Source organism: Alnus glutinosa, chromosome 2 (genome assembly GCF_958979055.1).
Source record: "Alnus glutinosa chromosome 2, dhAlnGlut1.1, whole genome shotgun sequence".
Taxonomy (NCBI): Eukaryota; Viridiplantae; Streptophyta; class Magnoliopsida; order Fagales; family Betulaceae; genus Alnus; species Alnus glutinosa.
In genome coordinates, this window is record NC_084887.1 from 37,420,530 (window position 1) to 37,492,618 (window position 72,089).

Below are 72,089 nucleotides of genomic sequence, written 5' to 3' on the forward strand. Positions count from 1 at the left end.
TATTGGGCGAGGAGAAGAGCCTCCTGCCTTCTTCCATATGGAGAAGCAGAGGTTTTGCATCTTACAATGTGCAGATGATGATTATCTTCGGTATGTTGTAGACTTGTAGTTGATGTTTCTCATATGCTCCAAGAGAAGACTTTAGATATATCGGTTGTGTGGACCAGAATTATGCGTTGGAACCAAAAATATGCCGTGGATTACCCACTGTGTTAGCATATTGTGATATACTGCTTAAGAAGATATGGGCTTGGAGAATGAATCAAGCAAGAAGGAAGTGTGTGAAGCCAAAGAGTGTTCTTTAATGAGTGCAAAGAGAGCTATGACAGAGGTTCACTTTATTGAGAGAAGATCGCTACAATGTCCAGTGCTGCCATCTTTTCTTCTTTTCTTGGGAAAGTGTTTTGAACTTGTGACTATTTTGGAGATCTATTACAAAAGTATATATTTTTTTTTCCCTGTTTCAAGATCAAATTGTAAAAAGGTTTAAGGTTTAAAAATTATGCATGCTTATGCTGAAATAAAATTGCTTATATGTTTGAACTCAATTTATGGATGAGGCGAAATATTTTGATGAATTGCCCAAGCAGGATATGCATGTCCAGTGAAAATGGTGCTGTGCCGGGGAATGTAACATCCAATGGCATATTGTTGAAGAGAAATTCTAAATACTTGATTTTATTTTATTTTTTTCATTTTTTAATAAATGTTAATGTAAGGGGTCACGTCAACCCAGTAACACGAGAGACGGATAGGAGATGAATATGTCATTCTCTTTCATTCTATATATGTTAATTAAGGGTATTACCTCTTGATAACCAAAGGACAAAGTCATGAAGTTTACTCTATCACATGATGCACTTCTATATCACAACGTGATACTTCTATGCAGTTCTGTTCGAGTTTATGAAGCAACCTAAGACCCCTGTCCACATTCCACAAGATTTGTCTTGTTAGTTAGTCATGGTAATGTTGCAACTACTGGTTGTTCAACATGTTACATCTCTACCCTCTGCAATCTTAAGTTCTTAACTGCCACCCACCCACCCTCTCTCTCTCTCTCTCTCTCTAAGATTGGCCATGCCTCCATTTGCTTCAACTATCAACAAATTACTGAAAAAAAAAAAAATCAACAAATTGGGTATTACTTTACATTAAAAAAGAGTCGTACAAACGGACTGACGTAATAATTCATGTAATACTTATCACGTAAGTCACTAAATCATTAAATTTAATTATTGAATTTTGTTGCTTAAGTTTTTTAGTATTAAAATTAGAGGTGAAAAGAGTTTGGATCGTATCGATACATGAGTATAAGACTATATAAGCCAAATCTAATATAACTCATTTAATTAAACGAGTCATACCTTTAAACCCTAACTGCTACTTTTGTGTTGAATTCGTATCGGGTTCGTTGTTCGTGTCAAAACTTACCGGCTCTTATGTCGCGTGTCGGGTTTGGGTCATGTTAAGACTTATTATATAGGTCAACACTAATTTGACCCATTTAATTAAACGGGTCAAACTTATCAATCTTAACCTGCTAATTTCGTATTAGATTCATAAAAAGTTTATTTGTCGTGTTAAAAATTATTAGCTCTAATTAAAATAGTGTCATTTAAGTTTATAAAAAAGTAAAGGCCGAAGGACCCAAAGATTATGGGCTTGTTTGCAGGGACGGAGCCAGAAATTCTTATAGGCAGGGGCCAATGGCCGAAATTTTTTTTTGGGTAGGGGCCAAGTAAGCTAAATTTTCTTTTTTACCTTAAATTTTTTAATTTTTTAGATTATTTTTTTTTTCTCACCTTTAAATTTTTTTTTTTTAGGAAATTTGGGGGGGGGGGCCATGGCCCCTGCCAGCCCCCCCTCCCTCCGTCCCTGCTTGTTTGGCAAAGACATGTACAGAACAGAACAGAATAGTGGGTTGTTAATTTTAAAATTAGTAAAAAGTGATGATGTGATATAAAAAAGTGAAAAAGTTTTGTATTGTAGTGAATTTTTTTATTTGAATGATAATAAAAAATTATTGATGTGATATAAAAAATGAAAAAAGTGAGAATGTATTGAAGTTTATTAGTATTGAGAAATATAAAAAAGTTAAAAAATAAAAAATAAAATACATAAACAGTACACGCATTACTGTGTACTATTATGTAACTTAACAAACGAGGCCTATGGATTATGGAGCATACCAAATCAGCTCCAAAATGTACTTTTTACAATAGAGATAGAGGGGCTGTTCAAATTTGAACTAACCAACAATTGAACGTTGCAGAGATTTCAACATGTGGGGGCCATTTCAAGCTGAAAAAGATGGAAGCTCCTCCAAACATGGTTGAGAGACCCCACTTTCCGAAATAAAAGATTGCACTACACTTCTGTTTCTCTTCTGCATGTGGCCTACTTTTCCACAACATGGACTCACAGCTTTCCGTTTGAATTTCAAATTTTTTGAACGGTATACAAGTGAGAAAGTCCACATAGAATAATATAGGATTTGAAGTTTGGATTTTTTTTTTTTTTTTTTGAGGTTTCAGCAGCTGAAGAAACATGGGAGACTCAGCTTGTCTCATGCAGCCATTTTCTTACACTTCTGGGATTTCCAATGAAGCAAATGAGGTCAGTTCATGAAACTATTGAATCAATTTGAGTTCTTGTTTTCGTTTTTCTTAGTTGTGGATATGGGGTGCTAAAGGTTTTTGCTTTGCTTTTCTTTGTTGTTTCTCTTACATAATCTATGGTTGCTGAGGAACGAAGAGAAGGAAAGAAAATAGAACTAGAAGTAGTTTGCTATGCACTATTTCACCAGAAAATTAGTTGTAATTTTATGGGGCTCAATTGGGTAGTAGTACTTTTAGCTTTCTGACCAAATGAAAGCAGAGAAAAGTACCTAAATTTATATTATTTTCTGCATTTTCTTCACCAATTAAACACATTCCTTAAACTTTCCATCCAAATGGTTTCCCAACCGGCATTCAGTTTCTTGTGAAAGATTTCAGCACTATTTTCAGGTTTTCATCTTTTAATGGGCTGAAATTACTAGAATTTCAATTTCTAGATGGCTTTAAGAAACATTTTCTGCTTCAGGGAAACCCCATTCATGCTCTGGGGCAGTCAATCTCATTTGGGAGGTTCATGTCAGAGTCCTTAGCTTGGGAGAAATGGTCATCCTTCTCTCACAACCGCTATGTTGAAGAGGCCGAGAGGTACGCCCGGCCTGGCTCAGTAGCTCAGAAGAAAGCTTTCTTTGAAGCTCACTACAAGAAAATTGCAGCTCAAAAGGCGGCAGCCTTGCTTGAACAAGAAAATGCTGCAGCAAACAGTGCCCCAAAACCAGCTGAAGAAGAAGATCTAGGTCACAATACCCATGAGGTTGTTGACCAGCAACCTGAGGTCAAGGCATATTCCACTGTCAATGACAATGGCTATAGTTCAAATGCTGGGGTGGATAAATTGGAAAGTGGTACTGTGGATGAAGCTGATCTGGTACCTGAAAATCAAGTTCTTGTGGAGAATTCTTTGGAAGTTGAACAACTGAGCCACCTTAGGGATGTTGATAATCACAAGGTAAATGAAATGGAGCTTGGTGGAACACCCCAAATGAAGAAACCTCTATTGAAGGTAAGGCCGGCAAATCGTGTTTCCGTGTCGGGTTTGTGTCAGGTCAACTCACGGGTTAACCCGAATCCAACCCATCTAAAGTGCGATTTCATAAGTAAAAAGTGTGATTTAAAACCAAAACGCAAAAAGTGTATCATTTGGAACTGCATTTTTAAAAAATATACAGTTTGAAAATATAGAAAAGATTGTGTTTTCAAATCGCAGGTAATGGAGTGCATATTTGAAAACTAATTATTTTAGAAGTTATACTTCAATTTTAAAGATGAAAACGCAATTTTACCGAATGCTTAACTGTGTTTTAAAAAATTATGTTTTCAAATTGCACATTTTAAAATCTTTATTTTTTAATCGCATTTTTTGAAACCTCAAAACCATACAGACTCTTATTTAAACGGGGTAAACCTCTGACCCTATATGACCCATTTAAATTAGCGGGTTAATGTTTTTAACCCATTTAACAGTATTGATTTTTGTCCATTGACTTTTGGTTTTGATTTTGAGGTCACGGTGCTTACATGATTGTCATTGCAACAGGGTTGCAGCTCTAATCAAGATTATTTGGCGTCAATGAGCAAGAAGAAACTACCACTTTCTTCCTCAAAGTCATGGATTCATAAAAGAGCATCTAAGCTCCCATCTTCACCTGCCAAGCACACAGCTCCTATTTGTCCCAAGAAGGAAAATAATGCTACTCCAATGAGTATGAAGCCAGCAACAGACTCTGTGGATAAGAAGAGATCCCCTAAATCACATCATAAGTCAGTCAATTTCACTCCTATTAGAGAACTTAATAGATTCACTTCAAAAGTAATCCGGAAGATTGAAAGTTCAAGAGTTGGTGGTAGTTCTTATAAGGCATCAAAAGATTGCTCAACTCCTTTGAGGACCCCAACTACGGTGCTTTCTTGTTTCCCTACACTTGGTCTCGAGCAATGTTATTTAGTAAATTGTTTTATAATTGTTAAACATTGGGATGACGTAGTAATGAAAATCAACCATTTTTTTATTTTTTTATTTATTTTTAACAATGGCTGTGTTTAGGTGTACAGCAGTCTACTAATATAGTATTACTCCTTGGCCTCTCAATTATATAGACCATTTTCTTTTTCTGAATGAACTGTCAACTTTGCAGTTTTCGTCATGCATGCTAAGATGAGTTCATCTTGGAAATGCAGGTATCTAAAAATGAGGAACAAATGCATCCTTCGGCTACCCCTTGGTCAGAGAAGAGAAGGTACCTGACTTCAAAGCATTCTCAATGTAATTCAGAAAAAAGAAATAGATTTAATATATTATTGTGACATCTATAAATCACAGGGCCAGAACACCACTTGATCCCTCCGCCTCTGGAAGTAAAACAGTTGGCCAAAAATGGCGCTTGCTCCCAACTGAGTAAGCATATTTCACTTGGATTGTAACAAATAGTTCACATTTGTTAATACACACAGATTTCATGATGCTAGGGATACATAGAACATTTGTGACACTAGGAATACAATGAAAAGGAAGAAATTACTTGCATCAGCGTATCAAATTCCCAGTCTACTGCTAATGGAACTCATCGAAATGAGTGAGAACCCATCTTAAGACTTATCAGAGGAAAACCAAATAAAGAAACTATCTTTAGTTTTTTGTCTAGAGGATGAAATCCGTGAGACCAAACATTTAATTTAGCAATATTTGATGCAGGCCTTTTGAGATTTTTTATTTTTTTTTAATAAGTAAAGGCCCTTTGAGTTCTTCTGATAATAACTGTTTATTTTAATGACAGTTGTTCAAAATATTTGAGTGCATGCAGAAACAAAATCCAGTCCCCAATTTTATCCACCCCTTTCTTCTTCAGGACAGAGGAAAGAGCTGCAAGGAGAAAGCAGGTATGGGTTGGTCTGGTTGTTTTTTTTCATATTTGTATATAATGAACTTTGTTTTGTGGACTATAAATATGTAGCTAATGGATTTGTATGCCTTTGCCCGTTTCTCCCTTGTCACTTTCAGAAGCTAGAAGACAAATTCAATGCTAATGTGGCACAAAAAGTACAGCTACAAACAAAACTCAAGGTTAGAACTTTGTGCAGCTTCATGGATATGATTGGAAAACTCTAAAAATCCAAAATTTGTCCGCATAACTTGTTTTTATCAATGGCATTGATTCTATGACCATTTGTGCAGGAGAAAGCAGAAACAGAAATTAGAAAACTGCGCCAAACCCTTTGCTTCAAAGCCAAGCCACTGCCTAATTTTTATAAGGAAAGAAAAGAGCAACAGAGTGAGATAAAGAAGGTATCTTTCCTATTTATGTTATCTGACTAGGCTGTCTGGTATCGTTAGATCAAACTGCTGTAACAATTATAGTGGCTCAATCACTTTCGGAGACTAGAAAAGTACCTGGAATAAGGTCTCACAACAGATCACAAACCAACTACAAAAACATCAACTTAAAAGCCTATTGAATATAGGAGCTGTGCTGTAGTTTAGAAGGCCTAATCCCTGACCATACGTGCTAGTGATCTCTGGCTTCATTCACTTGGTCATGACTCATGATAGGTGAGATGTGTGAGAGAGGTTCTCCAAGAATAGATCCTGCACAGAAACAGCACCTCATTTCCATCAATAGCTACTAATTTCATTTTTTTTGTCTTTCAATTTCTTCATATCTACCTAAATGGCCATCTTGGGTGGTGTCATTTTAATCTGCAAAAGTTTTGACTATTGTAACATATTTTCCATTCCTTTTGATTTACAGGTTCCATTGACACATCTGCAGTCACCAAAACTAGGAAGAAAGCCCACTCGCGTCACGGTAGAGACCGCATCCCCTCTTCCTCCTCAGAAGCCTTCAATCAAAAGAAGTGGCTCCAAGCATGTCCATGAAAAGGATAGTCGAACTCCAACTCATTCTCTCAATCCACAATCTATAGTGGATACTCCTGAGAATAAATCTCCAAATATTCAGATGGACAGCCAGAACCAAAGATATTACAATTAGATATGCACAGCAGAATATCATCAAACAATGTGCAATATATTGTTCAATAATGCCACTGATGCTTAAAGTTTAGCCAGACTTTCGGATTTGCGTGATGATTCTCAGCACGCCAGAAAGAAGCTGCCAGGAATATGGGACCATTCGTTCAGAGCAAATTCATACATTTATGCAGAGTCTCTTCCTGTATATTGTAACATGTTTCCCTTCATCTGTACCAAATACTATAATTGAATGCATCGCCTAACTTATGAATTTAGAAAAAGGTTTCATTTGATGAATATCTAGACTTGTAAAATAGAGAAATTCAAATCTACTAGGTTTTTGAGGGAAGCAGCACAGGATTTTTTTTCATGCAGCAGCCAGCAGTCATAACCCCTCGGATCTTGTAGAGAGCAAATATTTCATTTCCACATATATTCCTCCGAAAAGTTTGCGATAGAAGCTTTAATTTTTTTTTTATACTCAATTAAAGAAAATGCCAGAGAGAAACAAAATAATAGAAATAGTTAACGGAATTCCTATTTTCTAAAATTTCATTCCAAGACATTGAAAACAAAACAAGTATGAATCAAATTTTTCAGTCATATTCATTGAAAATTCATTGCAATGGCATATAGCAGGGATTTTTATTTTTGTATTATTGTATACTATATAAGAAGATAGTTACATTTAAAAATTTGACCTACTCTAAATGAATGTGATTTTGATACTATTTGCATCAGAAAGTACCCAACTTCCACAGATGCATCGAAGAATCAAGCAAGTAACACACAATAAGCACCAAAAACCTAAAACCCAACAATCAAAATTCAAAAATTCCCAGAAAAAGAAACAAAATTAACCCATTATGATACATATACATTTCAAACTACGAGGAATGCTATAAGTAGATTTTGATCCCTTCAAAAGTAACATAATTTTTAAAATCATCATTGAATTTGAAATAACCACTACTAAATTTTGACAGAATTACAAGTTAAAAAACTAAACGTCATTATTTTAAAGAAAAAAAGGACATTTTTTTGGAATATTGGCCATCATCTTCTTCTAAGACTAAACCCACTGTATCCCACAAAAACTGGGATTCTCTTTAAGAAAGCAATCATAAGTCTCTTTAAGATCGCAGTCCCTGGTCTTTGTAAAAATGATGTAGTTATTTTTGCATTCCTAAAATATAATTTTTCCAATTGACATATTTATCAACCGTTTTTTTTAACGTAAAATGTTTTTCGTCATAAAATATTTTCAACGAAATTGTTTTTCCTTGAAAACATTTTCCGACATTTGGCTCGTACAAAAAAATCACTAACAGCTAAAAATCACCGGTGATGAGATTTTGTCACTGACCGACATGATTCTGACCACTTTCACCGAATTCTGGCTACTGTTACCTGATTCCGGCGATGAAGGCCGGAATCCGACTGCAATAGCCAAATTCCGGCTAGTTTTGACGAAATCTGGGTTAGTCGGATTTCAGCGAAGGTGCTTGAAAGGCCATTGTGCTAGATCCTAGTCAAATTGGTCGGAATATGGCATAATACAATCATAATCTGGCTATACTGACCAGATTTCGACCAAATTTAGGCAGAATCTAATAGCCAAAATCCGGTGATGATGGCTAGATGTCGCCAAATTCTGGTGGAACAATGCCAGATTCTGGCACTGACCAAATTCTGGCAATCGGTGGATTCCTACAAATATGCCTGCAAGAATGAAGGGTTTAAATTCAGAAAACAATTTATGATTTTTAAAACTGTAAATTATTTTTCAAAAATTAAAGAAGCTTTTACGATCAAACTGAAAATGATTTCCGTTAACCATTTTCGGTTGCATCAAATACCGAGAAAAAAAAATACATCCAAATAAATGGAGCATTACAATGGGGTATACTTATTGGAAAATGATATTTGCATACACCCATCAAATAGATCTCACACTCATTGTGAGTGTGTGTACAATGCATATATAATGTGTATAACTAACGCAACTCATACTTATTTATCAAAATTAATATAGAAATTAAGTTCTCCAAATTACGAATTGGACTCTCAATTGTAGGAGATTTTCATCCAAAATTAATTATTAAAATAAAATCATAAATGCTTCGTAACCTATGATGGGTCCTATATAAAATAGGATCCTGTTCCTGTAAACTCTACTTGAAATAGTCGTGGTTAGATAGTTTCAGAAATTTATAATAAACGGAGCCCCGAAATTATAATTCAAAAAATTCAAAAAAGGGTCATATATATTCGTTCTTTTTTGAAGCCCTAAAATCCCTCAAGTCCCTAACTCTGTCCCTGCCGCCACCACCCACTCTGATCTGCTTTCTCTCTCTCTGTAACAAGCTTCTCTTGAATCTCTCAGGGTTAGTGTTCCGGAGGCATTCTCTCTCACCGAAACACCGCCGGTCTGCCGTTCTCTTCAGGTTTAGTGTGCTGCTGCGATTTTCTGTTTGTCTATGGTTGTCATTGTTGAAGTTTCTTCGCATAGTGGGTCAGTTAAAGTAGATTTTCACTTTGTTTAATCTGTGATAAATCATCCTTACATTTTCTTAGAAGAATTCTAAAGGAAAAATATTGCAGTCTTATTCACCCCAAAAAAAAAATATTGCAGTCTTACATTTCTACATTAGTGTTTTCTTGTTTGTTATGGAAAAATATTGTAGTGTAGTGTTAGAAATTTTTGACAGTTCGTATATGGACAATTTTCGTTATGTTGTTCCTAGATCAGAGTGAAAGTGGGTTGATTAGGAATTTTTTTTTTTTTTTTTTACGAATCTTGTTTGTGTTATCAAAGTGTGTTACATTACTTGAATCAGAGTAAACATATTGCCTTTTCCTAAGTCCTAACTACACGCACAAGTAGCTTTCTCTGTGTCTTTATTTTGTGTTAATGTGTTATCACTGTGTATTTGAAGTAGTTTTATTACAACGTGTTGTCAATTTGCTGATAATTCTGTTGTTTTATTTTTAAATCAATGTGAACAAGGTTTGTTGATTTATTCATCCAAAAAAAAAAAAAGGTTTGTTGATTTTTTTTTCGCTAATTGTTGATTGTAGATGGATAGTAATACTAGTGGTGCTAGGGCTGGACTTTCTTGTACTTCTGCTTCATCTAGTCCTAGTCTTTTAATTAGCACTTTGCCTCGCATTTATAAGGATCTTGAATGTGTTAGTAGTGGACCTACATCTACTGCTGGTATATGTGCTGAATTTGTTTTATGGATAAGTTTTGTATATGCACTTTTTTGAATTTGATTGCTTATATCAAGTTGAGCTGTAATATTGATATGGGTATCTTGTGGGGTTTTGGTGATAAGCTTCCTTTTGTATCCCTTATGTTGATCTTTATATATTCATTTCTGGATTAGGGATCATGTACTCTTGGATTTGGCGGTTAAGATGGATCATTAGATCCCTTGATACATTCAAAAGTGCATTGTCAATTTCATATAATTTCTGTTCAAGAGAGATGCATAAAGTTGTATCTCAAAACCAAGGTCTTTGGTTTTTTGAAAATGACTGGTTTACACAATAGTGTATTAATAAAAAAAAAAACCAATCCAGCCCATACATTGAACACTGGCCCAATCAGTGTATTAAAAAAAAATCCCAAATCTGTCCCAATTTGTAAAAACCATCGTAAACGCTCAGGCCTTATCCAATCCGCGAACAAAATTTCCAACCCATTACCCAACCACAAGCCTACCCAAAAATTCTGACACCGCCTGATAATGCGGGAATTTGACTTGGGGTTGGTAACAGAATTTCCGTTTCCAACCCCCTCGGGTCGGATTCAGAATCGGGTGGTTTCTACTCCGAAGGGGTTTGTAACCACCTCTAATTCCACTTCCTATTCTCTGAGCAAAGAGACACTAGCAGCCGTCACTGCCTGAGCTTCATGCCTCCCTTTCAGCCACACAGTCTCTCTCTCTCTCTCTCTCTCTCTCTCTCTCTCTCTCCCCATTATACCATGCAGAAGCTTAGATCTTTCAGCTTTTTGTGCAATAAAAAGGATTTGAACTAGTAGTCTTTTGTTTAGTTATTGAGAAAAAAGTGCCGGACTGAGGCTCATTTGTTATTTGTTTGTGGTGATGGAATTTTTGGCAGGAAAAGGAAGCAAGAAAAGATGGCGTACGCAATGAAGCCACCGAAGCAGCACGGTGTGGAGGAACCCCAGGAGCAGATTCACAAGATCAGAATCACTCTCTCCTCCAAGAATGTCAAGAACCTTGAGAAAGGTACACCCACTTAGTTTTTTTGCTTTCATTTTTCTTTTAGTTCTGGTCCATATGGTGATGATGATGAAATACTAATAAATTTGGTTCTGAGAATGGTTTGATATTAGAGATGGGACACTCTTTGATTATTATCTTAGGATTGATATGGGTTTAGTTGTTTTGAGATGAATTTTGGTTTATCTTCTATATTAGATATGGCCCATTTGGGTTTTTATCATTGATTGTCGTGTTTAGGTTTTTGTATTATTGTTGAGTTTTGCATGGTTGTTTCAATCTTATATGTTATTGGAATACTTTGCAAGTTTGCATCTATTGGACTGAGGTTTTTTTTTTTCTTTTGTGATTGATAGTTTGTGCTGATTTGGTTCGTGGTGCCAAGGACAAGCGGTTGAGGGTTAAGGGACCAGTTAGAATGCCCACCAAGGTTCTGCTTATCACCACCAGGAAGTCCCCTTGTGGTGAAGGTATATTTTGATATCTTACTTGGATTCATATACTTGGCTTCCAAAAAATATCTGCGGCATTGTCCTCATTTTTTTTTCAATATTCATTGGATACTCCTATCTTATCCAATTTAAAGCACTTTAGTGGTTGATTATTTAGCTTGCTGTTACTTGTGTATCCACTTTCTTCTTCCCTCTTTCTTTTTCTTTCGCTATCTTATCTAGTGCCTTTGTAAGAACTTGTATTGCAGTGTTCTTTCAAGTATGCTTCCATCATTATGACAGGCATGGTACTTTGGCCTGTTTGTTCATTATACATTAGTTTCTTTTCTTTATTATCGTCACTTCCTTCAATGGTGGAATGGTGCTTGGTGCCCTAATTGATGAAGGAAGGCAGGTATTGGAAGAAATATGAAAGTAAGAGGTGAAATTGTCTCTTTGGGGTGTTTCTATAACAACTATAAGGCAATAAGGAGAGATCCAAAAAATTGAGCTGTCTATTGTTTGGGATTGAGGTTAATTTGTCTCGTGATGTATGCATATAAGGTGACACTGTTTTGTTTTTAATTTTGGCACTCAGAATATTGACTGGCAACAAACCTTGAATCTAAGGGCTCCATGCTCACCATGCCTGGAAACTGAAGGCTGGATTAGCATTACTTCATTTTAAACCTAACCAAAGGCTGACCTGTAAAAGTAGGCTCTTATTCAACATTTATGTAATTTTAGCTATTTTCTTGTTCTATGTTATCTCTAATGAATAAATTATCAAATAAAGTTATTTCTAATGAATACATTATTATGGCTCCTAGTTCTTTCTTTCTTTCTTTGTTTTTTTTGAAAAAAAAAAAATTGAAAGAACATAAAAATTAAGAGTGGTTGTTTCTGAAAAATCTAGTTTATTTATAGCTATTCTTCTTCGTAAGGGAATAGGTATTCCAATCGAAATAATTATTCCAAGGAATAGACCATTACCAAACATAGAAATGATTAGGAATAGTCATTCCATTCCGAAGGTCTATTCTGCGAACCAAACAAGGCCTAATAGTAGCTTTCTTAAACTAGAAGGAAAGACCTAGGAGGCTCAAATATACCTTGTTGCACAGTGACCTGGAAAAGTAAACCATGTTTATGGTCTTATGTCAACTAAGTTTCGGTCTTTCATAAGTTTATGAAAAGCAAAAGGATTCCTGGTTTATGAAAACTAATTTGCAAGTCATGTTTTCTGGCTTGCAGGTACCAACACTTGGGATAGATTTGAGCTTCGTGTCCACAAGAGAGTTATTGACCTCTTCAGCTCCCCGGATGTTGTTAAGCAGATTACCTCTATTACTATTGAACCTGGTGTGGAGGTTGAAGTTACCATTGCAGATTCTTGAACGTGGCCTACTTCTGCAATTTCCCTCTTCTAATCTTTTTACTTTATGTTTCCCTGTTGTCTGGGAACATACATATCAAGCCTCAGAACTTGATTGGTGCGCTGTAGTGTTAATGCAGTATGTGTGTTTTTCTAGTGAAAGACTTCTGTGAGGAGGGATTTTGATCTTTTACAGTTTTCTATAGTTGAGATTTTTGAATGATTATTCATTGTCATATTTGATATTGAATACCTGAGAAATGTTTTCATTTTCTAGTGTTTCCAGTGGAATTCATTGTTACATTATGGAATTCATCTGATTCTATGATCGGAGAATTCATTTTGAAAATGTTTTCATTTTCAAATTAGATAAATAGTCATGTAAAATGAAAAATGATTGTTACTTTTGTCGAACTTTCTCTACATGATAGTTTATTTTTTATTTTTTTCTATGAGGATGAAACCACTGGGAGTAAAATGAACGAAAGTTGTATCTATAGTTTTTACGACAATCACTTTCTAAGTAAAATATCTTCAAAATCTCCTCACATTCCCATTATGCAGAAATTCAAGCAGACACCCAGTAAACCCCTTTTACCCATAAGCACCATCTATGTACTTGATATGGTGAAATTAAAAACCAATGCGATTAATTAACAACCAGTCAACTGTAGTCATGAACAATTGCTATTCTCAAAGCTATGAGCTACACAATAGAAATTCCAAAAAGATTAACATACAGTAAAAGTGCGGTCTATTACAATAATCACATCAACTTCAAGGATTTCCATGGAGAAATGAGCTAAACTTTAGAATAATTGTACATATTCTATAAATACATATTCTACCTGTACCACGTATTTTCAATGTACGTAAGATACGAGTACCACTGAAAGAAGCATCGATTAAAAAGTAGAAATATGGAACCTATATCAAGAAAATCGGGAGTACTGATATCAAAATGGAGAGGTTTGCTTAGAAGAAGAAAAAAAATGGACACTCTTCTCAACGAAATGTCATACAGAATTTACGCATTTGAATTTACTTTAACACGCCATGATCATTTGGAAATCGGGTGCAAAGTGAGGATTCAATAACATTTGACATAGATATTTCTAGTGGTGGTTGTTATAACTCTTCAAACCAACAATGATACGGTTTTTAAGTTTCATACAACGGGACATTCGAGGCATATCCGTTAGATATTCTGACATCTTTGATCACTTTAAAAAAAAAAATTAATTTATTCACATTAAACATCATATGGCATGTCGCGGGCAAATATGTTTTGCCACTCTCGTTAGTGAATGGATAAAGTTCTGGTCTCAAACCATTTTACACAGGTCCTCACGTGCTGCGTGGTTGTCTTTTGTTTTTTCTTTCATATCCACTAGCGTTCCAAGGATATTATTCGTCACATTTTTCTCTATGTACATCGCATCAAGGTTGTATCGCAACAAATTATATTTCCAATAAGGCAATGTGAATAAAATATTTTCTTCTTCCATACTATTTCCTCATTTGCTCTGTGATCTTGTTGCACAGTTTTTTTTTTTTGGCCCCTTCCAGCGTCTTTGTGAACACAAACAAGTCCCTGTATTTGTCTTAGGATTCCATCACTATATATTTGACACAACAAGCACATCACCCAGCTCTTGTTTATTGTCAAAAGATCTTGCGTTTAGTCGCGACTTATAATCCGAAGGCAACCATCGCTTATACCCCATATAACAAAATTTATGTCTGTATATTAACTATGTAGACCCCGTTGAATGCATACAACAATAACATGCCAGTATGCCCCTAGTACTCCATTCAGACAAATCTGTGTACGCTGGGAAATTAATTATTGTCCACATCAATATTGTCCGCATAACAAACAAATTTTTCATGGAAATATCAAATGTATGTACTCCTAAATTCCACAATTCTTGTAACTCTGATATTAGATGTTATAAGTAGATATCTATATTCATTCCATGTGAAGTTGGGCTTGGAATAATCACGAAAAAAAAAAATGAAATCTGGTTGTTTCGTGCACATCCCATGATGCAAGTTGTACGGAACTAGCATGACATGCCAAGTACTATGGCTTGTGCTCGTGTTCCCAAAATAATTAAAATCATGTGACGCTAACTCAAGCCTAATATTGCATGGGTCTAATGCAAAGTCTAGGTGTAGTGTATTGAATGCCCTCCGCGTTTCACCATCCGCCGGATGCCTAAGCATATCGTCTTTTGTGCGCCCATGAGCGTGCCACCTCATGTGGGAAGCTGTATGTTGTGACATGTACAACCTTTGTAATCTTGATGCCAATAAAAACCACCACAACACCTTCATGGACTGTCTCTTCGATGTTCAGAATGATTCATCTTCTTTTGTAATTTCGTCATTCCACTTTGATTTTCTACACACACACACATATAACTTTTTATTTTCCTTCCATAATAGCATACAATTATTTCGACAAGTACGTTGGAATCTTTTTATATCCAAGCTCCAAGTCTCTCAAATACTTTTTGGCCTCATACGTATTTTTAGGCAAAGTTGGCTCATCTATTGGTACTAATTGATTGATGAACTCAAACAAATATGTGGAAATTGTATTACTCAGTCTACCCACACATTTCATGTTGTATAGATGTACAATAGCTGATAGTTTGTTATATTTTGTTTTATCATGAAGTGGTTTGTCTGCATCCTTAAGCAAGTTGAGGAATTTTCTGACACTCTCATTGATCTCTTCCTCAACTGCTTTAGGTACATCTTCGACTTGCACTACCACTTGACACTCACTCTCGTTTGCTCGAATATCATGCATGCCAAAAACATCTTACAACATGGCATGTATCGTTCTTGACTCGTCGAGTATTTGTACATTATTTGTAGCTGGAGCCGGATTTGAAGATTCAACTATAGGTACTATATTAGGTACACGAACCCTAATCTTCTCTCCATGTCAAACCCAGACAGTATAACCACTCAAAATTCCACTTCCACTAAAGTAGTCATATGCTTCTTTTGGTACTAGGCTCCTATTCAAGCCACACTTCTTGTATGGGCACACAATTAAATATTTAATTATAAAGTTCGTAACTAGAAACCTCACAAACGCCTCAGCCCCGTCCATATACTCCATCAAGCCTCTCTACTTTGTTATCCAACTCTTGTTCATAGCGTGACTATATTATAATACACAAAATGGGAGGCCAATTATATGGCTATAGCAGTACTAAACCAAAATACGTGTCATTATATATATATATATATATATATATATATATATATATATATATATATATATATATATATATATGTATAAATCCTAACACACTATATACTATATGTAGCACTAAACCATATTACATAAGTTATATTTAGTGTGTGTATATATATACACAACTCTAAGGCCTCGTTTAATTTGCCGAATGAATATTCTATTGGAAAATGAAATAATTATTATTAGGAATAAAATATAGTGGAATTGAATGATTATTCATACTCTTTAGTTTGGTAACAACTCATATACTTTAATTGGAATCCAATCAAAATTACTACAAAAACCCTACATTGTTTATTTATTTATTTTTTAAAAAAACTCAAATTGAAAACTAGTGGGTGGCCGACTACTCATTGGGATGGTCAGCCATCTACCAAAAAAGCTGGGGGTGGCTGCAACACCCCCGGAGTGGTCTCCAGGGGTGGTGCCATCAGCCCAAAGCCCACTGGACAGGCCACCCTCAAATGATCCAGGCGAACACCCCCGGCTCATAGTGGCTAGCCGACCACCCCAATGGGTGGTTGACCAGCCATTGTAAAGGGATTTTTTTTTTTTTTTGATTTTTAAAAAATTAGAGAAAATATAAAATAATGAGTTTTTTTTTTTTTTTTTTTTTTTCTAGAAAATTTAGTATATTCCTAAATGAATAGTTATTCCTCTCATTTTTTTTTTTTAGAGGAATACATATTCTTTTGCATAAGGGAATAAACTATTCCAAATAATAGACCTCTACCAAACATAAAAATGGTTATTTTATAGGAAGGATCAGGCTTACATGCTGTTAAAAATTACAGCATGTATGCTGTTGTGGTATAGGCAAAAATGCCCCCAGCACAACTCAGCCCACCTCTGGCTTTCTCCAGCCAAAACCGTCGGATCTTGGATCCCGGCTAACCCAGATCGACCGAATCTTGGCCGATTGGCTGGGATCCAGCAGTTCTCGACCAGATCAGCTGGATCCCACCCAATCGGCCGAGATCCGGCATTTCCAAGTCCAAAACGGTCGGATCTCACCCAACCAGCCGGGATTCGGCCATTCCCCCGCCAGAACGGTCGGATCCTGGCCAATTGACCGAGATCTGGCCGTTCCTGGCCAGATCGGCCGGATCTGGCTAAGATCTGGCTGTTCCGGCCAGTTATGCTAGATCCCGGCTGGTTGGCAGGGATCCGGTCGTCCTCTGGCCAGAACGGCTGGATTCTGGCCTGTTTGTCGGGGAATGGGATTGCCGAGGAAGGGTATTATTGAAAGGGCACCATGTGGGAGGAAAAACATTAAATGTCTTTGAATGCTTTCTACTTACCCCACTTTTTGATGGTCCACTCCCTATATGACATGTCATAACAGTATACATGCTGTTATTTTTTATAACAGTATGTAAGCCAGATCCCTATAGGAATACTCATTCAATTATGGGGGTCTATTCCGTGAATCAAACGATGCCTAAGTGTATGTTAGGGTTATACATATATAGTATACTAATTAAATATAACTTATATAAAATATATAGCTCTAAATCAAAATATAGGGTATATAGTAGTATGTACGTATACTACACCCTAAACACTAAACTTTAAAACCATAAATCCAAACACTATACCCTTAACCTTAAAACACTAGACAAAAACCTCAAACACCAAACATGCACCAAACACCAAATACGCATTACCCAATCCCAAAACTCTTAAACCCTAAAACCCATAGCTAATCCACAAAAAGCCTAAACCCAATAACATAAACCTGTCAAAACCAAAACCATAAACACAAACACCATACACCAAGGCCGGCTCAATATATTTGGGAACCTTAGGCAAGAAGTTTAAGTGAGGCATTTTCTTTAAAATTAAACATAAATTAAATATTATTTAATTTAAAATCACATTTTTATTCAAAATTCATTCTTTTCACTTTTTGGTATGCAAAATTACTTATTAAATTTTTATATTCAAGAATTGTTGTATTACATAATTGAATGTCAATATCATTATTTTCAATGTCATATTTTTGTTGTATTATTTCATTATCTTCTAATTATTTTACATGAATTTCTTGTTCATTTATGTGTTTTTCAACTAAATTATCATTTATATTTTGTTTAGTGCTAATAACAAATTTATTTAAACATCATTTTTGAGATTCAATTAATTTTTCTACTTTTTTAATTTTTCATATCCACAAGCATATTTTCTAGTAGACATTTATAACTTAAATTATTTACAAATTAAATAAACACGGTTTATAACAATTTTTTTTTTTATATATTATGACTATAATAAAAATAAATTAAAAAAATAGAACGATAAAACCTGATTTGTCAAGGCTCGAATTCTCTTTCTTTAATCTTTATGATAAAATTATCTAACACTTTTAACCTGCACTAAAAAAGGCATATTAGTGTAAAATTATTTCTTAAAATTAAATAAAAAAGCTAATGCAATTGATTGCATACCAAACAATAAAAGAGAACACAAAACACAACCATATAAACTATATCATACACAATCCGCTGTGTTTGTGTGTGATTCCACTGCATTTTTTAGTTGCCATGGATTTTCACGTCTAAGGCGCCTCAAAGGTCGTGTCCATTTCTTTCATTTTCCTCTGTGTGAGAATATGCCTTGCATTGTTGGAGTATTCCAACCCCATGTCGTCCTCTGGGTTGAACTTGGGCCGCATAAACTCTAGCTTCGTCTTAGTGGCTCTGCTCAAGTACTCTTCTTATATGGAACTGGCTTCTTTGCTTGGTTGGTGGGTGGGCGTTTGGGTTGGTGGTATGGCAGGACTGCTCTGGCTTCATGGCTCAAGGTGTGCACTGGGGGCGAGGTCGGTGTGCTTCACCCCAGACACCCAAAAATTTGGAAAACGTTTTCGGAAAATATTAGCATCAAAACAAGTGGATCTAAGTTTGACTATAAAATCATGCATTGTATTAATTGGAGCCATAGGACTTTTTTTTTTTGATCATGGGTTTTCGGGAATTGTTTCCCTTGGCAATGTATGAGGCCACCATGACTTTGACTCTATTTTTATGACTTGTGAAATCTTTGAGCAGGTGAAAGTCCCGGTCATACTGGTAGGTTGTAAGCTGGATTTGAGAGATGAGAACCAGAAGGTGAGCCTGGAGCAGGTGATGTCACCAATAGTGAAACAATTTCCTGAGATTGGATGCATTGAATGTTCAGCACTTGAACAAATTAAGGTATTGTTTATTGGTGCTATTTTCTGTCTGTCTTCCTTTTCTCTTTTAATAATTTTTTTTACCTGTGTTGTTGAGTTCCTTTGTGGTTCATACTTGTCAAATCTTTTAGTATATCCTAGGTAGCACTATACATGTGTTTTTATCGTTATAGACACAGTAGCAGAGCCTCATTATGTTTGAATTCCAACACTTATCACCATATTCATGTTCGGTATTAAGAGAAGGTAAAACGTTTGGGATCTTTAGGCAACTAAAATTTGTTGTGTGAAACAAAAATGCTTGTGGAAACATCAGTTTTCTACTGAGCAACTGATCATATGTCAGTTGTTCATCGATATAACTGTGGGACCCAAGCTTTCATATCTTGAAGGGGTTTGCATAGTCATTATGAGCATCAATCAGCCTTCTCTTACAGCTGATTGGCACATTGACTCCATAATCAAAGACAGTCACCTGTTACTTGCCACTTTCCCTAGCTGGAAAGCTACCAAAGTTCCAAGACGACCGGCATGCTCATGTAGCCTCAAAATGGGCCGCTTGCCATAACTCTTAGGGAAGCATTCCCTGCAATTCCCCCTTGTTTTCTTCTTTTTGTCTTTCTTGTAATTCTATCTCCCCCCTCCCTTGGCGTCTGTATTGCTCAGGGAAAGAAAACTTAATTTGTGCATCAGGGACTCAGTTGTGGCTACGAGGATCTAATTTTGGTTTAATTAATCCCACATTTAGTTGGATGACTCTGATTATCTGAAGCGATGTTTGATTCTTTCATTCTCCTTTTTTTTCTTTTTTTTTTTTAGTTTACTGCTGAAATGTTTTTATCTGTAGATCCCTGAAGTTTTCTACTATGCACAAAATCCTGTGCTTAATCCAATAGGTCCACTAGTGGATCAGAACACACAGGTTTTCAGGCCCAGATTTGTTGGAGCCTTGAAGCGGATATTTGCTCTTTGTGACCAGGATAGGGATGGTGCCCTCAGTGACGCAGAGTTGAATGATTTGCAGGTTTCTTTTGCTTCCATGTTTGCAACTTCTGTCTTGAATTGAGCTTTATTTCCAAGTATGCTGTTCCTGAAAATTCAGGAATGATGTTGTAATACTTGCTAACAAGTTTCTCATCTATCAAATCATGGTATTTTCGGCTGTTGATAAATGAGGGATCTAATAATACTTGTATACAGGTCAAATGTTTGCATAAACCAATACAACCTTCTGATATAGTAGATATTAAGAGCCTTGTGGCAGAACGATCGCCTGAAGGAGTCAATGATCGTGGACTTACTTTGACGGGCTTCCTCTTTCTTCATGCAATATTCATAAAAACAGGGCATCCTGAGACGAGTTGGACCATGCTAAGAAAATTTGGATACAATACTTATCAAAAAAAAAAGAAAATTTGGATACAACGATAATGTAAAACTTGCGGAGGATCTCATCCCAACTGCTTTCAAACGAGCTCCTGATCAGGTAATATATCATCGGGGCAAATTACGATTATTATAATAGCAATGGCTTTGCTCGAAACAATAAGTGATTTATTATGTGCTGAAATAATCTATTTATTTTAGGGAAGGTAGTTAAGTTCTTAATTATCTACTGCAAAGATTGTCGTTGCTCTGCACTTTCAATTTTGATGATAATCCTTGCTCAACTCAACTAAGACTTAATCCCAACTATAATTTGTTGGAACACAAAGAATTTCTGAGAAGTGGTAGAACCCTGTCAAACATGTATTCTGGCAGTTGGTGCTAATGTGAACCTTTATATACATCTTGATTGTTAAGTATTTGTGGACCTTTATGTTAACTTAATAATTGCAGCATTGTTGTTTAATTTCTAGGGATGGATTGTAGCTGTCACTATACTAGTTCTGTTCATTAACTGCTTTTATGCACTAGACCCTTTTTTAGGAATATGGTCTGTCTGTCTTTTTTCATAGCTGTAGATGGGCAGAACTTGGTGTTACCTCTATTTCTGGTGATGGAAAACGGTTGGCCTGGCTTCAGCTGGGGATGGGCTTCAAATCATAGCATGATGCATGCTATTATTTGACCTTGAGTTCTCTACATTTTAATTGTATACTAGTATCCTACTTGGAAAAGCTTTAGGCCTATTTTAGATTGCTTCTAATTAGTTTCTCACAATGATCCCCTCATGTGCATGGAGTTTGGAGTTCTATTAAATACAACTCATTTTGGATTTGATATACAACATAATCTCTCTCTCTCTCACACACACACACACACACGCGCACACAAATGTATTATGTAATAATAATATACAAATATTATATTTCCCCAACCCATTCAAAACCCTGCAAATGAAACCGTTGCATTTTTCTGAGTCTTACAATGGTTGTTTAAAATGCTTACTGTTGGTTCTCATTTGTGTAGAGTGTGGAGCTGACAAATGAAGCCAAAGCGTACCTGAGGGGAATTATTGAACGGCGTAATAGCCATAGTCGGTGTGCTACTTTTGTATGTGTTTTTCTTTGCTCTATGACTACTTGGTTTCCATTTTCGTTGTTAGTAAGCTTGTAATGTAATTTCTATAATCAGTATTACATAGACTACAGTTCAAATAGCTAAATAGTTATTTTCCAACTTCATGCCTCTTAAAATCATGCTCAATATTGGTTTTGCCTCGTAGAAATTGGAGCTGAGACCTCAAGAAATATTTGATGTATTTTCTACTGCAGCAGGAAGGTATTTTTGTTTTCATTAATATCTTTTAATATTATCTGGCTTCTTTTACTTTGTCCCAGCTTGTATGTTTCTTTACTGTGAGAAATCCTGTTCACCTTCATGTTCACTTGATCAATCTGCATGACTTTCCATCCTTTGGTTTATGTTTATCAAGTAGTTCAGCATGATGATTCAATTTTGCTACAAATGTATCTTATGGCAATTTTAAGTCATTATTGGTCATAGTAGGTTCACGATGTCTAAAGATGGGTAAGGTAGTTAACTTATTATTTATTATTTTTAATGGCTTGGTTCCTTGTTGAAGTGATGCTATATGGCTAGCAGTACTTATAGGTACCTTGCATATATGCAAGATGCATTATTTATTAATATTTGCACAGGCAGACAATCTGCCCGTTGAAAATGTATTTTAGTGTCTTTTGTTTAATTTTTTAGGGGTAATTACCTTTTCCCCCATGAACTACCAAAAAATGCGCGATGCCCCCATGAACTACCAACTCGACCAAAATAGAGCATTCAACTACCAAAGATAACCATTTCCCCCCCTTCCGTCAGTCACACGCCGTTTTACCCTCATTTTTTCCCTCTTTTCCCCCTATGAACTACCACCATCTTCCTCTTTTCCCCCCATGAACTACCATCATCTTCCAACATGCCCCCATATAAACGGCACATGACCCGTTGACCGTTTGTTTTAACCCCTTTGACTGACGGAAGGGGGGAAAATAGTTGTCTTTGGTAGTTGAATGCTCTATTTTGGTCGAGTTGGTAGTTCATAGGGGCATTGCGCATTTTTTGGTAGTTCATGGGGGAAAAATCAAGCCATTTTTGGGTGCAGTAGATAATTCATTTGTTTATTATCAAGGATATATGAAAAGGGTACCAATATGGTTTCATGGCTATAGGTCTCGCCCCATCAGAGCTAGAGCCCAATTCACTCTAAGAATGACCCGCTTCGATGGCAGTTAGCAAGGCCAGAAATGCCTCTTTGAATCCCTCACATGAAACCCTCACACAATGCCTGATTTCCTTCACTTTTTGTAAAACCCAAGTTGAAGATTTAGTCCCTGTAGCAACGGAGGCGCGTGAGGTGTGTAGGGTGGTAGATTTTCAGGCCTAGGCAGGTGTCTGCAGTGTGTGTTCGTGGTCGTAGGAGGTTGAGAATGGGATTCTCGAGCAGCTGGTCGGTGGAAGCTAAAGACTTTGAAGTGGTGGTAGTAGGAGGAGAATCAGGGGTTCGAATTAGGGAGAGTTGTAAGGGCAGACAAAGGTCGATATTGTTGGATAGAACGGAGTTAGCCTGGCTGCTTAAAATCCTCGAGTCCCTGGTGTGCGTGACAGACTCTCGGGTGTTTTGGGATCAGTCTCGGCATGGATTTCCGCGGATCATTGCGCAACGGCAATTCAACAGACATGGAGGATTCATGGTTATAGAAGAATTTAATGGGAATCGGAGGAAGGACTCGATCTTCATCCCGGAGGGAAGGGCCGGGAAAGGCTGGATAAGCTTTCGAGAGGAATTACGCCTGGTTTCTGAGTATCTAAGAGCCGGTGCCAGAGCCAGGAAGGATGATTTGGAGGTCCGCGCGTTACATAGAGGGAGGAGGAGTTATGCTGAGGTTTTGGCCTTGAATGCATCCTCGCTGGAAGCACCTTTTGGAGAGATTAACGGCCCTGTAGCTAGAGTGCCGAGATGGGTAAGCGAAAGCTCTGTGGGGATGAAGGGTGGTCATTACCCGGCGAAGAGTGATGCTTTTTGTCTGGCGAAAGAGCATCACACTCTGGAGTCTATTCCGGCGAAGCGGATATGTACTGAGGAAAAGATCTCCCATGCATGGGCTCCTGTGAATCGGCAACGTGTGCCCATGCAGACAATTCCGAAGGACATGGCGAGGAAAGGAGCAGCGGCGGGTGAGACAGCGCCGGTTCCGGTTACGGCTCCGTTTGCGACACCGGCTCAAGCTGGACCCTCTGTGGCGTTGGGAAGGTCGTCTGACATTAGGCATGGTGCAGCTGAAGCTACGGTTCTCCCTGCAGCACGCTATAGCCATTCTGGTGTAAGTCTCGATGTGGGTGCCCTCAGAGAGTCGTTAGAAAGGATGCAAAAGGAGATTGACTTTTGTTTGAAGGGTTTGGCCTTGGTTGATGGAGATGGTCTGGGTCGTGCAGCTTCTTCTAGGGCCCGAGTGGTGGGTTTCAGAGTGGCTCGGCCCAAATCCAAACCAAAGCCCAAAGCGAATACCAGTGCAGTATCCAAATCAGCCAGGGCCTCCAAAGGAAAAGGAATCTTGGAATGTCCAGACCAGGCTATGGAGTGGAGGGCTAAGGTGGTTCCAGGCTCCCGCCCCCCTTGGGCCCATGCGAGTTCGGTGCTTCTTCATGGGGCTGCTTCGACTCAGGGCTTGGAAGCCGGGACCTTCACGCCAGGGGCTTCGTCCTCTACGTGGGCTCCGGCTTTGGAACATGTCGCCGCCAATTCCTCTCTCGACGGCCAACAGCGTTCGCCGGTGAGGGAGTCTTCTGCGCTGGTGTCGGTAGTCACAGAGCCAGACGCACGGGGGATCTTCAAGGACAGTCCAGGCTCTTGGATAGTTGCTTCTCGCCCCTCTGTAGCTCTGAGGTGCAGGAGGAGGCAGAGGCGGTGCAGATGGAGGGGCCGGGTCAGCGGAGGGAGGGGGAGATGACAGTTGGGTCCGGTGCAGCAGGGGAGAAGTCTTTTCCGGAGCAGGAGCAGGTGAAAGGCAGTGATGTCCCTGTCTTGTGTCTAGAGGGTGGTCTGGTGAGGGTGAAGGACTCGACATCTTCGCAGCTGAGGAGTGTGAATTTGCTGAGCGTGTCTCGGGAGTTGACAGGGGATGTGTTTGGGCATGAAACGGTGGATATGGAGATTGTTCCATGCCCTGGCAGTGCTGGAGGGGAAGGTTGTGAGTGGATGGGGGGGCCAGTGGTGGACTCAGTGTCCCCTGGTCTGCAGGTTGGAGTGGTGGGTGAGGACTCTAGCAGCTTTACTCCAGGGGGTGCTGGTTGGGTGGAGTTCAAGGAGGGGGGAGGGGCTGGTGATGTGGTTTCTCCTCTCAATGCCTACTCTCTAGACTTGGGTGGCTTGGGGTACTCGGACTGGGTGATGCAGAGTGCTAACGAAATTTACCCCATTGTTGGGATGACGTACGTGGGGCATAAATTGCAATTGTTAGCTTTCCTTGTATAGAAGAGGAGAGGAAAGAGGAGCGTCGCTTGGGTAAAGGACGCACGAAAGGTAAGAGGGAGATTAAAAATTTGGAGAGCTCTATTAACTATGATGCTAAAGGTTCCGGTTTGGTTAGCGGCAAGAGGAGGGCAAGGGGGCTAGTAGTAGTGTCATGAAGCCGAAGATTCTTTCTTGGAACGTAAGGGGGCTGAATAATAGGAGTAAACGCTTAAGGATTTGTAATTTGCTCAGAGATTGGAAGGTGGATCTTGTTTGCCTCCAAGAAACAAAAGTTAAGGATCCTTCTAGGAAATTTGTGCGTAGTCTCTGGGGGTGTAATTATGTGGATTGGTGTTGGTTGGATGCTAGTGGGGCTTCAGGGGGTATCCTTATCATGTGGGATAAGAGGGTGGTGGAAAAGGTGGATGTGTGCGTGGGGAGCTTCACACTTGCAGTTTCTTTCAGGAATGTTGATGATCACTTTGAGTGGGGTTTTGTGGGCGTGTATGGTCCGAATTGCAGGGTTGATCGGAGGGGTCTTTGGGAGGAGCTGGCTGGGATCATGAGTTGGTGGAGTTTGCCTTGGTGTATAGGGGGAGATTTCAATATTACTAGGTTCCCTAGCAAAAGATCTGGAGATGGTAGTGTGTCTGCCATGAGGGACTTTTGTGATTTTATCTCTGACCAGGGCCTTATGGATTTTCCGCTCGTTGGAGGTTCTTTTACGTGGTCGATTTCCTGTGGTCCTCCTGTTTGGTCCAGAATTGATCGTTTTCTTGTCTCTCCTGGTTGGGAAGATAGGTTTCCTGAGGCGTCTCAAAAGAGGCTTCCCCGCCTTTTCTCTGACCATTTTCCTATTCTCCTCGATTGTCCTCACTCTTCTGCAAGAAGGAGGCCGTTCAAGTTTGAGAATTTGTGGCTCAAGGTGGATGGTTTTGTGGGGTTGGTGAAACAATGGTGGGATTCATTCTCTTTTCATGGCTCTCCTAGCTTTGTGCTTGCTTGTAAACTAAAGGCCCTCAAATCGAATTTGAAGACGTGGAATGTAGAGGTCTTTGGTAATGTGGAGAGGAACAAGAGAAAGCTTCTTGAGGAGCTTCAGGCGGTTGAGACAGTGGAAGACAGTAGGGCTTTGGTTGAGGAGGAAATTCAAAAGAAGCTGGAGATTGTCAGTGAGTTAGAGAGATGCTTACTGTTGGAGGAGGTATGCTGGAGGCAAAAGTCCAGGGTGAGGTGGTTGAAAGAAGGAGGTAAATGCACAAAATTCTTCCATTCTATAGCCAATTCAAACAGGAGGTATAATTCTATTGATTCCTTATTGATTGGAGATTCCATTTCTTCTAATCCGGCAGAGATAGGGGAGCATGTGGTTCAGTTCTATCAAGATCTCTTCTCTGAGAAGCACAGTTGGAGGCCGCGGTTGGATGATCTTTCCTTTGATGCCATTTTAGAGTCAGAAACTAGGTGGTTGGAGAGAGACTTTGAGGAGGAGGAAGTTAGAAAGGTAGTGTTTGCTTTGAATGGTGACAAAGCGCCGGGTCCGGATGGCTTCACAATGGCTTTTTTCCAAGCTTGTTGGGAGGTGGTGCGATTGGACATTATGGAGGTTTTTTCTGAGTTTCATGCTAGAGAAGTTTTTGAGAAGAGTTTGAATGCTTCTTTTATTTCTCTTATTCCTAAGACTCTAGGAGCCTTGTCTCTCAAAGATTTCCGGCCTATAAGCCTTGTAGGAGGTATCTACAAGATTATTGCTAAAGTCTTGGCCAACAGATTGAAGACGGTTATGGATAAGGTTATCTCCAAATCCCAGAGTGCGTTCATCAAAGGGAGGCAGATTCTTGATCCAATCCTTATTGCGAATGAATGCCTTGATAGTTGTATTAAATCAAGGGAGCTGGGAGTCGTTTGCAAAATGGATTTAGAAAAAGCTTATGATCACGTCAATTGGGATTTTCTGTTGTATATGTTGAGGAGATGCGGCTTTGGGGGTAAGTGGTGTTCGTGGATAGCTCGGTGCATTTCTTCTGCAAAGTTTTCGGTGCTAGTTAATGGCTCACCATATGGCTTTTTCAGCAGCTCGCGAGGCCTTAGGCAAGGAGACCCTTTGTCCCCCCTGTTGTTTGTGTTTGTTATGGAGGCGCCGAGTCGGATGATTACTGCGGCAGTGAGTGGGGGTGTGTTGGATGGTTTCAGAGTGGGCGATGCTTCTTTTTCCCACCTTTTGTTCGCTGATGACACATTGATTTTCTGTGATGCAAGCTCCTCAAAGATTCGGTCTCTGCGAGGTCTCTTGCTCTTATTTGAGGCTGTATCGGGTCTTAAGGTTAACTTGGCCAAATCCAGCATTATTCCAGTGGGGAATGTCACTCATGTGGGAAGGTTAGCCGAGATTTTAGAGTGTGAAGTTGCTCATTTGCCTGTGATGTATCTGGGTCTTCCATTGGGGGCTCCTTACAAGTCTATTCGTATCTGGGATGGAGTTATTGAGAAGGTTGAAAAACGGTTGGCTAGTTGGAAAAGGTTATACCTCTCTAAGGGAGGGAGAGTGACCCTTATCAAGAGTACGCTCTCTAACTTGCCTACGTACTACATGTCTTTGTTCCCTATACCGGTGAGTGTTGCTTCTCACATTGAGAAGTTGCAACGCGATTTTCTTTGGGGTGGAATGGGTGAAGATTTTAAATACCATTTGGTGAGTTGGGAGAAGGTTTGTACTCCTATTTCGAATGGGGGGCTGGGCATTAGGAAGTTGGTTCAGTTCAATCGATCATTGCTAGGTAAATGGTTATGGCGTTTTGGCATGGATAGAGATGCTTGGTGGAGAGTCGCGGTGGATTCCAAATATGGAAGTTTGTGGGGTGGGTGGTGCTCCCGAGAGGTTGCTAGGGCGTTTGGAGTAGGGTTGTGGAAGTTTATAAGGAAAGGATGGGAGATTTTCTCCAAATTCCTTAGATTTGAGGTGGGGGATGGGAGCAGGATTAGATTTTGGCATGACTTGTGGTGTGGAGATTCGATTCTGAAAGAAGTGTTTCCTGATCACTTTGGCATTGCTCGGGTGAAGGATGCGTCAGTGGCTGATAATTTGGAGAGTTTGGGTGGGTCCATTCAATGGAACGTGAGCTTTATTAGAGAGGCTCATGATTGGGAAGTCGATGTTTTTGCCTCTTTCTTCCAGGTGCTGGGCGCTACCAAGGTGAACTTTGAGAGGGCTGATTGTCTCAAATGGGTCCCGTCCAAGAAATGTGTGTTCGGGGTGAAGTCATATTTTGGTTCTATGATGGGTTCTGGAGGTACGTGGTTCCCATGGAAGTGTGTGTGGCGGTCTCAGGCTCCCCCGAGGGCAGCCTTCTTCACTTGGTCTGCAGCTCTAGGCAGAATTCTTACCTTGGACAATCTTAGGAAGAGGCACATAATTATTGTGGATAGATGTTGTCTTTGCAAGCGGGATGGGGAATCAGTGGACCATATCCTTCTACATTGCGATCTAGCCTCAACTCTTTGGAACAACGTTTTCTCCCGCTCTGGTATTTCGTGGGTCATGCCTAGGAGTGTGCTTGACTTAGTTGCTTGTTGGTGGAAGTCTGGGAGATCTGGGAGCGCTACTTCATGGAAGATGGTGCCTATTTGCCTTTTTTGGTGTATTTGGAGAGAGAGAAACCTTAGGTATTTTGAGAATTTAGAGAGCTCCCTAGAGGAGGTGTTAGAGTTGTTTCTCCATACCTTGTATGTCTGGTCGATGACTTATTTGTACCCTTTATCTATCAGCTTTGCTGAATTTCTTGCTTATTTTTCGCTTTCTAGTTAGGTGTTTCCTGTTGTATACTTCTAGTGTACGTAGGGGCGCCTTACGCTTTCAATAAAACTATCATTACTTATAAAAAAAAAATGGGGGAAAAAGTTAATTACCCCAATTTTTTAATGGAAAGTTAGAAATTTCACAAATACTTAGTTTTCTTTTTTCCTATCAATATATTAATGATTGGAACCTGGTTGCTGCGGAGCTATTTTCATTTTTAATGAGAAGTTAAGATAGTTATTATTTATTTTTGATAATATAGAATTGTTTTCTGTTTATTATCATATGTATTTATTTGCATTTACTTGTTTTTTTAAAGCTTTTTGGTGAGAATCTAATTATTGTTTAAAATTCCATCAGTTGGGAAGTTTGTCATCTTACAAATAGGAATGGGAAATTTGGTTTCCATTGTAAATATAGGCTTCTTATCAATACTTATTATTTTATGGTGCTCTCTTCCAGTTGCTTCTCTTCTTTTTTAATTATTAGCTGGGCATTTTTCACTTTTCAGTCTCTCTTCGAACCTGCTATAAATAAAACTGGCAGGGACATGTCGGTGCATAGTATCTGTGTGACCGGATCCCCCCCCCCCCCAAATCCTCTTCTGCCCCTCCTTCTCGAGCCTATTGTGAGGTTTTTCGGATGTTTGACATACTTCTTTTGCCAGACCTTGGGAGAGAGAGCCGTACGTGGATGCTGCACAGAAAAATCCATTTGGAGGGTGGTCTATAGATGGATTTTTGTCAATGGTATGCGTTTCACAGTGTTTCTTTTGCCTTTTTTTTTAAAAAAAAAAATCTGAGTTGGGGTTTGGAATTTTTTAAATTGATGTACCAACTAATTATGATCTCAATCTGGCCATCTTACCCATTTATTAATATGTAAAATTTTGCACTTACGCTATACACATTTTTCAAGTTTTTAAATTTTTTAAAAATATATTATCTTCTTACAATAGCCATTCTTCTATTCTCTGGTAAGTGCTTAAGTTTTTGAGAAATATGTGATTTCAGTGGGCCTTTGCGACACTTCTAGACCCAGCTTTGAGCATGGAGAATATGATAAATATTGGTTTTCCTGGTGATCCTTCATCTGCATTCCGTGTGACTAGAGAAAGGCGTTTGGATCGCAAGAAGCAACAGATAAACAGAAATGTTTTCCAGTGTTTTGTTTTTGGGCCCATGAAGTCTGGAAAGTCTGCATTGTTAAATTCTTTTCTCGGAAGGTATTCCGAGTCATCCTTGTAAATCTAGTAGTTCCCATTAATTTAGTTTTTGTGACCAAGTAATATAAGATTTGTTGTTGATGAATTGTGAAATGCAGGCATTTTCGTGATGAATATACTTCAACCATTGAAGATAATTATGCAGTGAACGTTGTAGATGAACCTAGGGTGAGTGCTGTTTCATTGCACCTTGAAATTCCTGTTGAACACATGCTATGCGTGGCCATTGGTCTTATCAAATAAAATATATGCTAATACTTGCTGTGCATTCTGTAGTAGTTGCAATAAAGTTTTGTCCTTGTGTAGATACAGACGAACCTCGATTCTGATTTATGTTAACCCATTATCCATAGTTTGTTTGCTTTAACTATTTGAATGCGTGTGGAACTAACTCAGGTCGATGGTGACTCTTGGTCTGTCCATTTTTATTGGTAGTATGTAAATTTCCTGTAAGATTTTTAGAAGGCTGCAGAATGGCAAGTGCAAGAGAATTTCTGCAGCTTTAATTGATTTACAACTTATTTGTGGATTACATTTCACAAAGAAACCTTTTCTTTATTGTTTCTTGAGGCAGGGCTGACATGAAGTCATTGGTTTTGTCTCCACGCAATCTACATATCTGATTGGAATTTGTGGTTTAGTTTATCACTAGATGGACAAAAAATTTGCACTTATCTGATGCTTGTTATTTTTTTAGTATAAATCAAAATGCTGCGCCAGTTGCTGTAATTGCTAATCTTGTCATATCCCAACCCTTTGTCTGAGTATTGTTTGTTATTTTCGTCACAGGGAACAAAAAAGACCCTTGTGGTGAGAGAGATACCTGAAGGAGTGAGTAAATTGTTGCTAGATAAAGAATCTTTGGCTGCTTGTGACGTAGCAGTGTTTGTTCATGACAGGTGAATAAAAGGCTCTTATTGTTACTGTATTTAAGTATAGTACAAATCACAATAACACTCGTTTGTTATATTAGTGTTAACTTTCTCACTTGGCAAATTCAGCCTTTTCTTCTCTAATTTGGTTTGGCCTTTTCCAAACTTGATATTTCAATATAGAGCCATATATTAGTACTAACCAATAAAGTAATCGAAATACCATCAATATGCAAAGGTCGCAACCTAGGTATACATAAAGTATACAAGATGAACACCCAACTAGAAAGAAAATAGACGGTCAATAAAATCAAGAAAAGAAAGCACATTAGGAAAGTCTAGAGTAGCTGCCTACTGGAAAAAAAGTATTAAAGAAGAAAGACTTTAAATCCATCACCGTCTCGACCTATCTATTCCGGAGAAACAAGAGACCTATCTATTCTTGACCAAAGATTTAATCTTTAGTAAAATCTTTTACATATTATAATTTATTCTTTAGCAAAATCTTTTACATATTATGATTTAATCTTTTGCATTAGTTATTGCATTAGTTATTGCTTCCATTAATCACAAAATTCCGAAGTTTGTCAAATATCATATGATTGCTAACTTGGGATAACCATCTCTTACAATTTGATAAAAGGTCTCAAATTTTCCTCTTTTCTATGTAACAAAGCAAAGGATAAAAATTAACACACAACAAAAGCGAAGGATTAAGAAGGAAAATTTCCCTTATTGTTGATGCTGCACATAGGCACACGGGCGAGGTCTTAATGAAATAGAGTTTTAATGTCTCTGCATGCTGGTCTCATGCACGTATGTGGGTTTTGACCGTCACTTTGGAAGTTACTAATTTAATTGGCAAATGAACTTAAGATTGCTTTAAACATGATTTCAATATATTCTGTTACTTATCGAGAACACACACACACACTCATATATTACTTGTATTATTTCACTGTTGCATTTGTATGTAGCACTTTCTGTGGATTGATGCATTTTACTTTTACAGTTCTAATTCTTTCTCATGGGAGAGAGCAACTGAGTTGCTGGAAGCAGTTGCTAGTCATGGTAAAGATACTGGCTTCGAGGTTCCTTGCCTCATTGTGGCAGCTAAAGATGATCTGAACTCATGTCCCATGGCCAAACAAAATAATATTAGGGTATTTATCCTTTCTCGTGACTATAATATCATGCATTTTCTATTATGCAGGCTCCATTACCCACAAAATTTATTTAGTGAGTTTAGTTGTTTGCTTGCTCTGAACATAATGGCTCCAATAGTTGGCTCGTAGGTGTTTAGTGCTTGTTCATGTAGGTTTTTTCTCCTTAGTGGTAATAATTCTAAATTTGTTAGACAGTCTCTTTAAACTAATTTGATTAGCATTATTTGCATCTTGCGACTTTACATACATGCACAAGATTTTTCCCAATTCTTAATTTGGAACAAAAATATTACGAAGTATGAATGATCGATACAACCAAATACAAGATCACTAAACAATAAACAAAGTTAACACTCTCCAAATTCCAGTGAACGGTCCATATGCAGAAACTACATTTCAATGTTTTTTCACTAGCAAAATCTGCCTTGTGATTTTTCTAGTAATTTGGCAGGAAAAATTGTTTAGACAAATTAGCTGAATGGTGAAGTTCCAAAACTTGGACAAGGTGGCCTAAATTTAACATTTTTGGAAAAAGTACCAATGGTCAATAAAAAAAGAAAAAAGAAAAAAAAATGATTGAACAACTTCATGAATCTATTAGAGTAATAGTAGTTTCAAGTTGTAACTTGAGATTCTTGGACTACATTTTCCCTGTTTCAGCCATTCTATGGCTTTGGTTGAAAAATGACATCTAAATATTTAGATATGTTCCACGTGGTTTTGTGCATAACTATGGAAATACATGTACTTAAGGACTGTTAATCTTTTGCTTCATGTTTTGATCGTTGTGATGATTGTGAGAGTAAGATTGTTGTCAGCTGACCTTTAATTCTTTACATGACCAGTATTTTGTTAATTGTATTTGTTATGTTGTATATGATACTAGCATATTTTTGGCCCTAAATTGTCTTGCATATTAACGATGCAATTTTGCTTTTGTAGGTTAGTCAGCGCATGGGAATAAAGGCTACCATACCTATCAGTTCGAAGTCTGGTGATCTCAATAATGTTTTTCGTAGGATTGCGAGTGCTGCAGAACACCCTCTTCCGAAGCTGAAGCGGAGGAGGCTAGCATGAACATCCACCCTTGCTCTTATAAACTGCTTATGGACTTTCAGGTATGTTATGCTGATCTTTTGTGTTTACAGATGTCCTTGAATCTGTTGGCTTCTTGTTTCTAATGGATGATCATTTTTGCTGTGGCAATTGCTATAGTTTTTGTTCATCTGCCTCTGCAATGCACCACTGGTCAATGACTGTTTATTCAATTATTCAATTGTTTCTTCATGAATTGATGCCCATCTGCTCCATGTTTTCCAAATCCAAAGCTTATGATTCTTCTCTCCTCTTTCATGTATATTGTTTTTTACACCACTCTTTCTTGTTCAACGCTTCCATATCTAGTAACTTGATTACAATTTGGTCCCACTTAGTGTTATTTACTGTTGCTAATCCTAGTTGTATCTTGCAGATTTTGGATGGTGTGAACTGCACGTGGGTTTCTAGATCATTAACTGTGTATATATATGGCTAGGCTTGTAAATCTGGAAGATGGGAGATTGATCTGAATTTTTGGGGGATCATCTTGTTAGGGGCTTGTTGCTTTTCCGATTTTTAGAACTAGAGTATGAAGAGTAAAAGACTACCGAAAGAATTACTTATACGCACTTCAGGTGTCGTTGTGACTGTCATTTCAGCCAATGGAATTTCTCATCATGAATTCATGATTTTCGAAATTATTGCATCAAAGGGAAAGTAATATGTAATATTGGGGTCACAAGACTCACATGGACATCTTGTTGGGCAACAGCCGGAAACATTGTAATGAAACTTTTTTTTTTTTTTTTTTTCCCTAAGCACAATTATATGAAACTTGAAAGACAATAAAAGGAAAGCACTTTTCTGTACCGCAGATGTCTATTTCTTCCTCTAAGCCGCCCCACCATTAAGGTAGCAAAGAAGCTTGGAGCTCTCCATTCCATTCCCATGCATCTCTAGCTCATACTTCTTGCCTATGGTGAAATAAAAATTTAATTTTTCTTAATATTTTAATACTTTTGGTGGACTAATTTCAACATTCAAACACTGGTGGACATAGAACTTCCTATTTGGGTTGGATTTGTCCATGTACTATTTGTGAATAGCGATGAAGGAGAGAAGTAAAAGAAAATATTTATAGGTTTTATATTTGAGAAAGGGGTGTCGGCGACCAGGTTTGCTGAAGAAGATGGTAGAGCGGCGGCTTGAGTTGGGTTGCTATAAAAGAATAAAGAAGAGGAAATGAAGGGAAGGAAGAGGCGTGGATTGTGGAAGAGATGTTGCATGACAGGTGTAGACAGTGCTTGGTTAAACACTGCGCTTTGGGAGTGTGTGGAATTCAAAGTATTGTCACACGTACCACGGAATGTGCATGGCTAATTTTTTTTTTTTTTTTTTTTTATCACATCAATTTTATTTTAATACTATTAGAGTAAACTCGGCCTAAATGACAATATTTTATGCTCCTAAAACTATAATAAAATTCTAAATTTACCCTCAATTTCAAATTAAAATTAAAAAAAAAAATGAGACAAGAATCCAAGATAAGAAAAGAAAAGATAAGGACAAAAGAGGATTAAGGCATAAAAAGGAAAAAGGACTTCACTTTTTAGACTCTCTCTCTCTCTCGTAACTTCTTTTGTTTCCCTTGTTTTAGTTGTTCTCTTCGAACTTCTTTTGTTTCCCTTGTTGTAGTTTTTCTCTTCTAATATATATAATAAGCAAAGAAATAAAAGAAAGGAAGAAGCTCTCACTGTCTCCCTCTCCCTGCCGACTCTCTGTGTGCAAAATATATTTTGGGTAGCTTACTAAAATAAGCTTTTTATTGATATTTTATAAGTATTTATTTAATTTATCTAATGTTTTTAAACAGGGTTTTTCAAAGCGGAGTTATAAATCACGCCATTATAATGCTCGAGTAAAAGTCACTATTTTATAAAAGAGCCGTTGCGCCGCCCAATTGTTTTAAAAATAATATTATGCATTATTAAATACTTATGCCGTTATTTTGCTCAATTTTATAGAATATAACATTTGAATTATTTTATAACTGTGACAAATTAGTTATATTAACTGTTATATTGATCTATTTTTATAAAAATAAAAAAAAAATAAAAAAAAAATATTATACTTATGCGATTTATATATATATATAACTGTTATATAAATAACCGTTATGATTATAGATGTTTTTAAACGATCCTTATATAAATAACCGTTTTTAATAAAAAATGGTATTTTAGTCATTTTATAAATAAATATTATAATGCCCAAATGAAATATGTGTAAAAAAAAAAAATTACTATCCCTCAATTTAATATATAGCATTTTGCTATCCCTAAAATTACTTTCTTCGAGCACAGCTTTAATATTTCTTCGAGCTTAGTACGTAACATCATATATAACATATGCATGGCGCTCGAGCTCACCTCAGTATGGGCTCGAGCGCACATCACACTTTTTGGGCAATTTAGCCTGGCCAAAAAGTGCAATTTAGACTAGATAAGTGATAAAATTATAGAAGATACTAGAATATTTAGTATCATAAGTGCATGACTGCTCGTAGGAACGTCCTCCAATTACCCCAGTGAGTTGTTGGGCCAGTTGCAAGTGGCCTGAAAGACTATGCTGCATTGTTGGTCCATGCATAATTGGGCCCGTGAGAGAAGGCCCCATAGAAAGGTGTGGAAGAGGTCCAAAACCAGGTGGATAGAAAGGGCCAGAAGCACCCATGGGCTGGGTTCCCATATCTGGAGCAGTATAACCCGAGGGAGAGGATATTTTAGCCTTGCCTTTGGGACACTTGTCATGATCGGGCTGGTGAGACGTGGCAAATTGGGAATCATGGGAACCACTCGCAGCTGGAGGAGCAGCAGCACCCAGAAGCTCCGGAGGTGAAACACCATGCATAGGCTGAGGCTGCTCAAGAAGGAGGGAACCGGAACTCAGACCACCATGAGAAGATGCTGGAGGAGGGTGAAATAAGGAGGGCCTTAGATCCTTTGAGCAAAGCAGAGAAGAAGACATCACCGGGAGAGTATCTGGGCGAGAAGGAGTGATTCTAGTGCCCGGGTAAACATATCCCTGAAGAGTATGAGCAAACAACTCTTGTTGATTGGGAGGAAGAGGACCAGGGCAAAAAAACTTCCGATGACCAATCAACCCACAATAGACACAGTAATCAGCCAACCTTTCATACTGGAAACGAATCCAGATAGAGGGAAGATCCAGCCGTGGAAGAAAGAACCCCGGGTTGAGAGGCTGTAAAACATTTATCAAGATTCGGATTCTTAGATGATGATGAGCAATGATTCCCTCTAAATCACCATTTTCAACATTAATAACTTCAATACCAATAAACTTGCCAATCTTAATTGCATTCACTGCAGTAAGGTTTTGCAAAGGGAGGCCAAGAACTTGCACCCAAAAGGCACAAGAGGATAAATCCACTTCATCTATAGTTAGTTCTGGAGGCCATGGTTTAACAACCATCAAAGCCCCTCCAACATTCCAAGGACCATTTTCCATAATCTGTCAAAAAATGTCATTTCTCTCTGCCACGGCCAGACATTATTCACAGTATTTTAAAATATAAATTTTAAATAAATAAGGCCACCTTTAATGACATTACGATTAATGAAAGGCCACGTTTCAAAGGATGAGAGCTAGACCGGATTTTGGAGAGATTATTGGTGTGCAAAAGTTGTGAAAGAAGCTTTTCCCGATTTTGGAACCGTTTGACAAACTATTTCCATTTCTCTAAAAAAAATCAAATTAAAAAAATTTCAAATTTTTATATCATATAAATTACTTCTTTATTATCATTTAACCAAAAAAAATTAATTCGAAAGTAAATATTTTTCTTTTCCTAACAATTTTTTTTTTCATTTTTTATATTACATTAATTATATTGAATAGTAAAAAAAACCAAAAAAAAAAAAAAAAACCCTTAACCATCCTTATCAAACACACTCGGCCTGTTTCGCCATTCACTTGTTTAGCAAATTTGCAAAATTTAGGAAAACATTTTTGTTTTTTTATTTTTATTTTAAATACTACAGAGGGAAAAACCAAATTAAGGAACATAAAATGAAGAAGAAATTGACTTTCCAAAACAGGGAGGAAATAAACCAAAACGGAAAGAGAAATTGGGAATGTTGTTAGATGAGAATCTAATTGTGGCCCAATTTGTTACATTGTAGGCACAGAAGTTTGCACTTCGGTTGACATAACTAGCAGACCAACTAATAGTAATGGGAATGGTATATAGAATACAAGAGACCATGGACGCGATCCTCCAATCTTGAGTGATATCAGAGTAATTAAGAGCCAGAGAAACAATAAGAGAATCACCTTCAAGAATGACAAAAGACAGATTCAGTGAAAGACCCAAACGAGCTGCCAATAAAGCGGCAATAGCCTCACCCAAAATAGCAGAACAAGGCGGACTAATAACAGAAGAGCATTGAATAATAGAACCCGTAGAATCCCGACAAACCGAAGCCTGAGCCGAGAAAGATGAATGAATGATTGTATCATAATTGATCTTGTAAAAATGTAGAATAGGAGCAGACCAAACCACAAGGTGGGGAACAAGCTTAGATACAGTCATTTGGAATCAAGTCCTCATGGAGAGTTTTATTTCTAGCAAACCAAATTTGATCACAAGCAACTGCAGCAAATATTTGAAATAGATGTGAATCTGAAATAGGAATCCCAATAGTTTCCGGATGCAGAATAATAGACAACCAATCAGACAAAGTATCAATCCGAAGAGCAAGACTATCCAAAGGCCAGAAAGAATTCCTCCAAACCACCCGAGCAATCGGACAAGAGACAAATAAGTGTAACAGGGAATCAGTGGGAAAAGAGCAAAGAGAGCATGAAATGTCAATTGGAGAAGAGGGACTGGAAAATGAAATACGACTCTTTGTAGGAAGAATATTCCAAACCATTTTCCAAATAAGCAAATGCAATCGATGATTCAGTTTAAGTTTCTAAAGCGCTTTCCAGGTTGCAGGAGGGAGAGGGGAGATGGGCAAAATACGATCGGAGGTGAGAAGGTGATGAGCAGATTTAGTTGAGAAAACACCTGAAGAAGAAGGGGTCCAAAGAAAAGAATCATTGATATTACAAATGCCAATATTCAAAATTTCCAAGACAGTAGCTAGAGTGAACAACAAAGGAAGTAGGTGCATATTCCAAGTACGAGTTCAATGGAAAATGAGATCCGCCACTGACAAAGGGTAACGATCAATGAAAGAGGGATCACGAGCAATTGGCTTAAAATTTAATAAAAAGGGGATCCATGGGGAAAACCAAACAGATAATCCACATATTGCAAGCCCTGTTTTGCGACAATTGGGTTTTTTTATGCTTGTTCAGGCTCTTCCCTCCAACACTAAAGGAGGTCTTTTGTTGGCCTGGAAAACTAATGTTAAGCTAACTAGTTTTTATGTGTCTAATAATATTATATGTGCTTGTTGTTATTCTAATGTTCCTAATGTGAAATATTTGATCTCTTTTGTTTATGGTCCTCCATATAACAAAAACAACTCTAATTTCTGGACTACTTTGGCTAGCTTTGGTGCAACATATCCTAATCCTTGGTTATGTGTAGGTGACTTCAATGCTATTACCTCCTCTGATGATAAGTTAGGTTGTCGACCTTCCAATAATTCCACTGCCAATCCTTTCTCTGATTTTATTAACTCATTTGGAATGGTTGATTTGGGTTTTTCTGGTAATCCCTACACTTGGTCAAATCATAGACAAGGTTTAGGCATTATTAAGGAACGTCTCGACTTGAGTATTGCTACTAGCCAGTGGATTCATTGTTTCCCTTCGTACTCGGTTATCCATTTACCAGCTCATACTTTTGACCATAATCCTCTGCTTCTGAATTCTTCCCTTCCCTTTTCTCCCACGTCCGTTTCGTTTTAAGGAATTTTGGACTAGAAATCCCTCTTGTGGCATTGTCGTTGGTGAAGCCTAGTCCACTCCTACCACGGGTTCTCCCTCTTATTGCTTAACAAAGAAATTGAAGTATACAAAGAAAGCAATCCGTCATTGAAATAAACATTATTTTGGTGATATTCGGACTAAACTTAATTCCACTTTGCAGCTTCTTGATGCTACTCAACGGGCTCCACCCTTTGACTCTAACTTGGCGTTGGAATTGCATCTTCAGTCTCTGTTGGATGAATACCTTCTTCAGGAGGAATCGCTTTGGAATACTAAATTCTTTCATACAAGCACTCTCATTCGTCGTAGTCGGAATACCATTTCTCTTTTACAATCTCCGAATTCTGGTTGGCTCTCTAACCGACAAGATATTGGTAATTGTTTTGTCAACAATTTTAAAGAACTCTATACTTCTATTAATCCTTCTTTTCATGAGGACCTTTTGGCACTTTTTGATAGTGCTATTTCAGTGGAGGATAATGTCATGTTATGTGCTACCCATATAGAATACGTGATATATGCTTCTCTCATTAGTCAGGGACAATTCAAAGCTCCGGGCCCGAATGGTTTTACTTCTCTGTTTTATATGAAATACTGGGATCACATTAAAGTGATCGTGTTATAGGTAGTTGGGCATTTTTTTTCAACACAGTCAATTACTTCGTGAGCAGAATCACACTTTTATTGCTCTTATTCCCAACAAATTGGGGGTTCTTTGGTTCAGCACTACCGTCCTATTAGTTTATGCAATATTATTTACAAGATTATTTATAAATTGCTTACCAATCGCCTTAAGCCTTTGTTGGACAAGATTATCTCTCATTTCGAGACGGCTTTTGTTCCTGGTCGCCTCATACAAGACAACTCGATTATGGCTCATAAAATGTTATACACTCTCAAGTCTAAACGTGGTCGTGGGAGCTCATGACTGTCAACATTGATATGGAAAGGCATTTAATAAAATGGAATGGAATTTCAATTTTTTATTTTGCATAAACTTGGTTTTCATGCTAAGTGGATAAATTAGATTCGCCTTTGTAAATTACTTCATCTTTTTCTATTCTTCTAAATGGCAGCTCATTTGGACACTTCAAACCTTCTCGGGGATTATGGTAAGGTGACCCCTTATCACATTTTCTTTTTAGGGAAAACTGCAATTTACCCCCCCTGATGTTTACACGAATTTGCAATCCTGGTACCAATGTTTAGATTGCTTCAATTGCACCCAAGAAAGTTACAAAAATTTTCAATCCACCCCCTTCCGTCCAATTACTCCGTCTGATGAGACGGAAATGGACCCACGTGCGCGACATGTGACTTATATGCAGATAACCGGACGAAAATACCCTAAAAAAAATTGAGCCGTTGTTTTCTAAAATAAAAAAAGACCAGTCCTTGTGTCCGCTTAAAAAATCAAAAACCACTTTCAAATACAAAGTAAAAACCCGAAAAACATCATGGGAGACCGAAGAAGGAACAAACAACAAATTTCTGATTTAGGATTCCTTTGCGGATTATCGTCAACAACAAATTTCAGCCGAAATCGACTTTGGGCTAAGGGTTGTCATGATTAAACCGACCGAAGTGGGTGTTCGATCAAGGTATGTTCAAATAAAAAGACTCCTCTTTTAAATTTAGGGTTTTGTGCAAAAGTAGGTTCTGTCGTTTTTGTGTATAGATGCTCACAAAAGTCCCAAGAATATAACAAACCAATACCTAAATGGGGTAAACAGTAATTTTTCAAGGTGCAACCAGGTGAGTTCCCAGAAAAGTGAGGGAGGTCACAATGGACACACTTAAATCCTAGGGATAAATATATTTTAGCCCCCCAAACTACCACAGTTTCTCCGGATGGCCCCCCAAATTACCAATGCTTAGATTCTGGCCTCCCAAACTACCACTTTCTGATTTTTTGGCCACATCCGTTCATTTATGCAGTTAATTCTAAACAAAAATTCGAAAATACCCCTCATACACTTTGAAATTTCAACGGTTAAGGGGGGTATTTTCGAATTTTGGGCAAATTTCTGTTAAAATTGACAGCATAAATAGATGAATAGGGCCAAAAAATCAGAAAGTGGTAGTTTTGGGGGCCATAATCTAAGCATTGGTAGTTTAGGAGGCCATCCGGAGAAAGGGTGGTAGTTTGGGGGGCTAAAATATATTTAACCCTAAATCCTAAAACTTTCCTTAGCCAGAACTTTTCTAGACATTGCATTCTTGGATATTACTGTAAACACTCTAGCATGTATGGTATTGTTAATTATTCTTAGGTCTAGGCATCAAACCAATTATATTTAAACAATATAATTAAAAAAAAATTAATTATATTCCTAAGTTAAAGTATTAAAGAAACTATAATTTTAATTTTAATATTGAATAATGGAAAAATAAAAGGAATAGAATTGCAATATAAAGATATAATAAAACTTATGACCCAATGGTCTTAGTAGTTTTAGATCCTTTAGAGAACCCAAGTTCTAAACCCCATACCACAAAATCCAATTTTTTTTTTTTTGTTTTATTTAATCTGGATGGGCTACTGAATAGTAAAATCCGGATGGGCCACTTGGGCTTTTGGGTCAGCCCACTTAATGACCCAAGTTCTTTTTTTAAAAAAAAAAAATTGGATCGGGCTTGGGTTGAATTAAACCTAGACCCAGTAGCCCAAAAACTAGACCCGAATTTTAACCTACCCGGATGCCCAACCCATTAACCCGAAATTTGACCCGATTTGCTGGAGCTAATTTAATAAAAAGTTCAAAACGGACCTTAAACTTTGGAATAATGAAAATAGGGTCAAATGAACTTCGTTTTGGTCGATTCAAAATCCAGAACGCTCGTCTCAAAGTCCTCTAGCTACCCTCTGAATTTCATAATTTTTGAACTCCGTTAAGAGTACGAAAACACCCATGAAAGGATAGTACCCTGATTTTGACGAAAATTCAGATATAAAACATTTGTGGGCCCATTTTTGCTACCCATAAGCCCAGCCCACGTCAAGTAGACCCACAGCCCAGTGTTGGCTTAATCACATGGAACTCAGTTAGGAGTGAGTTAGCTACTAAGTTAGAAATCTAAGTATCGGTTAGAAGGAGATAAGAGATATTAGAGTTTGAAATGATGGTTTTCTATCCTCTTACTGCCATTACCGAACACTTGTGTTCACCCTAGCCATGGATTTGTTTTGCTAGGATAAATCCAGACCATCCAAACCACTATAACTGTTATACAAATAGCCGTTATAATTATAGATGTTTTTAAAACGATCCTTATGTAAATAACCATTTTTAATGAAAAATGGTATTTTGGTCATTTTATAAATAAATGTTATTATAATGCCCACATAAAATATGTGTAAAAAAAAAAAATTACTTTCTTCGAGCACAGCTTTAATATTTCTTCGAGCTCAGTACGTAACACCATATATAACATATGCATGGCGCTCGAGCTCACCTCAGTATGGGCTCGAGCGCACATCACACTTTTTGTGCAATTTAGACTAGATAAGTGATAAAATTATAAAAGATACTAGAATATTTAGTATCATAAGTGCATGACTCCTCGTAGGAACGTCCTCCAATTACCCTCCGTACTTTGTTAGCAGACATATATATGTATGTGTCGACCAACTGCAAAAGGACTAGAAAGAAAAAAAAAAAAAAAATTACTTTCTTCGAGCACAGCTTTAATATTTCTCCGAGCTCAGTACGTAACACCATATATAACATATGCATGGCGCTCGAGCTCACCTCAGTATGGGCTCGAACGCACATCACACTTTTTGTGCAATTTAGACTAGATAAGTGATAAAATTATAGAAGATACTAGAATATTTAGTATCATAAATGCATGACTCCTCGTAGGAACGTCCTCCAATTACCCTCCGTACTTTGTTAGCAGACATATATATGTATGTGTCAACCAACTGCAAAAGGACTAGAAAGAAAGAAAGAAAAAATTACTTTCTTCGAGCACAGCTTTAATATTTCTTCGAGCTCAGTACGTAACACCATATATAACATATGCATGGCGCTCGAGCTCACCTCAGTATGGGCTCGAGCGCACATCACACTTTTTGTGCAATTTAGACTAGATAAGTGATAAAATTATAGAAGATACTAGAATATTTAGTATCATAAGTGCATGACTCCTCGTAGGAACGTCCTCCAATTACCCTCCGTACTTTGTTAGCAGACATATATATGTATGTGTCGACCAACTGCAAAAGGACTAGAAAGAAAGAAAAAAAAAATTACTTTCTTCGAGCACAGCTTTAATATTTCTTCGAGCTCAGTACGTAACACCATATATAACATATGCATGGCGCTCGAGCTCACCTCAGTATGGGCTCGTGCGCACATCACACTTTTTGTGCAATTTAGACTAGATAAGTGATAAAATTATAGAAGATACTAGAATATTTAGTATCATAAATGCATGACTCCTCGTAGGAACGTCCTCCAATTACCCTCCGTACTTTGTTAGCAGACATATATATGTATGTGTTGACCAACTGCAAAAGGACTAGAAAGAAAGAAAGAAAAAATTACTTTCTTCGAGCACAGCTTTAATATTTCTTCGAGCTCAGTACGTAACACCATATATAACATATGCATGGCGCTCGAGCTCACCTCAGTATGGGCTCGAGCGCACATCACACTTTTTGTGCAATTTAGACTAGATAAGTGATAAAATTATAGAAGATACTAGAATATTTAGTATCATAAGTGCATGACTCCTCGTAGGAACGTCCTCCAATTACCCTCCGTATTTTGTTAGCAGACATATATATGTATGTGTCGACCAACTGCAAAAGGATTAGAAAGAAAATCATATTTTTTGTATCTTCATGGGTATGGGAATTCCACCATAGGATCATCAACTACTTAGTTATCTCCAAATCATCTAGGTTGACTTCTACAAATTTGTTCCATTTTTAGAATGAGCGGTTCCAATGCTCGCTTTCATTGTGAACCTCCACGAAATTAAGCTCCAATCCAAGCCGACAAGTCGTAATCATGGAAAGGGTTTTTTCTTATGCTCCGATACGTTTGTTTCGGCGTAAATTGTTTTTGGAAAATAATTTCGATATTTTACGTTGTATATATTTCCTAATATATATATATCGAGTAACATATGGTTAATTACATTTACCTAATATATGTTAATAAATTAGATAATATGTTAGTTTATGAACTAACTAATTAGTATGTTAACTAATACGCGCACATATAAATATTAACATATATAATATATATTACTTAATTACTAATAGATATGTTTAAATTTATAGAACTCATTTTTAGTAATATATAAGAGATATGAACGAGCTAACGAGTCTGATTAACAAGCCGAGTGAACGATCCGATTGAGCTTTAAATGAGTGAGCTCACGAGTTCCTATCGAGCTTTGTCGAACGAGTCGGGTATGTATCACTTACTAATCGAGCGGATTCTACAGTAACGAGCGAGTTTTTACAATATCAAGATTGAGTTCGAATCGGACTAAACCAAGCCGGTATTGAACAAACTGATTTATTTACCTCCCAATCTGTGTTATCTATTATTATTGGCTCATATGATATTTGTTAGCATATTATATAATTTATATGTATAAATAATACAACTCATTATTGTTTACTGATGCCAAATTAATTTTGACTGCACACGATACCTCATATGTGTTTTATTTTCTTGCTCTCCGTACAAGTCAATTTTCCCAAAAACAGAAAGAAAAAAAAAAAGGTCCTTTTTCTTTGTCACGGCCAGACATATTTGCCTTTCGCTTCCTTTTATTCACATTATTTTAAAATATAAATTTTAAATAAATAAGGCCACGTTTAATGACATTATGAATCTTCGTGAGGCGTGGTTCCCAGCCGATTGAGCTATCCCTTGGAGACTTGATGGCATATACTTATTAAGGCATTTATCACAATTTGTCAGGGCATTATAGAATTGTTTTCTGTTTATTATTACATGTATTTATTTAATTTTCATTTACTTGTTTTTTAAAGCATTTTGGTGAAAATCTATTTATTGTTGAAAATTCCAAAAGTTGGGAAGCTTGTCATCTTACAAGTAGGAACAGGAAATATAGGCTTCTCATCCTCTTTTGCTCCTCCTTCAATATTTAATGAGATTTTTTATCTATGATTTATTGGAAGTATTTGATTTTTTTTTTTTTTTTTATGAGCTAGAATGATTAGCCACAAAAGAGTTTGGATGCTTGACATACTTCTTTTTTGCCGGTCTTTGGGAGAGCCATATAAGAGCATTTCTAGTAGTCTTACATAAATAGAAAAAGTTATTTTGGTGAGGCAATTTGGTGAAAACGGACAAAAATATAGCCTCATCAATTTAACCAAAAAAATTTGGTTAATGAATGTTGGTACAGTTTCCGGTATGGTGACGTGTCGCCTAGTGATTCGCTGCTGGGTCCTGATCTGCAACCTTGATTCTATAAAAGAACAAACAACTTGTCGAGGGTGCCGACTACGCCCACTCCGATGCCTAAGTCAGTTCAAATCAATCTTTCTGAAGAGTGTTTATAATCTCAAGAGCTCAGAGAATCTGTGTGTTATACCTGGTGGGAGGGCCTTATTTATAGGCCAATAGTTGTAGTCTTACTAGACTCCTTGAAGCCTAGTTGAATTAAGAGTTTGAGTTCTAATCTGGTTGAATCTAACCTTATCTTCAGGAGATGAGACCGCACAGTTCAAATTTTGAATTGCATTCGTATCTAACCTTATTTTCAGGGGATTTGAATGAGAGTTAGAAGTTGATTGCACTCGTACCTCTTTAATCTTAATTCTGTGTCATTAACTACCTTATCCCATTAATTATAGAATTGAGACTTATCCCTGATCTTTTGGGATACTAGCCTTATCTCATTCTAAGATAACTGCGGCATTCTTCGATCAACCCTCGAGGTGATAATATCCAAGAAGTATTCGCTCCGACTTGGAGATCTCGGGATATTGCCGCACCATAATAGGGTTGTGGAAGATCTGAGAAGTTGTTATACCGAGATATTTATCCGAGGTGTCACAACACCGAGGCATTATCACTCTGGGGCAATCCTCTATACCGAATTGTAAGTCAAACTTCCTGTACAGCCTTTGTAGTTTCTGTCTACTCTCCGAGGCACAAATATCCGAGATATGTTCGCTCCGACATGGAGATCTCGGTATATTTATTGCCGTAACTGGATTCTATCAGACCGAAGTAACCTTTTCTTCTGTTCATAATAAATCCCCGAGACGAAACTCCGAGATGTTCCAAGATCCTGATCCACGTGTCCTCGGGGTTAATTTTATCCCCAACAGTTACCCCCCTAATTCTCTAATTTCAAAAATAAATTGAAATGAAAGAATTAATTGTCGCCTGCCAACCTGTACCTGCATCTGTAGAGGGCGCGTCTTTTCAAAATTTGAATGTTTGAAACTTACCGCTTCTTTCTGTAATAATGACGTCAGGTCTGAACCGCCGTCCTTTTCCATCATGTCGCGATATCCTCGAGGTAGTGCTATTTAATGCCTGGATTTGAAAAGTGCGCCTTTTCAGTTTTCAGGGATTTTGATATGATGGCGCCTCTTGATATTTCGGACACGTGGGGGGGGGGGGGTATTTAATGTTTTTGGGATATTTTCACTATTCACTCTTTGACATATTTTCGTTCTCTTTCTTTATTCTCCATTGTCGCCATCTTCCTGAGTTTTTTTCTTTTCCTGAAACTCCTGTTCCTCCTTCTTCTTTTTCTAATGGCTCCCAAGAAGATTGCTTCCAACGTTCCTGCTACCTCTCGGGCTCGAACTAAAAGATCTGATGGCTCCGTTGACCTCTCTCCCTTGGAGAGTAAGGTGGAAACTGCCCTCTTTGAGAGACATGAGGGCATCCTGCGTCTCAACTATGACATTCCTCCAACGGTGAGGATGTTTTACCAATCGTCTGAGGCTCGGTTTATTGATGGTGGCGACATCACTTTATTCGAGCGGATGTTTCTTGCTGGGCTCCGGTTACCTTTTCCGGAGATTGCTCGGGATTTCATTCTCTTCCTGATGGTAGCTCCGAGTCAGATCATGCCCAACGCCTGGAGATATCTGTTCGCATCATACATCCTTTGGAGGATCGTACTAAAGAAAGAGATGAAGATTCTTCAGTTCTTCAACGTTGATAGACCGAGGCAAACTTCAGAAGGAATGATAGAATTATGTGTTCGCCACCCCCCTATCTTCATTAAACTTAAGAGCGGGTTAACAAACAACAAGTTCTGGGAGCTGCAGTTTTTTAGAGTCTCTGGGGAATGGGAATGCCCCGAAAGTGTTCTTTTGCCTGAGAACCGTAGGATGCCTCGGACTTGGCAATTGCTACCACCTGACCGAAGCTAAAACCCTTCACGCAGTATACCCGAAGAGGAGGATGTCAAGAAGATAAGTGACTGGTCGGCTGTCAGGGTCAAAGCTGAGATATTTGAGGAAATTGACTTCGACAATCTTGTGACCGAGGAAAATCTGAGGCAGTTCCTTGAATACAATATTCCGAGAGACAAGAAAATTGTCACCAAAAAAGGAGCTGCCAAGAGAAGAAATGATGCACCTCCCTCTCCGAGGCCTATCAATAAGAAGATGCCTTTTAGCAGAGCCGAAGAGGTTCCTGAGGATGTTTCTGAGGATGTTCCTTTGAGAAATAAGCGGAACATTCCTCTGGCCGCCTCGAGTGTAAGGAGAACTTCCCCTTCGATACCTATGGCTGGGACCAGCGTTGAAGAGGGATCAGCGAGCTTCCGAGGTTTCATTCCGGAAGTTCCCCCTTCACCAGAAGCTGGCAATACTCATTCTTTTACTCTAAGAGATGAATCCGGGTCTGAGGCATCGTACCAGGGCCCAAACATTGTTCCGGAGGGAACTCAAGGTGGAGTAACTAGTCCGGTACCCGAGAGATCTGACTAGAGGGGTGGACCGACATCCGAGGCTTGCCAAATGCAAGTCAAGCGTAGGGTGAAACATACGGCGGGGAAGGAGAAGTTCAGTGCTCAAGACCGCATTGCCGAAAAAAAATTAGAGGCTGAGCTGATGTGGGGTAAGCCGGTCATAAGGCCTTCTGACTTCGGGGTGGTACAGCAAGAGTCCGCTTCCTTGGGTGATGAAACTGCTGATGATGAGGACGTTAGTACCCCCCGAGATAGGGCTTCGATCGAAGAAATGGCGGAAGAAGGCACTCCTCGAACTCCTTCACCTGAACGTCCCGGAACTCCGCCACCTCCCGAATGTGACTGCGAAGTGGGGCCTGCCATTCCTCAAGAGCAGTGTTCGCTCCCTAATCAAACCGAAGCTCATAGGGGAACACCCGAGATGGAAAATACATAAGAGCCAGAATCTTCTTAGCAAGCTGGTGTTCGGGACATACCGGGGTCTGGTCCTGAAGTAAGGGGAGTGAATCCGTCCGAAACGAGGTCACATCTTGGGGAACCTGAAGGGTCTCGGATTAACACCGAGACCACCACTTCTGAGGCTGACATGCCTCCCGAGGCTTCTATTAGGAGCAGATCTGGTGCTGAGGCCAGCACTTCTGAGTTAAGGCCAAATGCTTCTGAAGCTGCCCCAAGTACGGGGGCTGCTCCTTCTGTGAGCCCCAGCTCTTCTTCCAGAGTCTCTGCGGGTTTTGAAGTTTTAGGCAGAGGCCTCATCGGTCATCCAATGGAGGCCATAAAGAGTCTGATTCCCGAAGGGTTTCTGGGGAATGTCGTGGCCTCTACCCCCCGAGAGGATTGCTCAAGGCATTTTTATTTCTCATTACCAAGTAAGTTTCCGAATTTTTGATTTAACCAGTTTTTAACACTTAGTCCTGAATTTGTTTACCTTCCTTTTTATAGCTTCTAGTGAAGATGACTGCCCTCTGGCAGAAGTATGAAAACCGCCCGGTGCAACCTGCTGCTCCAGCCCCCGAAGTGCAGGCGCGAGTCTCTAGTCTGGAGAGGGAAGTGGCAACACTGAAGGCTCTCCTTCAGTCTAGAGACGAAGAGCTTGCTTCACGGAATTTGACTATATCCGAGGAGCGCTCTGCCAATGCTCGGTTAAAGAAGGAATTGTTCGAGTCAAATGAGCGGTACACTCGCTCGGTTGCAAGTCTTTCTGCTGAGCTTGATCGTACAGATCAACTAACCATTCGATTGTCGGCCGTTCAGAACGAATGCTCCGAGGCGTGCAAGAATGCCGAAAATGCCGAAGCAGAAAAGGATAAGCTGAAGGTCGAAGTTGAAAGACTTGAGGCTGAAAAGGATGAGGCTGTTAAGGTGAAGGATCGCTCGGAGAGTATTTTAATTAGGCTTAGAGCCAGATATGACGCGGGCCGGGTTAAACTGGATAAGATGAAGGCCGAAGTTGAAACACTTGAGGCCGAAAAGGACAAGGCTGTTAAGGCGCAGGATCGCTCGGAGAGTCTTCTAATTAGGCTTAGAGCCAGATATGACGCGGGCTAGGCCAAACTGAAGCGTTATCTGAAGCAACTGAGCTATGTGTCGTTCCTCCGGGACCAGAGCTGGGCTCGTGGGTGCAACTGGGGTTTCGAGAACTTCCGAACCTTGATAACGAACCCCAGTTATAAGTTCAATCCTGACACAGTTGGGCCGGAACTGGTTGGATTTCCTGACGAAGCGATCAGAGAAATGGAAGATTTTGGTAAGGAGTTCATGCCAGATGTTCCGAGCTGGGGTGATGATGCACCGGATCCCCGAGATGATCCTCTTGATGAAGCTGAAAGCTGAAAACTGTTCTCGGGCCTAAATTTTCTTCTCCCTTTTTTTTTTTTTTAACCTTCTTAGAGCTTTATCTTCCTGAATCTTTGAAACCTGTAGAAAAGTTTATGTATTACTGAAATGAAATTTCTAAATTTGAATCTTAACCTTTCAATTTCTTTGTCTCTGAATTTAGATGATCCCTATTCATTGCATCTGGAGACCCCCGACCGAGGGTTTTCCTGTCTTGGTATCCTTCCCATAACGACTACGCCCACTCCGATGCCTAAGTCAGTTCAAGTCAATCTTTCTGAAGAGTGTTTATAATCTCAAGAGCTCAGAGAATCTGTGTGTTATACCTGGTGTGAGGGCCTTATTTATAGGCCAATAGTTGTAGTCTTACTAGACTCCTTGAAGCCTAGTTGAATTAAGAGTTTGAGTTCTAATCTGGTTGAATCTAACCTTATCTTCAGGAGATGAGACTGCACAGTTCAAATTTTGAATTGCATTCGTATCTAACCTTCTTTTCAGGGGATTTGAATGAGAGTTAGAACTTGATTGCACTCGTACCTCTTTAATCTTAATTCTGTGTCATTAACTACCTTATCCCATTAATTATGGAATTGAGACTTATCCCTGATCTTTTGGGATACTAGCCTTATCTCATTCTAAGACAACTGTGGCATTCTTCGATCAACCCCCGAGGTGATAATATCCGAGAAGTATTCGCTCCGACTTGGAGATCTCGGGATATTGCCGCACCAAAACAGGGTTGTGGAAGATCCGAGAAATTGTTATACCGAGATATTTATCCGAGGTGTCACAACACCGAGGCATTATCACTCTGGGGCAATCCTCTATACCGAATTGTAAGTCAAACTTCCTGTACGGCCTTTGTAGTTTCTGTCTAATCTCCGAGGCACAAATATCTGAGATATGTTCGCTCCGACATGGAGATCTCGGTATATTTATTGTCGTAACTGGATTCTATCAGACCGAAGTAACCTTTTCTTCTGTTCATAATAAATCCCCGAGACGAAACTCCGAGATGTTCCAAGATCCTGATCCACGTGTCCTCGGGGTTAATTTTATCCCCAACAATGAACAATACTCACCAACTTTGATTAATGCTATTCACTCATCAAATCTTTAAAAATTTATAAAAATTGTCATTTATCTCTCTTTTTTTTTTCTTCATTGTTTACAATCCGACCAAACTTTTGACATGTTGAATGTCTGTTTGGTAATCATTTTTAAAATTTCATTTATCGATATATATAAAAAAAAGGAGCTTTTCAAATGCTGTAAATTATTTTTGAATATCAATTATTTAAAATTTTCCCATCACTGAGAGTGGGCCCACAAAAAAAAAAAGGCATCATTTAAAATTTTAGCCTTGGACCCCAAAATATATCGAGCTGGTCCTGCAAGAGGACAGCAGATTAAAGGAAATATGTGGGTTTGAATGGGAGAGGTTGATTAATAAATAGATAGGCCTGGGTCTTTTTATAAGGAAACAGATCCTCTCAAAGTTCATTTGTTCTTGTAAAAATAGACACAAAATTAACTTTTCGCATTTCTTTAGACACTTTTATCCTTAAATTGTTTTAATTTTTATTTGGGGTAATTACCTTTTCCCCCCATGAACTACCAAAAAATGCGCGATGCCCCCATGAACTACCAACTCAACCAAAATAGAGCATTCAACTACCAAAGACAACCATTTTTTCCCCTTCCGTCAGTTAGAGAGGTTAAAAGAAACAGTTAATGGGTCATGTGCCGTTTTACATGGGGCATGTTGGAAGATAGTGGTAGTTCATGGGGGGAAAGAGGAAGATGGTAGTAGTTCATGGGGGGAAAGAGGAAAAAACATGAGGGTAAAATGGCGTGTGACGGTCACGTGACCCGTTGACCGTTTGTTTTAACCTTTTTGACTGACGGAAGGGGGGAAAAGGGTTGTCTTTGGTAGTTGAATGCTCTATTTTGGCCGAGTTGGTAGTTCATGGGGGCATCGCGCATTTTTTGGTAGTTCATGGGGGGAAAGGTAATTACCCCTTTTTATTTAAATATGTGACACGTAGCAAGGGTATTATATGAATATTTTGACAAAATAGATATTTTTAGCACTATTTGGTAGTTTGGAGGGTCATAGTGCTAAGGTTGGTAGTTCAAGAGGCTACTTTAAAAATGGCTGATAATTTGATTTTTGTTGTTGTAGTTTTTCCTTAAATTTGTAAGTATAAAGTTTTCCAAGAAGTCAAACTAAAGTGAGAAATGCTACATGCACTTAAAGTTTTACAAAGAAAGCGTTACTAAGATAATGTAGAGCTCATTCATTAGTACTTATAACATTTATTTTTATTAATTATTTTGATCATCTCCAATGAATAAACTCTACATCAGTTAGGAAAACTCCCTTTATAAAAATTTAAGTCCATGTACTATTTCTCAACTAGAGTAATGGAGGGGAGCTCTAAGTGGTCAATAGTCCCGTATCATAGTTTTAATGGTCAAGACACATCAAAGAAATGTGTGTATTAATATATATATTAAAAGCAAGAAATACATTCTCACCATTTTTCTTTTAATTTCTTTTCTTTTGAAGTATTCGGTTCTGAACAATATTTTATCAATATCAGATATAAAACTAATTAACAATCAGCATATATGCTCTCAGTTTCTAAGTATAGGTCTACAGACAACAATTAAAGCACTAACTGTACCTCAACAATCACCAACAAAAACAATAAAATTAAATAGTTTATCAATACAACCATAGTCTAATGCTTTTAAATGTTTATGCGCTTTTTAAACATTAATTGACTGCTAAAAAGGTTTTCTAGCTTTTTTTCCTCAAAAAAAAAAAAAGAAAAAAGAAGAAAAAAAAAAGGGTTGTCTAGCTTTACTCAAAAAAAAGTTTTCTAGCTTTTTCGGAGAAGGATCCAATGAAACGAAAGAGAATCCAGTTAACTGAAGAAAATTGCAAAAAGGAGATGTGCTATAAAAATTAAAATGTTTTGAAATTAATGTTTTTTTTGAAAAAAAGAAAAAGAAAAAAAATTGTTTATCAAACATAGCTTTCAATATCTTTTTGAATCCATGTTTGGATGTCAATAGGCTAATTCACATTTTGTTCAACCCAATCCAACCCGATTGGGTGACCCGGTTGGAAAAACTACTATAATTTTAAACCAAAAATGCGAGGATATCCAAAGTAAATTAAAAAAAAAATAGAAATTTCTTATAAATCGGTTTGTAGAAAATATCCTACAACCTACATATAAAACTTATATATAAGAGTGATATGTGTTCTTTAAGCATGTGAGAAGCATATGTTTTTTTATTAATACTATTAAAAAAATATATGAGAAACACATGCAATTAACATGTGCTTCTCACATGTCAAGGAATACATATCACTCTTACACGTGAGTTGTAAAATATTTCTTATAAATAGATTTGTAGAAAATTTTTGTCCTTAAAAAAAACCTAGGCAAATTGGTTTGATAGTGTGTAAGTTTGATTCACCAAATTTTTGTGAAACTTGGAATAATGACTGTCGGATGACCGTGTGTGTGCTCGTGATACGGGACATCAGATTAAATCTTACACTACCACCGTTGCGTACAGTATATACTGCGAAGTAGGGAATGGAATTTTGCCGCTCATGCCCACGTGAAAAAGTTAAAAACTGCCAAAAACTTGACGAATACAAGACGTATTTCAGCTTACAATGGCAGGTTTTGTTACTGTTTCCAAAGCCTTGGTATCACAGGATTCGGAGCAGGGGTAGGGCAAATTGGCTCTTCTGAAGTTCTCGGGTCCTCTCTTAGAGAGAGAAGGTCTGTATTTTTCTAGAGAGAGAAAGTAACTCAGTTGAGAACCTTTTCGCCGGGGGGGGGGGAGGCTTCGCGTCTCCCCCTCCTGGTGCTTGTGTTCCCCTGGCCGTTTGGCCATGGGGTTTTTGTCTCCTAGCCCTTAGGCTGTAGGAGTTTTGTTCCTTCCGGTGTTTGTACCGGTGGAGGTTGTGGGTTGTTTTCCTTCTTTCCTTTTTCTGTTTCTGTTTGTTTTTCTCTTGTGGCAAACAGCGAGTCCAGGTGCCGCCCCGTGTAGAACGGTGGGTGTTGGAGGATTTCCGGTGGAGTTTTACTCAGCGTCGGATCTATAAGTCTCGGCTGGTCTTTCTCCAGCAGGAGCTTTCTTAACGTGATGGCCGACCTCTTCTGGTCAGGATGGTCATTTTTCGAGGCTGTGCTGTTCGTCCATGGTCGGTCGTGACCCGCACGCGCCGATGTTTCAGTTCTTATGCTTTTGCGTGTGTGGGCTACAACTGTTTCTCTCCGGTCTCTGAAGATGCTGATCTCAGCTTGTGGAGGTTGTCTGTTGCCTGGATGGTTCCCGGTGAGGGGGCGTGTTTTACACGCGCCGTCTCTAGCCTTCGTTTCTTGCCGGTGTCTGCTGTCTGGGTTTCTGTTTGTATTTGTTCTGTTTGTTTTTCTGTTGTTGTTTATTTGTATATTCCAACTTGTAATCACAGTCTACCGGTGGGTAGCTGCTTTAAGCCAGGTTTTCCTGGTTTTGTGGGCAGAGATTCTTTATCTCTGCTCACTACGATGGCCGTCCGGCCCTGTTCCTCGCTTGCGGGCGTTTTAGAGTTGTTTAGGGTGCTTTGTTTGTAATGTTTTCTTCACTGGCTTTGTACCCCTTTTGGGGAGTTGTTTCTGTTGGTTTGAATGAATGAAGAAGACGGCATTGTTCAAAAAAAAAAAAAAAGGATTCGGAGCAGGGTAAGACTGAGGAATGCAATAATTTTTTCTAGGGTGTTTTTTTTGGTGTTTATTTAAATGTAATTAACAAATTATATCTATATTCTTACGAAAGGTATAAATATAATTTTTTAATAAAAAAAATTATATATGTGTCCTTTTAAAATAATCTAGAAAAATATTAAAATGAACTATAGCATTTTTCAAGTACGACTAAGACATGAATGCTGTCTGACAAGGTTTGAGCCATGGAGAAAACCATCAAGTGAAAACTCTAAAAAGTCACCCCTAGTTGAAACTATAAAAAACAGTATAAATGACGTTTAGAAAAATGTTAAGACATCTCAATTTTATTTTATTTTTTTTGTTAAAAAAAAAAAAAGTTGATTCTCAAATTATGTGTTACGATCTCATAAGATTATAACATATTTCTTAAAATAATATATCACATGAAATTATAATACATTATTTGAAAACTAACTTTTAAAATAAAAAAATAAAAAATAAAAATAGAATGTCTAGCATTCTCCAAAGGTTAAATAAATTTCACTCGTCGCCAAACGATTCACTTGTCTTTATACACATAAATAGTGAAAAAGTAACCCAAAATGAGTAACGAAAATTATTACAAATTTCAATGCTCACACCGTTTATCCAGAATCGAGAATATTTTGAGTAAATAGCATTGAATTAAATAGTGTTTGCCTTTAAGCAATTGTCATGAAAACTTGAATGTATTTTTCTGACTCTTTGGTGGTTCAACTGCTAGCTTTTAAGTTTTATTACGGTATATTTGGGTGTTTAATTTTTTTAAAAATGAATTCAATTTTAATTTATTGTACAAATTTCGAAGTTTGACTTTATAAGTTAAAATTTTAAAAATCAAGTAAATTAGTACAATACGATTTATTTTTTTTAAAAAAAAAACTAATCAATTTACTTTTTGAAAAAAGGGGTGTCAAACGTACCATGCTCAAGGCCAAAAAGAATTTTTAAAGCTAAGAGAAAAATTGGACCTCAAAACATACTTGGATAAAATTGTGGTCTCGCCTATTAAAATATAGAGAACCTGGTCTTGGGTCCCCCATATTTTTCTTTTAAATTAACGGTTCAAGCTTAATTAGCTTGTGGGAGGTTTTGATTTGTTAGGAGACAGTTTTTCTTAAAATTGAGTCCAAATAAATGTTTTCAATTTTGTCTGTTAAATTTACATGTGTTAAAATGCATGTGATAATATAGTATGAGATTCTTACATATAAAATCAGCATTTAAATGTGAAATTTCTACATGCATAGGAAGTAACGGCTGCATTTGGTGTTAAATATGGAATTTAAGAGTATGTGTGTTTTCAAGAGTATGCTGGAATTTATGAATATGCATGCATTTAAGAAGTTGCTAGAATTTAAGAGCATGGATGCTAAATTTATGAGTATATATGCCTTTAAGAAGTTAGTATGAAGTTGGTATATGTCATTAAGAATTTTTGGAATAATTCTGCGTAAGAGGTAACGAATACATTTAATTAGTGCATTAAAGCAGTTAATGAACAAGACCATTACAATAAGTCAATAACAGCTACAATCCGTCCTTAGAGATTACACAATTATTAAGTTAACGTAGACAAGGGTTCACAGAAACCGCCATATTTGATTCCCTTATATATGCAATCCCTAAGCAAGCTTTCTTGTTATGGTTGGCTGTGAGAAACCGCCTTACTACTGGAGATAGGCTTTTGGTTTGGGGATGCAAAGGGGACACTCAGTGTGGTTTCTGTAGACATGGGTTGGAAAGTCGGGACCATTTGTTCTTTCGATGTAGCTTTAATTCCAGAATCTGGAGAAATTGTATGCAGAGATGTAATATTGAAAATCTTGATATTGACTGGTTGAATGTGATGGATACAGGCTGTAGGCAGTGGAAAACTAAGAGAATGTGGGGTGCTCTTTGCAGATTAGGCCTACAATCTGCTGTTTATCATCTGTGGATAGCAATAAATGAAATTAAGCACAATGAATGTCCCAAAACCGAAGAGCAAGTGCTTCGATCGATCTATTGGGATGTTCGTTCTTGATTTTCTGAAAATGGTAGATTCGCAAAGATTAGGGAGAGTGTTAATCTCTGTTTAAATTAAAACATATCTTTTTATGTTCTGGTTTAGTTTTCTTGCAGCCTTGCTGTTTTGGTTTTGTTTTGGTGGGTGTGAGCTTCGGTTTGCTCTGGTTTTATCCTTTGTTTTGGTTAGACAGTTTTTGGTTGTAATGTTTGGTTGTTGGTAATAAAAGTCTTCACTTATAAATAAATAATAATAATAATAATAATAAATTGAAGGTTCACAGAATCACAGTGAACTACAATAATTAAATGCCTCTTTTAGAGGTTTTTTTTATAACAGATTTTGTTGAAGTACTGGAATAGAATAAATAGCCAGAAGGCCCAGAACCAACTATTTATTATAGCAACAACAAAAAAAATCAGCGTCATTGCACTTTTTAAAAGACCGGAGATCCACAGCACGCGCGAATATTTTTTGATATGGGGATTTGAAAAGGATGTGAGTTAGCTTTATTTGGTTTTGAATTAAAATATGGAAAGAATATTGCAGAAATTTGAATTTTTAAAAGGTCTCCAGAGCATCTAGTGTAGTGAGCTTTTATTTTAAAATTCTCATTAAAATTTGATAGAAAATTCAAAAAACTTACTTCAACAAGTTTTTTTATAATTTTTTATTTTTATTTTGGCTCATGTCAAAATTTCACTCTAAATTTAGATCACAAATATTATGAGCTATTTAATATTTTAATTATTTTTTAGAATTTTTTTCTCATTTCACTTTACTTTTTACTTTTTTTTCTCTCATTACTCGCTATAAGTGGTTGCTTAAAACTAATAAAAATAAGTATTTAAAAACTTTGATATATGAAGTTTGATAAAAATAATAGTTAAAATAACAAAAAAATAATTTTTTTAACTAAAATTTCATTAAAATATGAATAGCTTGTTCGGATGCTCATGCAATCCATCAATTTCTTAGGCAATTATTTCACTTATTTGTCGTCGAGTAATATTTTTTTGTATAACTCTTACATAATTTTTGTACGGTTCTAATTATTTTTTTTAAGATTAATTATTAAATATTTAAGGCCCACATGTAAAAAATAAATCTAATAATTTGCTATAAAAAATAATAATTACAATTGTACAAATATTAAATAAAAATTACTCTTTGCCATCGCTGTATGTCCCTGTATCGGCCGAGATTCTTCCACAACCCATCAATTTAAGTATTTAACCATTTGTCTCCAAGGGTTAGCTCAATCGGCTGGAGACCACGCCTCATGAAGCGGAGGTCACTAGTTCGAATCCCCCTCCCTCTTGTGTGGACATGTAAAAAAAAAAAAAAAATTTAACCATTTACTGCAACTGTTTTAACCAATGGTGAAAAGTTTGACCATTTAATTTGCACGCAACCCCACTGAAAAGTTGACGTGAAATGTTGGAAAATGGATATTAATGGAGAAGCTCTAGCTCATGTCACGCGTGGCCTTCACATTCTACCTCACCCAGCTGATGCTATGATTAGATTTGTTATCATTTTTAAAATTAACGTAATTTTTAAAATTAAAATTAGATTTGTGATTATTTACTATTTAAATTTAAATTTAATCATTATTTTAAAAATTATATCAACTTTATGACAATAAAAATAAAATAAATCAAAATTCTTATAGCATAACATATTTACAATATAAGACCGTTGGCCCAATCAAAGCATCTCTAACAACAAAAATTATTTTAATTATTCAAAATACATATTTTTTTATTTTAATTACAAATTTTTCAAGACAAATTTTAACCGATTATTCATCGCAATCTTTACGATCTTCAAATACTATTTTTACTGTATTTTTATTTTTATTTTTTTTGTGAAAGTCGAGTGAGAAAGAGAGAGAGAGAGAGAGAGAGAGAGAGAGAGAGAGGGGGGGGGGGGAGGGTGATAGGAGAGTGAGAGACTAATAATAAAAAAGACTAATCAGCACATCACCACTTTTTTCTTTTATTTCTCTTATTTCCTTCTCTCGACTCTCACAAATATTAAATACCAATTTAATTAATCAAAGCATTATATCAACAAAATAGCATCATTGTTAATAATATTTTAACTATTTATTAAAAATACAAAACTAAAATTAAAAAATTTCATATAAAAGTATGATAAATCATAAAGGGTTAAATACATTTTTGGTACTTTGGTTTGAAAATTTTATTTTTTGGTACCTCAGTTTTAATTTGTTTCACAGATAGTACATAGGTTTTGGAAAAAAATGAATTGGGCACCTCCGTTTATTTTTCCGCCCAAAATTTAACGGGCTGCCATGTGTTTACTCTAAAGTGTTGTCATGTGGAACAATCTAAAAAAAAGAAAAAGAAAGAAAGAGTTTAAAAATTAATAAAAAAATTAAATAATAAAACTTTAAAAAAAATTAAAAACTTTTTTTAAAAAAAAAAAAATTGAAAGAAAAAGAGGGGTGGCTTAGGCCCAATAAAATAGAAAAATATAAAAGAAAGAAAGAAAGAATAAGAAGAAGAAGTGAGGGTTTTGGCTCCTTGGAGGTGGCTGAACCACCCTCGTGGGCCATGGGGGTGGTTCGGGGGTGGCCGAACCACCCCAAGCCGGCCGGTCAATTTAAAGATTTTGTAATTAAATGCTTGAGATTGACTATTTTTACTTCCAATTTCTAATAATGCTGCTAAGAAGACTAGTCTTCACTAAGTGAAGGTATTGTGTAAGTAATTTAAAGCTAATTTGAGAGTCCAAGACATTCCGTGATTCCTTTCAAAACCTTGATACATGATAAGGAAGACCTACAGCGGTTGATGGCAAGAAATCATGTACAGTCCTAATCAAGTTTGACAAACATAAATAATAGTAAGCAAACCAGAATTGAAATTGAGAAGAAGTGCAGAATAAAAATGAATATTTACTCCCATCATATGCCAAATTTCTGTTGGACAAATACATAATATATCTTTTTTCTTTTTGTTCGGTTAAAAGCATTCTTTGGTTCAGACAAATTCATTTATTTACCAAAATAAATAAGCATCTGAACACGTACCTAACAGTAACTATGCCACTGGTAAGAGCTTTCACAATGGATTAGCTAAAATTTACTTTTAGCTATAAATAATATAAATACTAAAAACATATTCTATTGAATTATCTATTCTAAATCTAAAGTAGAGTTTTCATAGATTTGTAAATAGTGCAACTCTACATGTGAAGTTACACTATTCACCAATCTATTCATTATTTTATTGTGTAATAAAAACACATTCTATTAAATTATCTATCATAAATCTAAAGTAGAATTTTCATAGATTTGTAAATAGTGCAATTCTACATGTGGAGTTGCACTATTCACCGATCTATTCATTATTTTATTGTGTAACTAAATAAAATAAATGATTATTTGTCCTAAATCGAACCTTGCCACTAACATTTCGTTAAAAAAGAATTGAGAAAAAAACGTTAAATTTAACCCTGAAAACAACTCTAGCTGACTGTAAAACTTAATTGGGAGGGGAGAACTACAGTATCAAAAAAAGAAAAAAGAAAAAAAAAAGCAAGTGATATAGGCTTCGTTTGAAATCCTCTTTCCCTTTCTTTTCACTTATCCAAAAAAACATAAATTTCAAAACATTCTTAATTTTTTTTTTTTTTATATCACATTAACATTTTTTTATTATTTTTTAAATAAAAATTCACTACAATACAAATTTTTCTTACTTTTTCATGTAAATTATTTCAATTTTATATCACATCAATTTTATTTTTTAATTATTAAAAATAAATTCTAAAAAAAAAGAGAGGCAAAAGATAATTTCAAACGGGCCATAATTTCACGCCTAATAACTGAGACCAACTAAATTCAGACTTCCAGTAAACTGAACAAAAACTGTTCTTAAGAGACTGGGCGCCTTGCACTTAAACCTCCCGTTTTTTTAAGTTTTGCTGAAGAAAAGTACAAATTTTAATACCCTTAACTGTTTCAAATCAAAAGTACAGATTTTGTTTCAGTAATAATAATTTTTTTTTCTTAATTTAACAAATTCTCCCAAATTATTCTTTAATTGTGAAAAATATAAAAAGTCAAAGATATGCGAATCTGAAGAGAAGAAAGTAGGTTCTCGTGAAAAGTCTAAAAAACCATGAAAAAATCGGATTCATAGAGAAACAAATAAGGGCAAAACAGTCAAAGAGCACGCAAAAAAAAAAGCGGGAAAAATGAAAAGACAAAAAGGCTCCCGGAAAAAAAGATCCTTAACAACGAAAAGGTTACTACAGCAATTTAACATCAAAAGACCAAAAAGTCCATTTTTTTTTTTAACTTGAAGAATTTAAAGGGGTAAAAACGTAAAACTAACGCAATAATGAAAAAGACCAAAACATCTCTTCAAGAAAACTCAATTCTGTATAAATTTAGAGGGCAAAAATGTAATTTGATACAAAAGACAAAAATGTCCAGCAAATTCTTTAACCAGCCGAAGGATAGATAACAGGGGTAAAATAGTAATTCTGAAATGTATGGAAATGTTAATAGCCAACAATAACCCTGCCTGATTTAGGTCCAATGAAAAAAGATGAATGGCAGAATTGTAAAACAGCATTGTCTAAGAAAAACTCACTGTACAAGAAACTTCATTGGTTTTTATAATATTTTAAAGTAAAGATAAATAATTTAGAATAAATTTGTAAAAAATTTCATACAATTCATATATAAAATTGATACATATTTTTTAAACACATTTTTTATTAATATTATTAAAATAATATATTAAAAATATATTTTATTAAAACAATAAGTGTTTCTCCCATGTTAAATGACATATATAATATATTTTATTAAAACAATAAGTGTTTCTCCCATGTTAAATGACATATATAATTTTATTTGTGAGTTATTACGAACTAATTTATAAAATATTTTCGCCCAATAAATATAAAAACTACCCTTGTTTGAAAATGTCTTTCTCCCACTTTTCACCGGACTGCTGCGCACTGTGTACTACTTTGTGCACAGGGCGGCGGGGGCTGCTCAGCCTTTTTTTTTTTGAGATGGGACGGAAAAGCTGATTGGTTGCTCAGTAATCACATGCGCCTTTTTGAATGGTTTTACACTTTTACTGCCCCCATTCTTAATGGGCCTCTTACTCTAATTCAAAGCGGATTTTATTTTGTCAGAGAGGTCGTCTTCTTTCTTCCTCTTCAGGCATCTGCTCTTCATCATCCTCCAAACTTATCAGTTTCCAATGGAGGAAATGAGGTTTAATTTTGAAAAAGCTCGTCCACTGACTATTCCCCTCTTTATAAAGCTGGTCGCACAGTGTCTCGCTACGTTAATACACATTTCTTTCAGCTGGATCTCTTTGTTCTTGTCCAGATGTATGCTGGGCGGGCATGTCCCGTTCTTCCGACTATTGCTGGATGCCCCGAATTCATTGACCAATGTCCACCGCCGGTAGTCAATCTCCAAGACTGGGCGCTTGTGCAGCTTCCCCACGCAATGGTGCGTTTTTCTTTCTTTTATTCTTTTTTCTTTTTTTCCTTTTAAATGTAGGATCCGGCTTAGGTGGTTTAGAACTACAGCACCTCAATGAATGGTTGAGATTTAATCTAGGGTTTAAAGCAAACGTTTGCTTTAAAAGAAGTTTGTTGGAGAAAGCATTCCTCAATGAAGTATCGGTCAACCCGATTTTCTTTTTTTAATTTTTTATGGAGCCAACACGATTTTCTGGACACCCAAAATACTCGCTCTAAATGAAGGATTCGGAAGAAAACAGTGAACACCATGGTTAAAGTCTATAATTCTCTCTTCAGCTCTTTCTTTCTGAGAGGCTATAAAGCACAGTCGGCGCATTGTGCACCACTCCCCTCCGACCAAAAAGATCACACCCCTGGCCTTGCTTCCGCTGCCTCACACTCACACTCAATCACACACACGCACAGAGACACCTCTCTCTTTCTGTGTGACTTATTTGGATTTCAGCGGCCAACCCGTCCGAGTACAGCTTTGCGTAGATTTGGCCGTTCGGTGTTGAGCCAGGTAACGCGGGGCTGGGGCTGCAGATGGGTAGCTTGGGTCCGAACCTGGGCGGGGTCGGCGAGAGCTCCGTGAATGCTGAAGTTTTAAACCACCTAAGTAGTATCCTACATTTAAACTATTAACACCTAAGCCGGATCTAAAATTTATTGCTTTATTGTCTTATTTTTTGTCTAGTGTTTGTCGGATTTTATAAGAAGGCTACGGTTCTATGACGCAAACACAAGAGCGTCTTTCGATTTATGGTGCTTTGACGGACACAGAATGTGTGAATTTGGGCAAAGAGGTCACCGCATGATTAGAAACATCGTGGATTACCTTACATCCAACTTTCCACCGAATTGCATGTGCCTAGTTTGGTTTAAACTCCTTAAAATCGCATCCAATAGTTTCGAAGAAATGCCTGGAAATTTCACATTCAGCTCGGCATTGACGTCTTCATTTATTAAATAAAACAAAAAAAAACAAAAAAGTGTATTAGTACAACAGTTCCAAGTTGTTGAATTATCTAACTAACAAAACGAAAAAAAGAGTATAAATAGCTATATACCCATCCTTGCATTTCATGAAAATGTGCATGAACGTTGCGCATAAACCGAACGACGGAGGAACAGAAATCCTTATCTCAGGATTTATAGTTATTGAAAAGAGAAGATTGCACAAAACGATGCATATCATGGTTACGTTTAAAAGAATTTCTCCAGCCCTGTAGCATATATGCGGGATCACGCAAAGGGATCTCTTGTTGAAAGTAACATGGTCTTTTTACAGCTTATCATTAATTACAAGAACAAAGACCATATTACTTTTCAACAAGAGATCCCTTTGCGTGATCCCGCATATATGCTACAGGGCTGGGGAAATTCTTTTAAACGTAACCATGATATGCATCGTTTTGTGCAATCTTCTCTTTTTAATGACTATAAATCCTGGGATAAGGATTTCTGTTCCTCCGTCGTTCGGTTCATGCGCAATGTTCATGCACATTTTCATGAAATGCAAGGATGGGTATATAGCTATTTATACTCTTTTTTCGTTTTGTTGGTTAGATAATTCAACAACTTGGAACTGTTGTACTAATACACTTTTTTGTTTTTTTTGTTTTATTTAATAAATGAAGACGTCAATGCCGAGCTGAATGTGAAATTTTCAGGCATTTCTTCAAAACTATTGGATGCGATTTTAAGGAGTTTAAACCAAACTAGGCACATGCAATTCGGTGGGAAGTTGGATGTAATGCTATCATCCACACCTTTTGGTTTTGGACCATAGGCGTATGGGGTTAGTATTTAATATTCATATGTAGTTTTATCTTTTTATTTATTTGCTATTTTGTTTTATATTAGTATTTTTGGATGTACTTATTGTAGGGCTATCAAGTTTTCAAACTTTCACCCATTTTCGTCACTTTCCAACTAAATTTTACTAGATTTTTACTTATCGAAAAAGATTGTACTTTTGCTTGCAAGCCCTGCATGAGTCCAACTAGTTTTTGCTACGCTGCCTTCGGCCTACGCATAGTAACATGCCTTATCAAATAAGACAAATATCAATCAATTATCAATTTGAACGGCTGATAATCTTGATCTTGAGCCTTGTTTCACGTAGATACACACTCTTATTTGAGAGTTTGAGTCTTCGAAACTCCACTTTTCTCCAGTTCTCCTTTACACTTCCATTTGATCTTTGTTATTTCTTGCAGATGGAGCAAAACTCAGATGATAAACCACACGCAAGGAAACTTTCCCTCTTTCTCGCCATGACTCAGCACTTATTTGGCATCGGGGTGTGTTTGGCTGTTTGTCCATACAAGTTAATATTTTTGTAATATTTATATGTCATGGAAAATCATTGGTAGTTGGCTATTTATAGCATTTTGTGTTGAAACAATGAAACATCAAAGTAGTAGCTTATCTTTTTTTAGTTTATATTTTGTCTTCCCTAACTTATTGTAGGTAGATGACACTAGGTTTGGTGAGTTTATGCTACCACTTGCAGGTTCTGTTTTGGGGCTACCATGTATCAATTTCTAGATCTTTTGAATTTTATCTTTAAAAGTTTTTATTTGTCTACAAATGTGGGGGCCGGTACTTATTATTGCTGGTTTTTTTTGGATAGGATATATATATTGTTGTTAATGGCTAGGAATCTTCTAGATTTTGTCAGGATCTTCTCCCGGTTTTTAAAGGAAGTTCTTTCCACCTAAAGGAAGTTCTTTCCACCTAGCATCTAATTTATTTCTTTTGTGTGATTTTCTTCAAAGTATCTTTCCAAATCGAATATGTCATGAGTGCCCAACTCTTTCCATCAGATCTCATTTGATTTATCTAACAATTATTCTAAAATTGGAATTAAATTTCCTAAAAGACTATGAGATCTAAGAATTATACTGCAAGTCTATAGGCATTATATGGTCTTAATGGTTTATGGTAATTACCCAAATTATAATTTTAAACAATGTTTTTGCAACTCTCCATACCAAATCGTATTTTCAAGTAGATGATCCTATCCGACGAAAAATCAAGTGGCAAACCATCTTTTCAGTAAAGCTGTATAAGTGTAAAACAGCCGCTACAAGTTATTTGAAATTGGTTGATCCTGTTAATAGCCATTTTGTTAAGAGATTTAAGTTGATCAAGATTCAATTTCCATCCCTTCTTGCTGAACATATATATATATATGCTAGAATAGTAGAATGCTGATTCAATGTAAGTCAGTAGAGTATGCGGTCCTTTGCCGTATGTCTAATCACTCACATTTAGTCTCCAATGTTCTGATGTAGTTTTTCTTTCCACTAATGTCGTTATTGGGAAATAAGAAAATATTTAAGACAAATTTTTTGTAAATCGATTTGTAGGAAATTTTATATGATCCATATATAAAAGTGATATGTGCCATTTAAATATGTGAGAGACGTTTTTTTATTAATGCTATAAAAAAAAGCATGTGTTCTCATATGCTATTAAAATAACATGTGCTTTTTATATGCCAAATGATAGGGGTGAGCAAATATCCGTGAACTTGCCCCGCCTCTAAAAACGCGATTTTTAGTGTTTTTTTTACGGGTATGTGGGTTGAATTTTAACTAACCCGTGCGGGGCAGGGCGGGGTGTGGGTTTAATCTTTTTTTTTTTTTTCCCCAGATCCCCTCCCCTCCCCGCCTAAATTAAAAAATAAAAACCCTAATTTGTAAACCTAGAGCCCCCTGCCTCATATTTTCCTTTTCTTTTCTTCCTAATTCTTCCTAGCTAGCGTCGTATCCCTTCTTCTTCTTATGTTGTTAGTTTGGGCTCGACACCATTTTCGTACAATTGTCCGAGTGATATTAGATTCAAATGCTCTTATTCGTTTCCTTCATTAAGCAAAAAAGCATAAAGCACACCACTTTCACTCTCCTACTCCACCAAGCAAATTTCCAGAGTAGCCAAATACAAATTTCCCGATCCAATTCTCGAATTCGTTGATGCCGTAAGTCTCTCTTCGTTTTACGTGTATAAACATTGTGTTCAATAATTATTTTCTCTATTATTTAAACTTGGTTTGTTATTTGAATATGTTTTTAGCTTCTTCGGCCAAAGTATCAATTTGAGAGTTTTTGTTATACCTGCGGGGATCCCCGTATACCTGCGGATTCCCGCCCCATTCCCATCCGCCCCACACGGATGCAGGGGATTTTAGCGGAGTGCAGGGCTAAAAAAGGGGCATCCCCTCCCCCTCCCCCATGCTCAGTCCTACCAAAGGACAATGTTAATATTACATGTGGGTTGTATGAAATGATTTGTAAAAAATTTCTGTCCAAATAATTATATAAGGATGTGTCAAACAATACAATCACATTACGTTATGGAATTTTACAGTTTCACTACGTTTCCATAGAATTTCCACCCCAATCCCACCACCCTCACCCCTAAGTGTAAAAAATTAAAAATTGATTTATTAAATAAAAAAATTAAAACACTTAGAGTTGGTGGAATTGGGGTGGGAATTCTAGCATTTTCCTTCCTGATAACATGGCGATTGACATGTCGGTGTAGAGGGTGAGCATGTGACATGATGCCAATAGACCGTATTTCAGAGTGTATAAGTCAAATCAAAGTAATGGCGTGCAGCTCAAACAATGGTTATCGGTCAACAGACATTCACGATAAGAGCATGTGACTTGATTGAGAAAAATAGATCACGTGAAGATGGCTGTTGCAGCGGAATTTCGGTGGAATTGATTTATGAGAGACTGGGTGATTTGACAAGACCGATGAATCATGGCGTTTGTATTAATTGGATTCAAACGTCATGAGGTGTAGAAGCCGAAGCCAACTAACGTTAAATTCGCATTTATAACTTTTGTCAGATGAATTATGTAAGTAATGAGTTCTCTTCAAGTATATTTTATTACACTAATTTGTTTTGGATAAACCTTAAAAAAATGAAATAAAAATTAATTAAAACACATCAACTAATTTTAATAAATAAATAAATATAACTATTATATGAAAGTAAAAAAGTATAGTTACATTTTAAAGAATAATTGATTGTGAATTTCCGCAAGAGCGCATATAAATAAAAGAATGAACTGAATATAATAATTAAAATAACAAATGCAAGTGAGTTTTGAACCCAAGTGGGCCGAGTGTGGCTCCTTGTAGTATTTAGCGGATGAGTAATGATTATTCTTACAATGGTTGATTTTGTAATCACCAATAGTTTAGTTAAAATAGTTGCGGTAATTGCGCCAACTGGGAGAATCCCAGCCTTTATTGCAAAGGCCAAATAAAATAACCCCGAATGCTCAATTGTTCAACTTTCGTCGTTTGCTCCCTTACTTTCATGAATAAAAGGGCATTGATAGATAGAAATGGAGAAACTTTCCAAAAAAGCTAAGCTACACGTACCTCTAGTAAATCTTGCCAGCAGAACGAGTTTCAAGGTATGAATTGGATTTTCAAGATACGGTGCAATTTTGGCTGTGAGAACCTGGGGACAAATCTCTCTCCACCGTAAAAGTAATGAGCTCCTCCACCTACACATATATTCTTAAATAAAGCTGACCGTACGATTTTATGCGGATCTGAGAAAAGGAAAATTCAAAAAGAAAACTTTGAAAATAAAGAACCTACGGGTCCGTTTGAGATGGACTGCCATAATGGCACTCATAGATGCACAGTAAAAAAAAAAAACTGGTGATCATGAAATTCATTTGACCGAGAGTAATTAGTTGTGCAATTTAAAAAATTAAATTTTATTTTTTTCCTATTTAAAATTGTTATTTAATTTTGGATGAACCGCTAATAAATTTTAATCAAATATAAACTTTAAAAATTACATCATATTTAGAATAAAAAAAGAATAAGAAAAATAAGAGTCTTCCATATTATATTACCTCCTATTTAGAAGAGTGGGAGATAAATACAAAATGGGTAGTAAAGATCAAATCGATGTACTTGTAAGATATTACAATCAGATCTTTGAAATGAATCTCTTATTATGTTCTAACAAACATGAACGTGAGCAAATTATGCGTAACCGGATAAAACGCTTAGGCCAAATAGAAAGAAAACTGAAAATAGTTAAGAGAGAGAGACAGAGAGACAGAAAGACTAATGTGATGTGACAGGACATTATGTGAAAGCCCAACAAGTCACTCAAAATTCTGAAAGCCGTGCCTAGTTTCAGGACACGAGGGTTAAAAAAATTCACTCCTTGTTAAACGATTTTGTCGCACAGAAACATTGAAAATTTTTAGAATAATTACACCAATAGTTTTTAAGTCAGTATAAATTACAAATTATTTTTTACGATTTAAAAATTTTGTGAAGAATTTTTATAATAAACTATAATTTCAAAATAGTCATTGGACACGTTTTTTATTTACCAAGTTAACTGATTTTATTGAGCTACATCATACTTAATAAGAAGCTGACAGGTTCATTAAAATAAAAAAATATAACATACAATAAAACTAAAAATAAATAAAATAAATATTTATATATTTATATATTTTTTTTAAAAAAAAAAAAAAATTACTGAAGGGTGGCTGCCCACCAGATTTCCAAACAGTACGAAAAAGGTTTTGATTTTTTTTTTTTTTTAAGTATAAAAAGAATAAAGTTGTTTGTTAAAAATTAATAGAAAGACAAAAAAAAAATTAAAAAAAAAGGGGTAAAACAGATTATCAAACAGACTCAAAATTTCTAAAATTCATAAAAACAACAATTTTTGTATTTTATTATTTTCCTTTACATTAATTATTTTGTTTGGAGAATTCTAAAACCTAGCATATATAAAAGTATAGCCTGCGTTGTTTGTTAATTTTTTAATTAATAGAAAAAGACAACAAAAAAAAGAAGAAGAGGAAAAATCGATCAGCAAACAGACTCACGTGTAGTAGCTTGGTTCTCATGTGCCCTTCAGTCAATAATTTTTTTTTTTTCTCTAACTATTTTGTTTGGAGGACACTCAAAACCTAGAATATATAAAAGTATAAAATCTATGTTATTTTTAAATTCAATTTTAAAGTATTAATAAAACTTCAGTTCCTCAGAGTTGTTCTATTTTTACTTATTTGGGGGCAATTATTATTATTATTTTTTTATCTGCTCGTTATTTTTTCTCATGATTTGTTTGTTCAATTTTCATTTATTAATTTATTTTGTTATTAAACGCTATTAGAACAATATTAGTTTTGGCATCAGTTGGCATTAAAGCTTATCTTCTTCTTTGAATGAATTGTTTCGTTAGTTTTTATGGCTGCGGGTATTGTTGTGTCAGTGTTGGAAAATTTCAAATGAGAAAGTTTCTTACCATTAATGTAGAATACAAGACATGATGGTTTAAGATTTATAGAGGAAAGTTGCAAAGTTAACTCAGCATTTAACGATATAAAACTTAAAAATTGTTGATTGCGATTCAAATTCCAATTTTAAAAACCCCTATCACAATTCTGTTATGTTCGAGAACAGCGTAGTTGGGACATGCGGCAGGAAGACTTGAATTCAACTTTCTGAATTTTCCGATGGTCTCATTGCCTTCACTTTTGTTACAAAATAAAATTTTTATTTACCGAGTTCATCATATGTAAAGAAGTAGGGCGAATTTGTTGAGAAATGTTTATCGAGTAAAATAATGACTATAATTTGATGAAAGTTACAAAACAAAATATCTCCAACGTCATTTCTCCAACACCTTAATTTCATACATTTAAAGAGCTTTGATTCACACGCTAGACAGGGTGGTTGTAGCTCAGCATGTTCCGGCTGATCTTTTCTATACTCTGTTTTTTTCTTACGACTTGCGGCATAGATCTTGAAAAATGATAATAATTTATATTGGACATTCATTTGAAAGATTTTTTTTTTCTAGAATATTTTATCTTAGAGAATATGCTCGCCTTAATTTTTTTTGTCCGGAGAAAAAGTAAAAACGTTTTCATATGAAGAAATAGGAATAGAGGTTCTGCCTCTTTCAATGTTCCAAAAATGATTATGCTCGATGCATTATAGTAGAAGTTTCTTTTATTTTTTTAAAAAAAAAACTTCAGTTATATCGATTTTATGCAACCAAATTATGCATTGGAATAAAAAATATATCAAAGTGTGTAATCTGAGACGTGTTTTTGATTCCAATGCATAATTTATTTGCACAAAATCAATATAACTAAAGTCTTTTTTTAGAAATAAAAGAAACTTCTACCGTAACGCATCGAGCATAATCATTTTTGGAACATTAAAAGAGCAAAACCTCTATTCCTATTTCTCCATATGAAAACGTTTTTACTTTTTCTCCGGACAAAAAAAAATTAAGGCGAGCATATTCTCTAAGATAAAATATTCTAGAAAAAAAAAAAATCTTTCAAATGAATGTTCAATATAAATTATTATCATTTTTCAGGATCTATGCCGCAAGTCATAAGAATAAAAGATAGTATAGGAAAGATCAGCCGGAACATGCTGAGCTACAACCACCCTGTCTGGATTCTGAAGAGCTGCAGAATAGAATACTTTGGAAGGTTGGGGACAAGTTTACATGTTTCATTGGCGAGGTCAAAAACCTCAACCCAATGAGAAGAAGGTCTACCAAAAACAAGATTCCAAATAATCAACTTACAGCTTAAAACCGAAACTTGAGGCGAAAATCTTGGAGATTTTGAGATAGAAATATGCACCCATTTGTTAGCAACATGGAGAGTAAATTGAAATTTGTAGATGTCGCGCGTCCCCCGTAATGAGTCGTTGAAATCAGTAAGGCTGACCCCACCAAAAGAGTAGATGTTGGAGCTTAGGGCTTTAAAGCTCCTAACCGAAATTTTCTCTTTCCAAAAAGAAATAAGGGAGCTGTAGAGACCTTGCAGGACCAAGGGTAAGAATATACCACTCGGTATCTGCCCATTGAGTGCTCATATCGTTCTGCCAATCATGGTGGTAAGAAGGACAACGAGCAAAAGGACTAGGATTAGAACCAGCATTATATACATGTCGTAGCTCTTCTACAGATTCATGAAGTGTTCCTGTAGTGGTGAATAACGTCGCCGTGGAGCCGTGGCCTATGTCCATGGAGTTTTCTGTTTTGGAGATTTGTCTACTAAATGGAATGAATTCGTCCATTTGACTGTTTGTGAATAGCGATGAAGGAGAGAAGCAAAAGAAGATAGAGGGGAACAAAGAAGTCCAAGATTTTGGGGAGCTCGGTTGCCCTCTTTTTATAGAGGGGAATGGTCGGGGAGAATTTTTAAAATTAAACCCTCTATTTCCTCCATTGGAAACTGATGAGTTTAGAGGATGAAGAGGAGCAGACGCTGGAAGAGGAAGAAAGAAAAGGACCTCTGTGACAAAATGAAAACCGTTTCGCACACAAAGAGCAAGCGGCCCATCAATAATAAAAGCGTTTAGAAATTAGTCAATAAGCTATACATTTGATTTTTCAAGAGCGTCCCGTTCGATTTTCAAGCGTTTAACGGTCAAATGTAGTTAGTTGTCTGTTGGGTAAAGTTAGAGGGACGCGTGTCATCAGCAAATTGAAAGAAAAATGTTTCTTATAGAATAATTATATACAATAATTACACAATTTTATTCATGAGTCCTCATTTATATGAATAAAATTGTATAATTATTATATATAATTGTTTTGCGAAATCCCCTCTCGGATTGAAAAGAGAGAAAGAGACGGAAAAGCGTGTTGAACCGGTCAAAAAAGTGAGTCTGCAAAGAAAAATCAAAAGAGCAGCTATGCCAGTGGTCCTCCCTTCTGCCATGCATTTACGGCTCGTGACCGTCCTTCCGCAAATTTGGTTTTTTGAGAATAAAAAAATAAAAAATAAAACATTAGATCGTCTTGCCATTGTATTTCTTATTTGCCAAAAACGATTGAGCATTCAGAGTTATTTGCCATCGCAGTAAAGGCTGAGATTCTTTCTCAAC

General features: G+C 36.8%; 3 protein-coding genes across 6 annotated transcripts; all 3 read left to right on the forward strand.

Annotated features, from left to right (window-relative positions):
- Positions 1-2,379: 2,379 nt before the first annotated feature.
- Positions 2,380-6,941, forward strand: LOC133860939 (protein WVD2-like 7). 4 transcript variants are annotated; one of them, XM_062296616.1, is made up of 9 exons: positions 2,381-2,619; positions 3,088-3,621; positions 4,156-4,518; positions 4,797-4,855; positions 4,939-5,013; positions 5,420-5,495; positions 5,617-5,679; positions 5,791-5,901; positions 6,365-6,940. In XM_062296616.1, the coding sequence occupies exons 1-9, from the start codon at positions 2,551-2,553 to the stop codon at positions 6,605-6,607; spliced, it is 1,593 nt and encodes a 530-aa protein (XP_062152600.1). In that variant the 5' UTR covers positions 2,381-2,550; the 3' UTR covers positions 6,608-6,940. The 4 variants fall into 4 exon arrangements, with proteins under 4 accessions (XP_062152598.1, XP_062152600.1, XP_062152601.1 ...); XM_062296615.1 differs by having other exon boundaries at positions 2,384-2,619; positions 5,393-5,495; positions 6,365-6,938; XM_062296614.1 differs by lacking the exon at positions 4,939-5,013 and having other exon boundaries at positions 2,380-2,619; positions 6,365-6,941.
- Positions 6,942-8,857: 1,916 nt separating this feature from the next.
- Positions 8,858-12,926, forward strand: LOC133859957 (small ribosomal subunit protein uS10y-like). The gene is made up of 4 exons (XM_062295545.1): positions 8,858-9,035; positions 10,720-10,850; positions 11,201-11,314; positions 12,530-12,926. Exons 2-4 carry the CDS (start codon positions 10,739-10,741, stop codon positions 12,670-12,672), a joined length of 369 nt encoding a protein of 122 aa, XP_062151529.1. The 5' UTR covers positions 8,858-9,035; positions 10,720-10,738; the 3' UTR covers positions 12,673-12,926.
- A 5,699-nt stretch (positions 12,927-18,625) lies between these two features.
- On the forward strand, positions 18,626-33,982 carry LOC133859958 (mitochondrial Rho GTPase 1-like). Its single transcript, XM_062295546.1, has 14 exons — positions 18,626-18,751; positions 18,981-19,127; positions 19,953-20,129; positions 20,306-20,498; positions 20,533-20,591; positions 21,518-21,601; positions 21,783-21,829; positions 29,480-29,561; positions 29,826-30,037; positions 30,136-30,205; positions 30,827-30,936; positions 31,922-32,072; positions 33,018-33,193; positions 33,547-33,982. The coding sequence occupies exons 2-13, from the start codon at positions 19,059-19,061 to the stop codon at positions 33,150-33,152; spliced, it is 1,389 nt and encodes a 462-aa protein (XP_062151530.1). The 5' UTR covers positions 18,626-18,751; positions 18,981-19,058; the 3' UTR covers positions 33,153-33,193; positions 33,547-33,982.
- Positions 33,983-72,089: the final 38,107 nt, after the last annotated feature.

Bases quoted from the DNA above. Each gene is read 5' to 3' on its own strand.
- LOC133859958 (XM_062295546.1), top strand. From the start codon at position 19,059: ATGTCACCAATAGTGAAACAATTTCCTGAGATTGGATGCATTGAATGT. The intron at 20,130-20,305 runs GTTTCTTTTGCT...ACTTGTATACAG, and splicing joins CAGAGTTGAATGATTTGCAG to GTCAAATGTTTGCATAAACC. The intron at 20,592-21,517 runs GTAATATATCAT...TCATTTGTGTAG, and splicing joins TCAAACGAGCTCCTGATCAG to AGTGTGGAGCTGACAAATGA.
- LOC133859957 (XM_062295545.1), top strand. From the start codon at position 10,739: ATGGCGTACGCAATGAAGCCACCGAAGCAGCACGGTGTGGAGGAACCC. The intron at 10,851-11,200 runs GTACACCCACTT...TGTGATTGATAG, and splicing joins TGTCAAGAACCTTGAGAAAG to TTTGTGCTGATTTGGTTCGT. The intron at 11,315-12,529 runs GTATATTTTGAT...TCTGGCTTGCAG, and splicing joins GAAGTCCCCTTGTGGTGAAG to GTACCAACACTTGGGATAGA.
- LOC133860939 (XM_062296615.1), top strand. From the start codon at position 2,551: ATGGGAGACTCAGCTTGTCTCATGCAGCCATTTTCTTACACTTCTGGG. The intron at 5,496-5,616 runs GTATGGGTTGGT...TGTCACTTTCAG, and splicing joins GAGCTGCAAGGAGAAAGCAG to AAGCTAGAAGACAAATTCAA. The intron at 5,902-6,364 runs GTATCTTTCCTA...TTTGATTTACAG, and splicing joins AACAGAGTGAGATAAAGAAG to GTTCCATTGACACATCTGCA.